Raw genomic sequence first — 72,089 nt, forward strand, 5'->3', positions numbered from 1 at the left:
ACACAGGCCTGGTCGTACTGTCTGGAGAGGAGAAGGCCTCACAGGGGCCTGGTCGTACTGTCTGGAGAGGAGAAGGCCTCACATGGGCCTGGTCGTACTGTCTGGAGAGGAGAAGGCCTCACAGGGGCCTGGTCGTACACATCCGTCTGCTAGACTTGGGAGATAATCTGGTGGTCTCCTCTCTGCAGGTCTTCCACTGGCATCCTTCTCTGTACTCTCTGGTTTGCCTCTTTACTTGGATCATATCAAGTCTAGAGGCAGGTTCTTTCCAACTCCCAAGGACTAGGAATGGATGGATCATTTTCTGTAGAATACAAGAAGAAACTCATGTAAATGAATACTAGGTTCTTGTCTGCATACGATAATTTAACCCATTAAAACCGGGACAGCATTTGTCATTTTAGATTTGAGCTATTTTTTTTTTTTTTTTTTAGAATCAGCCTCATGTCTTAATGGGTTAATTATAATAATAATCAAACAGAGCATACCAGACCGGTAACTTAACTTACATTATTAATGCATCCATTACATTAAGGTAAAGAAGGAATCCTCACAGCAGACCTCAGGATCAGGTAGGTATAAATGCTTCAACATCACAGTTCTGGTTCAAACATTTGTATGGTCTGTACATCAAACGGGGACAAACAATGCATCATCATAATCTGGAACTGCTCATAAACATGCCACCTGCATAACAATGAGTCAAATATATAATTGACTGAATCATTACAAACAAACTCACTGGTGTAGCAGCATGCTATATCAAACAAAGCACCTGAGCATGATGAGCCACACCCAGCAGGCCAGCACATATAGATGGAGGGTTCCCTTGGCCCAACACCTCAGCAGTGATTAGCTACACCTGGCCTACTATCTCTTACTTAAACTCCTCCCCTGTGCAATGGTGGAAGAAGTACTTTATTTTAGTTGAAGTAGCAATATCACAATGTAGAAATACTGTTAAAAGAGCATTTCCCCTTCTATCACACAAAGATCACCCCCCCCCCCCCCCCCCCCCCCCCCCCCTACAGTAGAGTAGATCTGAAGACAACTGCTGTAGGGTTTAAATCAGTGGTTCCCAAAATGTGGTCTGGGGACCCCCAGGGATCCGTGATGAGGTTCCAGGGGGTCAGGTAACCCATTAAAACCGGGAAAGCGTCTGTCTCATTTTAGATTTGAGCTAAAAAATAATTATTTTATACTTTTTATACTTTGAACTTTTGAATACAAAATGTTTTAAAGCAAATATTAAAAACATTTTGAGATGGTGGTCGGCCGGTCGGTCGGTATAGTTAGTTATACACATACACCCATTACCTACATCGAACCAAAAAATAAAATACAAATATGGACACATTCAGTTTGGTGCTTGAAAGTCTAGGGTTAACAACTCCCTTTTTTCTTTTACCACTTTATAATTAAAAAATATATATTCAAGCAACTTTACAGAAAGAGCGGGCATCACATGGCAACACAGCACACAACTCGGGGCAAAAAAGCACCCTAAGTGGCGATAAGGTATACATACGGCAAAAAAGCACCCTATGCTATGCTAGGGAAGTTCGTCGTCACACAGTGTCCGCCCGCCGTTACGTTGGATTGTGTGTGTCTCGGCGTGAAGGAAGAATTCTGCTACTGCGGTTCCAACAAGTCGTGTTGTTTGGGTTCAAATCCAGGTCCGAACGAACGGAGATCCGCGTCCACAGGAGCAAAGAAGTCTCGGATGTTTTCTTTTTAGATCATCTTGTAGGAGTGTCCGGAGAGAACAGAACATCAAACATCTCTGTTTTGCTTGAAGCTAGAAGTGTGTGTGTGTATGCGTGTTTTTTTTTTTTTTAATTAGTATTCTTATTATTATATTTTAAAAGATGAGTGTGGAGGCGTACGGGCCGAGCTCCCAGACGCTCACCTTCCTGGACGTGGAGGAAACGGAGCTGCTCGGGGCGGACACCCAGGGCTCGGAGTATGAGTTCACCGACTTCACGCTGCCGAGCCAGACCCAGACCCAGCCGGGCCAGGGCCAGAGCCACAGCCAGCTGGACGGACAGGTACCCCCCGACGTGGTGGGCTTGTTTTGAAGAAGAAAAAAAAAAGAACCGCGGTGCTAGCTTTAGCGTTAGCGAGTGGCTAAAGGAGCTAACCTAGCGAGTACACAGCCAGGCTCCTAGCAGGGATGGATAAGATAACCGCCAAAGGATGCGTGGGCGACGTCACGTCAAAGCGTCCGTCTTGCGGAAGTTTTTTTTTTTTTTTAGAGCACTGGAAATGTGATGTCTGTCCCAAGTTAGCGAAAAATAGCAGATATACAAGTTTGTAGATCGGTAGCCATGGTTCACATGACGCTCGTACTTATGACATGCCAGGGCTAGTAGATCGGCTATTTTCATGCTCTGTTTTATAATTTATGGCATTTCTTAGATTTTATTTATGTATTCGTGAAATTGTTTTGAAAAACAATAAATCTTTTCCTAATTCATGGGAAGAAAATGGGATGTAATTTATTTATTAAATGTTTGGGAAATGGCATGCTCACAGGTCTACAGCTCTAAATGTGCCTTTGACTCAAGGAAAGGAGCATGGGTGAACTTGACTGGACTTTTCAAATATTGTATTTATTTTGTATTGTATAAAAATAGTTTATTTATTGATTGCAGTTTCCGTGTAGCTCAATATTAACGCAGTACATGATAAAAATCACCCCAGGAAGCTACACACGCCTCCGATTGTTCGTGACTTTACTGTCCCATCCATGGTATCTTTATTTATTCTCCCAGCTTGCTAACAGTCAACATTAGCAACCCACGGCTTGTTAGCTACATGCTGCTAACGCCAGCGGTCTAAACGTTATTTGCGTGTGTTTTTCACTGTTTATCGCGCCATATTATGCACACGAACAACATTGTACACATGGATAAGGCATATATAATAGCTGAGTGTGACGAGACACAAGGGTTGACAACAGTCCGTTACTGTTAATTATGTTGTGTACTTTCAGTATAACGCGCCCACCTGTATGTTAGTGTGATGGTACAGCTAACTTAGCGCTTCAGTGCAGTAGTTAGTCCCAACCCTGGTACTTAAATATGACTATTGTACTCTTTAGTACTTCTGGTTTTATATATCCTACCAGGACTTCTAGTACTGCTGGTTTTATATATCCTACCAGGACCTCTAGTACTGCTGGTTTTATATCCTACCAGGACCTCTAGTACTGCTGGTTTTATATATCCTACCAGGATCTAGTACTACTGGTTTTATATCCTACCAGGATCTCTAGTACTCCTGGTTTTATACATCCTACCAGGACCTCTAGTACTGCTGGTTTTATATATCCTACCAGGATCTAGTACTACTGGTTTTATATCCTACCAGGATCTCTAGTACTGCTGGTTTTATACATCCTACCAGGATCTAGTACTACTGGTTTTATATCCTACCAGGACCTCTAGTACTGCTGGTTTTATATCCTACCAGGACCTCTAGTACTGCTGGTTTTATACAGTATATCTAGGACCTCTAGTACTGCTGGTTTTATATCCTACCAGGACCTCTAGTACTGCTGGTTTTATATATCCTACCAGGACCTCTAGTACTGTTGGTTTTATATCCTACCAGGACCTCTAGTACTGCTGGTTTTATACAGTATATCTAGGACCTCTAGTACTACTGGTTTTATATCCTACCAGGACCTCTAGTACTTCTGGTTTTATATCCTACCAGGACCTCTAGTACTTCTGGTTTTATATCCTACCAGGACCTCTAGTATTGATGGTTTTATATCCTACCAGGACCTCTAGTACTGCTGGTTTTATACAGTATATCTAGGACCTCTAGTACTGCTGGTTTTATATCCTACCAGGACCTCTAGTACTGCTGGTTTTATACAGTATATCTAGGACCTCTAGTACTGCTGGTTTTATATCCTACCAGGACCTCTAGTACTGCTGGTTTTATATATCCTACCAGGACCTCTAGTACTGTTGGTTTTATATCCTACCAGGACCTCTAGTACTGCTGGTTTTATACAGTATATCTAGGACCTCTAGTACTACTGGTTTTATATCCTACCAGGACCTCTAGTACTTCTGGTTTTATATCCTACCAGGACCTCTAGTACTTCTGGTTTTATATCCTACCAGGACCTCTAGTATTGATGGTTTTATATCCTACCAGGACCTCTAGTACTGCTGGTTTTATACAGTATATCTAGGACCTCTAGTACTGCTGGTTTTATACAGTATATCTAGGACCTCTAGTACTACTGGTTTTATATCCTACCAGGACCTCTAGTACTTCTGGTTTTATATCCTACCAGGACCTCTAGTACTTCTGGTTTTATATCCTACCAGGACCTCTAGTACTGCTGGTTTTATACAGTATATCTAGGACCTCTAGTACTGCTGGTTTTATACAGTATATCCAGGACCTCTAGTACTTCTGGTTTTATATCCTACCAGGACCTCTAGTACTGCTGGTTTTATACAGTATATCTAGGACCTCTAGTACTGCTGGTTTTATACAGTATATCTAGGACCTCTAGTACTGATGGTTTCATACAGTATATCTAGGACCTCTAGTACTTCTGGTTTTATATCCTACCAGGACCTCTAGTACTGATGGTTTTATACAGTATATCTAGGACCTCTAGTACTGATGGTTTCATACAGTATATATAGGACCTCTAGTACTGATGGTTTTATACAGTGTATCCAGGACTAGTAGTACTGCTGGTTTTATATACTTATCCTACCAGGTGCTGGTTTAAATTATGATGCAACTATTAGTACTGCTGACAGGATGTTGACATAAAAGCACAGACTCCCAGAGGATCAAGTAGGCCTCAGGTCTTAATGGTCTAAAACAGAGGTTTTCAACTGGTGGTCTGTGAAGGTATTGCATGTGGTCCCTGACCATGCATTTAGTATCTATTAGTTATTAGTTTTTATCGATCACTAGTTGGGAAACGAACAAGTTCACTAATTTACCTGGTGATGTATGATGACATCAATGTTGTCAGTCTCATGTTAAGAACTTCCACAGACAGGGAGTTGTAATTTCATTCCATTGTTGTGTTGCACAGGTGAACGGCCCTGATGAAGGCCTCCATAATGGCGGAGTGGACGACTCCATGGCCAAGGCCAGCCAACTGCTGGCTGAGCTCAACTTTGAGGAAGATGAAGAAGACACCTATTACACCAAAGACCTCCCTCTGCACGCATGCAGGTACATATACGCACACACACAAACACGGCGTTGTCGGACTAATGCCTGTCAGAATGTCTAACCAACGTATGCACCCTGTGAATTCTGTACGACGCGCCTAATGTTATCATTTCAGCTACTGTGGTATTCATGACCCGGCGTGTGTCGTGTACTGCAACACCAGCAAGAAATGGTTCTGCAACGGACGTGGAAACACTTCCGGCAGGTATGTTATCCTGCCATAGTGTTCATTTGTCGTTGTGTTATAGTCTTCATATCATTGTCAGGCCAGAAAACTAATGTCTTTGCTTGAATTGTCGTTTCTAAAATGTATTCCACACTGACATGACTACCCAGGGCAGTCTTCGTGGACCCCCAGGGGTCGTCAGCAAGTCAACGTAATTCGATACACTTGAGATTATTACGATACAAGCATGTATGAGTGACAATGTTTTAATACAATTATGATACATGGAAAATTTGAAAGCAAAATGTGCATATATATTTCATATCGGGGTCCCTGGGAAATTATTTGAAACGGGGGTCCATGTTCTCATAAAAGAACATTTGGGAGTCCCGTGACATGAAAATGAAAACCCCTGACTTGGAGTATAGAAAATGGTTTATTTTTTATGGATGATGCGATTGGTTGCAAAAAAGAGTTGGTAGAGGCGTGTCCACTGACAGAAATAATTACCTATTTCCGCTACCGTAGCACTAAGAACAACATTTGGTTTGGAACGTAGAGACTTGTGTATAATCTACTGATCATGTACGTCATGCACTGTATGTGAGGTCCTGTTGCGTTTCTTTTGAACCGCCTTTTGGATTTATGTTAAACATCCTGGCCTGGCTGTCCGGGCGGTGTTTGGTTTGATGTGGTGGTCCTCCCTTTGCCCTACAGCCATATTGTCAACCACCTGGTGAGGGCCAAATGCAAAGAGGTGACGCTGCACAAGGACGGTCCCTTGGGCGAGACGGTGCTGGAGTGCTACAACTGTGGCTGTCGCAACGTCTTCCTGCTGGGCTTCATCCCCGCCAAGGCCGACTCTGTGGTGGTGCTGCTCTGCAGGTATGCAAACCTTTTATCTTGAGACCCAAAAGAGAGATTAGAGGTTTGGCCGGGATCCAAACTAGTGAAAATAGCCGATCTACATTCTAAAAGCGTTTGTATTCTTCACAAATGGTTTCGACTGTGTTGTCATGGAATATACTGCGAATGAGAGGTTAATATCTTAAAGGGCCACTTTCACCCCTTTTGCAACCAGATCTTATTTTTATGATGTTTAAGAGACAAGAAACACTTTCCTGGGGTTTTTATGTGGGTATATAATGTGGTTTTTAGATATTTCAGTATTTCAAAGTCTCCATGGGCTCCATGATGTCATGGACACTGGGCTCACTTATTTACTGGACTACATGTTGTCTCAGTAAGACAGCCCTCACCCTATCCACGAGGAGGAGCAGTGACCCAAAGCATTATGGGAATTGTAGTTAATTGATTAGTCTCGGCAAGTGCCAATACACGTAAGTTACGTTAATTCAGTTTTATACACGTTTTGTTCCGATCTAGTCGAAAAGCTACTCACATTAGCTTCGGATGGCTATCTCTTAGCCATAACACTGGACTGCGCCATCTTGATTTGCGCGCGCACCCATGCACGCTTTCAGTCGCTGTTTGATGACAATGACGAGATGTGTGTGTGTGTGTTATCGTTGACGAGACGAGGCTAGAGGAAAATGTTAGTGGATTGACGAACAAAGTTTTAAATGCATGAAAATGACTAAAACTGACTAAAACCCGTAGGAGTAACAGTTGTAGACTAAAACTAGACTAAAACTATCAAGGATAGAAATGACTAAAACTGACTAAGACTAATTAAGCATTTTGTCCAAATGACTAAGAGTGACTAAAACGTATAAGCATTTCGTCCAAAAGACTAAGACTGACTAAATCTAAAAAATGCCTGCCAAAAACAACACTGAATGCGTCCCCACAGACAGCCGTGTGCCAGCCAGAGCAGCCTGAAGGACATCAACTGGGACAGCTCCCAGTGGCAGCCTCTGATCCAGGACCGCTGCTTCCTGTCCTGGCTGGTCAAGATCCCGTCTGAGCAGGAGCAGCTCCGAGCGCGCCAGATCACCGCCCAGCAGATCAACAAGCTGGAGGAGCTATGGAAGGTAGGCGGCGGCTTCCTTCAAATTAAAACGCTACTCTGTGTGTAATTGTATAGACCGATTCCGTACCGGTTTCATGGTCGCAGCCTACGTATTTCCTGTAGGCGGACTCGACATAGCTGCGGGAGTAAAACCCTCACCAGGCGCACCTCTTCCACTACAGTGAACGGCAGAGTGACTGATGTTAGTTTGCCTCAAACTTTACTCCTTTACCTGCTTTTTTACTAACACTAACATTACAAAGATGCCCAGAACATCGAGATGAACCTGTGTAGTTTATGGCTGCTCCAACAGTAGTGGCAACATAAAAAAAAAAAAAAAACGGAATGTCTAATATCCACCGCTGTGGCGGAGACCAGAGCCATTGAGTAATGGTTGAGACAAAGCAGTGAAAGATACATAACGCAAGTCTTACCCAATACCAAATCTTTCTGTTTATTAACACAAGGCTGCTGTACTTTATACCTCATACTTTAAATGCTTAGTATGAGGTATAAAATACAGCAGCCTTGTGTTCATAAAACAGAAAGATTGGGTATTGGGAAATTACGTATCTTTCAGGACCCTTCACTGCTTTGTCTCAACCATTACTCAATGGCTCTGGTCTCCGCCACCGAGGTGGATATTAGACATTCCGTTTTTTTTTTTTTTTTTTTATGTTGCCACTACTGTTGGAGCAGCCATAAACTACACAGGTTCATCTCGATGTTCTGGGCATTTTTGTAATGTTAGTGTTAGTAAAAAAGCAGGTAAAGGAGTAAAGTTTGAGGCAAACTAACATCAGTCACTCTGCCGTTCACTGTAGTGGAAGAGGTGCGCCTGGTGAGGGTTTTACTCCCGCAGCTATGTCGAGTCCGCCTACAGGAAATACGTAGGCTGCAACCATGAAACCGGTACGGAATCGGTCTATATCTTCCCCCCCCCTCCCCATGGTTGTGATGTCATGGCTGCTATAGCTCTCTGATTGGATATGAATTGCTCTCAGCGGTGGGGACTTGGACTCGAGACTCGAGACTCGACTTGGACTCGAGTCCCGATTTTGATGACTTTAGACTTGCTTGATCAAATCAAAAATAGACTTGGACTTGCTTGGGACTTGAATGCCAAAGACTTGAGACTTGACTTGACTTGAACGCCAAGGACTTGAGACTTGACTTGAGCCCTCTTGACTTGAACATGTTCAAGTCACTTAATACCTTACAGCAGTGGTCCTCAACAGGCGGACCGCGGCACACCTCTCTGCGCACCCTGGAGAAAAGGCCTGGGCAGTGGCTCAGTGGTCCAGGCACCTTGGCTGGTAATCCAGTCTGGCAGTGTGCCGCGGGTTCGACTCCCGATCCCGACAGGAAATGGGGAGAGAGATGGGGGAGTGACCCCCCATCTCTCTCCCCATTTCCTGTCAGCCTATACTGTATCCCTCCATAAAGAATATAAAATAAAGGCGAAAGCCACAACAAAACATTACAAAAAACAGAATAAAGAGAAGAAAAAAAGCCACCGCAACCGCAAGTTGAATTCTCTGTTGTATTCGATCAATGCAGAGAAACGCAATTAACACTCTTAATGTGTGTATTATGGGCCGGCATGTCATGATGACAATGTTGCGCTGACTGGCTCACATTCACACATTCAGTTGAATTAAACAAAATTGGATTTTTGGAGGTGTGAATAAGTTTTCCTTATGTTTTTGAGACCACCGCTACCGTAGTTAAGTTTGAAGAAAAAAAGGACGAAGAAAGGCGCAACAGTTTTCTCAGTGCTGGAGGTGTGAATAATGAATATTTTGTCAAGTGAAAGAGCTATACAAACCAGGTTTGTATACCTTGGTAATTGGTTGTTTCTAGGTGAGGGGCGCAGCAATTCTATTTTCGTGCGCATGAGACTGGACCATGGTCTTGTTAAAAAAATATTTGTATATCATAAAATATCATGTAGTATCGTGTACTATAGCGTCGCCTGTGTTCCACGTGTTGCACATAAACAAACACATACCGGCTTCACTCCTGCCGCCGCTGCTGTTTTGGAACAGTGAATTAGAGTTTAATGTTTGATTGTATTAGAGTCTTCCTTATTTTTGTGCACAATTTAAGTTTCTTATTATTTAAGTTTATCTGATTATCTTTTGTATGACATGTAAAATGGTTTGGTATTGGTATATAATGTAACATTCCTCTCCTACCCTGTATTTGAACACGGTTTCAGTGCAAGCAATGACGTTTTACCATTGTAATAATAATAGCCTGCTTGCTCAGGGGAAACATTTAATTTGTGATGTCTCGGTGAGACATGGCCTTTGACATGATCTAAATGGCTCAATAGAAGAGCAGAGAGACAAACTACAACCACCCCATTGTACAGAGTGGTGCTTTAAACCCTGTCCTCACGGAGGAAATTGAAAAGTACAGTATCTGCATTTTGTTGGTGGACTCCAGAACCCTTGTTTAATAATAAATGCAAATTGTGGAAAATGCTCATGATTTATGTACATCTTTACATATCATTAATTAGTATTATGTCTTGGTGGGACTTGTTTGGGACTCGAAACAAAATGTAAGGACTTGGTTGGGACTTGAAACAAAATGCTTAGGACTTGGTTGGGACTCGAAACAAAAAGTTCAGGACTTGGACTTGACTTGGGACTTGCCTGTGTTGACTTGGACTTGACTCGGGACTTGAGAGCAAAGACTTGAGACTCGACTTGGACTTGCAACATAGGGACTTTGTCCCACCTCTGCTCTCAGCTGTACACACCCCACCAAGTGCGAAGTCGGAATAACATACAGATTCCTGGGATTTATACATGGATGTTTTTTTTTGTCAAATTAATCAAATCAAAGGCATTTCAATTCTGCTGCCAAGCCAATCAAACGAATCTAAGGGGAAATTAACCTGAACAGGAAGTGGGTATGCCTCCCTCCCATTTATTAATCTTAATATTAGCTGCAGCTGTGTTACTTACATTCTTATGCAGACTGTCATGTTTCTTCTTTCCTAGCTATAGTTTTTAACCTGAACTGGAAAGAGAGCTACAAAATAAGTTTCATACCCTCCCACCCGATGCACGTTTTGAAAGGCAGGGTTCCTAATAATAAAGCCTGTGTCCCCTGACTCGCTCCCCTTCCCAGGACAACCCCGGGGCCACCCTGGAGGACCTGGAGAAGCCGGGCGTGGACGAGGAGCCGCAGCATGTCCTGCTGCGCTACGAGGACGCCTACCAGTACCAGAACATCTTTGGCCCGCTGGTCAAACTGGAGGCCGACTACGACAAGAAGCTCAAAGAGTCCCAGGTAACGTCGCGTCACCGTGACGTCACTCGTGATGTTCGTCGAGATTCTGGCCAGGTTAAAACCCATTTAAGACCTGAGGCCGATTCTACAAATGCCTTCTAAATCAGTAGTTCTCAAACATTCACATTTTCGAAAAACAATGTTAAAAAATAGCAGGTGTACACTGTGAGCTTGTATTTTCAAAAAGCCACCACAAAAATGTAAAATGACACCGATGCTTTCCTGGTTTTAATGGATTAAAATAATCTCTTAGGCCCAGGCGGTGGCGTAACCGTCTGGGCACCCGACTGGTAATCCAGTCGCAGTGTGCCGCGGGTTCGACTCGCGAGCCCGACACGGCCTTTACTGCATGTCTTCCCCCATCTCTCTCCCGTTTCCTGTCAGCCTACTGTCTGTCCCTTCAAAAAACGTAAGCCGCAAAAAAATAAATAAATCATCTAACCACTTCTTTGGGACATTTATCAAAACTCCATGAAAAGTTGTGTGTGTGTGTGTGTTCTCGCTAGATGTGGAATGTATAGTTTGTGGTGACTATTTTGGGAATGTCAACAGAAGAAATCTTTCAAAAATGTTTCACACTTTTCCAAAAAAATGTCAATTCTCTCCTCTCCTCTCCTCCATCTCTATCCACAGACCCAAGACAATATAACGGTCAGGTGGGACCTGGGGCTGAATAAAAAGAGGATTGCTTATTTCTCTCTGCCGAAGACGGACTCAGGTGGTAATTCAGTCAGCTTTTATCTCCTCGACTTATTGCACCACCACGCCCACCGCCCCTCTCCTCTCCTCTCCTCCAGTGTTGTGTTGTATATATAACCCACATTCCTCTCAGCATTTCACGCAGCATCAGCATCTCCACCCCATATACCTGCATCCCGGCGTGGCGTGCTGTGCTGTGCTGTGCTGTGCTCGTCTTATTTTATTTTGCCCAATTTGTCATTTGTTTAGCGCTTTTCTTTTTGTGTGTATGTGTCACGGTATTGTATAACAACAAAATATGAATGAATCATGAATCATTTTCAGCTGTGAGTATGGGTTTCTTTCTGACTGGCTTCTCGTTTGGTTTGGCTCACAGATATGCGTCTGATGCAAGGCGATGAGATCTGTCTGCGCTACAAAGGGGATCTGGCTCCCATGTGGAAGGGCATCGGCCATGTCATCAAAGTCCCCGACAGTATCCTTTCTATATGTATCCGTTACTCTTCAGGATTCAATTCCAGAAATAGCAAAAAGCTGTTGTGTGACGCTGGTGAATGATCAAGTAGGGCATTCATGTACTAAAATAACACAGTTTATACAGTATCTAGACGCCGGTACGGTAGTAGTCAGTGGTATGTGCAATACTTATAATACCATTGGGGGCGGCGGTGGCTCAGGGGTAGAGTGCATGGATGGCAACCGTAAGGTTGCCAGTTCGAACCCGGGCTCCCCCAAAGTTACTGTCGAAGTGTCCTTGAGCAAGACACTGAACGCCTAATTGCTCCCGATGTGCTAGTTGGTGCCTTGCATGGTTTCCGCTGCCATCGGTGTATGAATGTGTGTGTGAATGGGTGAATGTAATGCACAATCTCTGTAATGCGCCTTGGATAAAGGCGCTATATAAATGCACCATTTACCATTTTACCATTGTTTTGTAAGAGAGGATTGCATCACTCGGTTCACACGGGTGTGATTTTTTTTAATCGAAGAACGACTGACATAAACATAGCTTTTTCAGAAAACTGTCATTTTCAAACAGACATTTTTTTATCTGATCTCTGGTCAAAATGGGTTAAAAAAGATCAGTTGCCCTACGTATGTTGAAGGCTGTGCTTGTGCTGGTTGGTTCCTTAGCCTCATGCGTTTTCAGACTATGGAGATGAGATTGCCATTGAGCTGCGGAGCAGCGTTGGAGCGCCAGTGGAGATCCCACACAACTTCCAGGTGGACTTCGTATGGAAATCCACTTCCTTTGACAGGTACAGTACACACTGCAGGTTCCCCACAGTGATAGAAGACCAATATATACTCGAAAATCAGAACTTAACCTTTTTCACAGCATTAGTATTTCAAGGGGAAGAATATGGCTATGTATACTTTTAACGACTTAAACAAGAGTACTATAGACTAATAACAGTTTAAGTCCACACTAATTATCCATAATGTATAAATTATAGATAAGGGTTCAGGACAACGGGGCCTTTTCGTGGAGGGGTCAGAATAAAATTTGGACTTTAACTGTTATTCGTCTATAGTACTATTGGTAAACTGGACCCGAGTTGCTGTGATTATTACCACTATGCTAGGTCTGCTCCTTTCCCCCACTACACCTAATCTCTCAAGTCGAAAATAGCAGACCCACAAACTCATGAACGTGTCGCATTGTGACTGATAAATCCAGTTTTTTTTTTGCAAGGTTTGCTCCGGACAAAACGATCTCAAAACGAATCCTTGATTTGTGACCCCACTGCCTCCCCTGTAACGCGTTCCCTGTTTGGTGTCCCAGGATGCAAAGCGCTTTGAAGACGTTCGCAGTGGACGAGACATCAGTGTCTGGTTACATCTACCACAAGCTGCTGGGCCACGAGGTGGAAGATGTCATCATTAAATGTCAACTACCCAAACGCTTCACTGCCCAGGGCCTGCCTGACCTCAACCACTCTCAGGTAACACACACACACACACACACACTGTTACCTTCTAAATCACTTCACTGCCCAGGGCTTGCCTGACCTCAACCACTCTCAGGTAACACACACACACACTGTTACCTTCTAAATCACTTCACTGCCCAGGGCCTGCCTGACATCAACCACTCTCAGGTAACACTGCCCAGGGCCTGTCTGACCTCAACCACTCTCAGGTAACACACACACACACACACTGTGACCTTCTAAATCAACATTGCTGGTGTGGCCTGCTAAAGAACTTGAAGATCTGATCTTGTAATGTAAATCCCTTCTAAAAAAACCTTGTTGGCTAACAAGGCTTTTCAGATGGAGTGTGACACGACGCCCGTGTTCTCGCACTGTGTGCTCCTCGTGGAAATAGACACTAATGTGGAGAGTAAAATAATGGTCAACACATTTCAACTCTTAGAATATGAAAAACCAAGACACTCTTACAAATATGTGTGTTAATATAGGCTAGTTGGACTAAAGAAAAGAGGACGCACAGCTCGTAGTCACGATGCTAGAAACTTTAATAAACCAACGTTTCGGCAAGCAGGTTGCCTTCTTCAGGGTATGGAGGCTAGTTGCCTAGTTCATCATTGGACAGAAAAAAAAGGGCCATGATGAACTAGTTATGATTTAATCTTTTAAACTTTTTGCAAGAGTGCCTTGGTTTTCAGCTTATTTGACTCTTGAGGCTCGCCCAACCAAAGAGCAAGAGGTATGTCTCCGTACCTGCCCACTCGCCTCTCGTTTTTAACTAAAATCTTTTCTTCTGGGGTGGTCCCTGGAACAACATATTTTCAGATGGGGGGGTTACATATCATTTTTGGGGTCCTTGACATGAAATATTGAGAACCACTGATATAGAAACATTTCCATAAAAAATAAATACATTTAATTTCGACATCAACCCTAAATGGGTTAATGATGTGCGTTAATAACCAATGTACTTTTCATGTGTTCGCCAGGTTTACGCTGTGAAGACGGTGCTCCAGAGACCTCTCAGTCTGATCCAGGGTCCTCCTGGTACAGGGAAAACTGTCACCTCCGCCACCATCGTCTACCACCTGGCACGACAGGGCAACGGGTAACACGCCATTAAACCACATGTTTTCTACCACCAGCAGCACAAACAGTGTTTTGTTTGTGACAATTATTTGTGGGGTCCACAGACTGAGAGCCAGTGTTTTATACAATCTTATCACAACAGGGCAACACGTAACACGACATGCAAAATGGCTTATTTTCAGCGCAAAGGGCTGCACGGCACTTTTATTTTGTCTGCAATATATTCCTTCCTCAACATGCGCTCGTGTATCTGCCCTGCAGGCCAGTTCTGGTGTGTGCTCCCAGCAACATCGCTGTGGACCAGCTCACAGAGAAGATCCACCAGACCGGGCTGAAGGTGGTTCGGCTCTGCGCCAAGAGCCGAGAGGCCATCGATTCTCCCGTCTCCTTCCTGGCTCTGCACAACCAGATCAGCAACATGGACAGGTCAGTGTACGTTCAAAGGAAGTTAAACGTGTCGCAAGTTCACGTTATGACCATGCAGATCTGCTTTATTCCGGACATTTTTCAATGACATGCCCAAATAGGGATAGATTACTAATCAATCGCTAATCAAAGTCTGTGTGGACACAGTGTTTACTATCCTGTTCGCTATGCTAATGTTACAATATTATGTGTGTCTTCTCAGCATGCCAGAGCTTCAGAAGCTACAGCAGTTGAAGGATGAAACAGGAGAGCTGTCGTCTGCTGACGAGAAACGCTACCGAGCTCTGAAACGCACGGCCGAGAGAGAGCTGCTCATGGTGAGAAACAGAGCGGGGAGGTTACTTACTTACTGTTGACATCGGTATGGCCAATTAAGCAGCCAGTATGTCCCAATTTTGACCTGCTGTGTCCCCTAGTGTAGGTACCCTCACAAAAACATGCAGTAATCCTGGTCTCTAAACTACCTCCCTCCCCCTGGCCAGCCGGGGGCGCCTGATGGAGGGGAAAGGAACTGGTTGGAATAACGTGTTCCTTCCACGCGCTACGTCCAACCAGGGAAACTCCCCCCTGTCAGGTGAAAAGAAGCAGCTCGGACTCCTCATGCATAGAATGAAGCATGAGGTCAGTCCACTGCCCTCCACAGGTTGGCAGAGGAAGTGTACCGCCCAGGATTACATTAGATAATTGACACTGGGTGAAACAATGGGTTGCAAAATCATGGAATAAAAACGGTTGTTAGAGTGCATTCTATAATGTATTATTCATTTGCTTTTTCATCGAAGAATCATAATAAAATGTTCTTTTCAAATCTTGAAGTTTGATATATATACTTTATTACAAAAGTTAGTAAGACTCTTTTGGGCTAAAGTTGGGTTCTGACTCGGTCTCTCCTTCGTCTCCTCTCTCAGAACGCTGACGTGATCTGCTGCACGTGCGTGGGGGCCGGGGACCCCCGTCTGGCCAAGATGCAGTTCCGCTCCATCCTCATTGACGAGAGCACGCAGGCCACGGAGCCAGAGTGTATGGTCCCTGTGGTGCTGGGGGCCAAGCAGGTATACGCACGCACACACACACTCAACACCAGAGTGTATGGTCCCTGTGGTGCTGGGGGCCAAGCAGGTATACGCACGCACACACACACCATGTGGTGCTGGGGGCCAAGCAGGTATATGCACGCACACACACACACTCAACACCAGAGTGTATGGTCCCTGTGGTGCTGGGGGCCAAGCAGGTATACGCACGCACGCACACACACACACACCATGTGGTGCTGGGGGCCAAGCAGGTATACGCACGCACACAAACACCATGTGGTGCTGGGGGCCAAGCAGGTATATGCACGCACTAGGGCTGACCCAAAAAAATGGATTAATCGATGTTCAATCGATACGCACGGGAATCGATTTTTTAATTTTGAATCGAATAGTCATTAAAAAAAGTGGCCGCTTTTGGTCCGCGAGACGGCCCCATTTGGTCCGCGAGCCATGCTCGTGCCTCGCAGCACCGCAACGCCTCCTCCCCTCTCCCCCTCACTACTCGTGGTAACAACAAGGAAGTCAACACACACACACAGCAGCCTGCACTCATGCCGCCACAAAAGAAATCTAAAGTGTGGTTGCATTTTAGAATATGCAAGGAGAACAAAGAACAAGTGGTGTACAGTGTCAACTATGTGACAAGAAATTGGCGTATCACATACGGGATGGCCCAAATCGGAGCCGCGGTCATCCACACTTTTCTACCCCAAGAAAGAGCCTCGTCGGAAGGGTCTGAGAGCGGCGTAGACCGCGGCGCAAATTAGCGCGCCTGGAGCTCCAGGACTGGTGCTTTTTTTGGTGTTTTCACATCTGAGTTTCAATCGGAAGAGAAGCTTTGATTATAGGCTATTTCTTTTTTGAGAGGTAATGCCTGCGTCAGGCAGTTGACTTGTTACGGTCGAATGTTTTATTAAGCCTAATTATTTGTGCGTCACTGCTTTCATGAAGGCTGCAACAGTTGTTGCTTCAATGCTTATCGTTTTAAATAAATGAGACCAATCCAAGCATGCCTTTCTCTCCGCTATTGTTTAAGGTGCGCACCTCGTATCGCACCCCCCCCCTTCCCGTTGGGTTTCGAAGCGTCGACGATCGAAACAAATTTATATCGAAGCGTCGATCATCAAAAACGTAATCGAAGGTCAGCCCTAGCACGCACACAAACACCATGTGGTGCTGGGGGCCAAGCAGGTATACGCACGCACACACACACAACACTAGGGCTGAGGATCTTTGGGTGTCCCGCGATTCGATTCCAATTCTTGGGGTCACGATTCGATTCAAAATCGATTCTCAATCCAAAAACGATATTTTTAAAGATTCTAAAGCATAAAAAAAATAAAACGATCTGTTAGATCTGGTTCTTCCGATTACGCAGATTCTCAACCATAATTCATGCATTGTACAATAAAGAAAGCTGTAATTTGTGCTGTCATAAACTTCCCATTCGTGTCCCCCTATAGTTGATCCTGGTGGGAGACCACTGCCAGCTGGGACCGGTGGTCATGTGCAAGAAGGCAGCCAAGGCGGGCCTGTCCCAGTCCCTGTTTGAGCGCCTGGTGGTTCTGGGGATCCGGCCCATCCGCCTGCAGGTCCAGTACCGCATGCACCCGGCGCTCAGCGCCTTCCCCTCCAACATATTCTACGAGGGCTCCCTGCAGAACGGAGTCACCGCCGGTCAGTGCAATAATGTGTCCACTTTGGGGGGAATGGACCTGACACTTGAATTTATGTTGTACGGGTAACGGGGCAGACTGTGGCTCAGGAGGTAGAGCAGGTCGTCCAATGATCCATGGGTCGGCGGTTCGAATCCCGGCTCCTCCTGTCTACATGTCGAAGTGTCCTTGGGGCAAGACACTGAACCCCAAATTGCTCCCGATGTGCTGGTTGGTGCCTTGCATGGCTTCCGCCGCAATCGGTGTGTGAATACATTCACACAATCTATGTAAAGAGCCTTGGATAAAGGCGCTATATAAATGCACCATTTACCATTTACTGCAGCGTGCGCCGGAATCTCCTTTTGGCCTCCAAAATTTGAGGTCGCCGGGTGTTTTTTGAGATTGACAGCTGCTTTGAAAAATCGAAGAACGACTGACAGAAACATGGCTTTTTCAGAAAACTGTCAGGATGTATAGAAGACTTTTTAGAATCTGATCTCAGGTCAAAATGTGTTGATGAAGTGTCCGTAGGCCTACAGATAACAACATAATAGAAATGGCAACATTAACGTTAGGTTATAAAGACACTGTAGAGAAAAGCTTTCGCACACCTATAGTGGAGGCTTAGGAGCAGGTGTGTACTGCGTAGGCAAGTGCACTTCGATAATAAAATACCCTCTTCTCGTCCCTTCCAGGCGACCGCATCAAGAAGGGCTTTGACTTCCAGTGGCCTCAGCCAGACAAGCCCATGTTCTTCTACGTCACTCAGGGCCAGGAGGAGATCGCCAGCTCTGGAACCTCCTACCTCAACAGGTAAACTCGTACATAACTCCACACAGGAGTATGTACTGTACAGTATGTGTGAGTACACAGTATCGTGTTCAAGAATTGGCTCACTTTTGCATTATTGATGTTGTCAGGCAGATACGGGTTAAGTGTCTTGCTCAGGGACACTTGGACTTGGGCATACTGGGGGGGCAAAAGGGTGACCTTATGATTATCAGACAGCTCCTTTACTCAACAATCTACGACTGCTCCGGTCTTCTGTTCCTGATTTGCGGACCAGTAAATCATTCATTTTTGTGTGTGTGTGTGTGTGTGCTGCTGCGTTGCAGGACGGAAGCATCCAACGTGGAGAAGATCACCACCAGGCTGCTGAAGGCCGGAGCCAAACCGGACCAGATCGGCATCATCACCCCCTACGAGGGCCAGCGCTCCTACCTGGTGCAGTACATGCAGTTCAGTGGCTCCCTGCACACCAAGCTCTACCAGGTACACTGAGCACTGACGCATACACAACTAATGCCAAGCTCTACCAGGTACACTGAGCACTGACGCATGCACAACTAATGCCAAGCTCTACCAGGTACACTGAGCACTGACGCATACACAACTAATGCCAAGCTCTACCAGGTACACCAGGCACTGACGCATACACAACTAATGCCAAGCTCTACCAGGTACACCGGGCACTGACGCATGCACAACTAATGCCAAGCTCTACCAGGTACACTGAGCACTGACGCATACACAACTAATGCCAAGCTCTACCCGGTACACCAGGCACTGACGCATACACAACTAATGCCAAGCTCTACCAGGTACACCGGGCACTGACGCATACACAACTAATGCCAAGCTCTACCCGGTACACCAGGCACTGACGCATACACAACTAATGCCAAGCTCTACCAGGTACACCGGGCACTGACGCATACACAACTAATGCCAAGCTCTACCAGGTACACCGGGCACTGACTCATACACAACTAATGCCAAGCTCTACCAGGTACACCGGGCACTGACGCATACACAACTAATGCCAAGCTCTACCAGGTACACTGAGCACTGACGCATACACAACTAATGCCAAGCTCTACCAGGTACACCGGGCACTGACGCATACACAACTAATGCCAAGCTCTACCAGGTACACTGAGCACTGACACATACACAACTAATGCCAAGCTCTACCAGGTACACTGAGCACTGACGCATGCACAACTAATGCCAAGCTCTACCAGGTACACCGGGCACTGACGCATACACAACTAATGCCAAGCTCTACCAGGTACACCGGGCACTGACGCATGCACAGCTACACAACTGCCAGCTCTTCATCTCAGTATGTTTGAGTGAGCATCGTATAAATGTATGTATGACACGACGGACGAGTACAATAAAGTACTCCACGCACATCCACTCGCTTAAAGCCAGTTGGTCAGTAAAAAGGAACATCACAGGTGCAACACGGTGACTCGGCATATCATGTTTGTTTTTTAGTTTTTTCCAAAAATGATGTTTTTGCAAATTCAACATAAACAAGGTGGAACAAGGCACAAAGAGCCTGCTGGTTAGTCAGTCAGTCAGTCGGGGACCAATCGGAAGGCTGACAAAGGATGAAATGAGACCAATGTTTTGTCCCTGCTCTCTCTCCCCGTAGGAGGTGGAGATCGCCAGCGTGGACGCCTTCCAGGGCAGGGAGAAGGACTTCATCATCCTGTCGTGCGTCCGTGCCAACGAACACCAAGGCATCGGCTTCTTGAACGACCCTCGCCGCCTGAACGTAGCGCTCACCAGAGCCAAGTGAGTCTGAGCGCCTGAGAGCCCTGCTCTCTGACACTAGTGATGTGTGGAGTCCTTATGCCCTATCTGTAGTTCTGTACTTAGTTGCACATCATGTGCATTGTGCATTGAAGATCTGCCCACAACAGCAGCAACACACTGCAGTGTGACTCCAGACATCACTGAGAGAAGATGCTTTCTACACATTTTTCTAATCCTACACCAGGGACCTCCAGAGTCCTTGCTAACCATTCAGCCGCCCCCTCATCAACATGTTATCAACACGTTGTCGGCATCTAATGTAAACATGTGAGCAGCATGCGGCATGCTGTTAACCTGTGGTTCTCAGATGTTTTCATTTCTAGGACCCCCAGTTTAGTATGCATTCGGCAGGCCACATACCCCCATAACTCTTCAGAGTGGACTAATGGAGACAAAATGGTCAATCAATAACTTAGCTGGGGAACCCCATCAAGGACCGGGTTGGGGCGGCGCTGTCTCAGGGGTAGAGTGGCTGGATGGGAACCGCAAGGTTCCCAGTTCGAACCTGGGCTCCCCCAGAGTTGGTGTCGAAGTGTCCTTGAGCAAGACACTGAACCCCTAATTGCTCCCGATGAGCAGGTTGGTACCTTGCATGGTTTCCTCCGGCATCGGTGTGTGACTGGGTGAATCTATGTAAAGCGCCTTGGATAAAGGAGCTATATAAATGCACCATTCACCAGACCCCGGGTTGGGGACCACTGCTGTAACAGTGACCTGTTGCCACTGTCCTTGGCCCGACCTCCCTCTCTCGTCACTGCCCATACTTGTTGCTGAATGCGCTAATGTTTAGATTACGGGGTCGGGGGGTGATTTATCTTCCCTGTCTCAGCGCTCTTGTTTATGGTGTGTTAGATACGGGGTGATCATCGTGGGGAACCCCAAGGCCCTGTCCAAGCAGCCTCTGTGGAACCACCTGCTCAACTACTACAAGGAGCAGAAGGTTCTGGTGGAGGGACCGCTCAACAACCTGAGGGAGAGCCTCATGCAGTTCAGCAAGCCCCGCAAGCTGGTCAACACCGTCAACCCGGTGAGTTACAACTCAACATACCCACCGTTATACAGAATATTAAATATGCCTTTTTGGTTCACAATATTAAATATGCCTTTTGGTTCACAACTATCGATGATTTATCTGGGGGGACCCCTAGGGTGTCCCCAGGTCCCACGTTGAGCACCAGTGGTGTAGAACATGTCACCTGGTTGAATTTCTGGACATTTCTCATGGACAATTCTTTAAAAAAAATCACACCTGTGTGAACTGAGTGGTGCAACTCCCCTCTCTTCCCTCTCTCATTAGCAGGCAACAGTGCAGCACTAATACGATCTCTCTCTCTCTCTCTGTTTCTGGCACAACAGCGCCCCTACTGGTACTCATAGTCATATACTGGTGCTCTCATGGCCACATAGGTGAACACATAGGTGAACACATAGGTGAACACGGACATTGCTGTTCCTTGGGGTGGTTGCACCACTAAAAAAATAAATAAAATAAAAGGTTTTGGAATATTGCTATTGGAAAAGCATAATATCGTTGTGTATGTCCTCATTATGTCTAAAACTGTTACTTTTCAGAATTTGAATTCCAAAAATGTAAGTACCATATCGACGAGCTTAACCCATTTTGGGCGGGAACACCCCTTTTGGTGTTTTTAAACATGTTATAATTTAGGTATTGAAAAATGGCAGATCTACAAGCTCGTAGCGCGCCACCGAGTGGCGCGCTACGAGCTTGTAGGTCTGCTATTTTTTGGGCTCCTTGACATGAAAAAGGTTGAGAACCACTGACATAGAAACATGGGTTTTTCTTTAGAAGACATTTGTAGAATTGAACTTAGTGTAGGTACCCTCACAAAAACATGCAGTGATCCTGGTCTCTAAACTGCCTCCCCCTGGCCAGCCGGGGCGCCTGATGGAGGGGAAAGGAACTGGTTGGAATAACGTGTTCCTTCCACGCGCTACGTCCAACCAGGGAAACCCCCCCCTGTCAGGTGTAAAGGAGCAACTTGGACACTTGCTCTCCCCTTGTCCCCCATAATTATATGGGGACTAGGTTGGTGGAGGGTGTGTAGAGCCCAGGATCACATTAGATCATTGACACAGGGGTGAAAAATGGGTTACAAAATCGTGGGATAAAAATGTATTAAAAAAAAAAACTTGGGTCTAAATGGGTTAAAGGAAGGATATGATGATCCCTGTGTGTGCACGGTAACGGTAACAGCTGAGCTGTGTTGTTGATGTTTTGTTGTCAGGGGGGACGTTTCATGAGCACGGCCATGTATGACGCCCGTGAGGCACTCATTCCAGGCTCCGCCTACGACCGCAGCAACCCAGGTGAGTAACGAACGCTGGTGTTTTTGGCAGCAAATTTCCATTTTAGTTTTAGTCGTAGACAGTCTCTTGAATAGTTTTCACTTATAGTTTTAGTCACATTTTAGTCACCTGGAATGTTCTAGTGTTTTTGTCTAGTTTTAGTCAACTAAATGTCATACGATTTTAGTCGACTAAATCTACCGTTGATTTAGTCGACTAAAATGTGTTTTGACAGGCCTTGATGTCGTTGTAATGACATATTTTACACTTTGGTTGTAGATCTGCTATTTTCAGCATGCAACCCAGCATAAAACTGGATCTCTTGTCCACTAGTCCCTTTTATAACATTTTAATTTTTGTTGACGAAATGGTCAGTATATTTAGTCTTAGTTTTAGTCATCATAGATTTGTTTTTATTTTGTTTTTATTAAATTTTAGTCAGTGAAAAAAGGTAGTCGACGAACATTTTTCGTCTTGGTTTTTAGTCGACGAAAACAACACTGGTGAGTAATGATTAGTCCAGTGGCCGCGACCACCACCAGCCACACACACACACACACACACACACACAGTACAGTAGTACATCCTGACAAGAACTTCGGAATTGTAGGAGTTTGCGGCGCTACATTCGGATTGACTCCGAGTCAATTGGGGTTTTTTAAATCCCTCCTCAAAACTCATCTGTTCTCCCTCGCCTTTAACTGCACCTGATTTACATGTATATTGATTTCCTGCTCTGTGCTATTTATGCTCTGTTTAATATTTTTTTTGTCTCTTTTCATTGTTTTATATTGCTATGCTCTACTCTCTGTTCAGCACTTTGGTCAGCTTTGGCTGTTGTAAAGGTGCTATACAAATAAAGTTTGATTTGATCCAGAGATGAATATGGTGAAAGTAGCTGAACTATTGACTCACTTACATATTCTTTTTACACTTTGGCCTATTTGATACTTTAAAAGTTATTAAATTGTAACTTTAGGTAGAGCTTCCATGGTTCACATCATCCAGCAACGCAACTACTAGTCCAAAAACTGCAATAATGTGTGTGTGTGTGTGTGTGCGTGTGCGTGTGTCTGTCTCTCGGCAGGGCGTCCAAACAACATGTACTTCCAGACTCACGACCAGATCGGTATGATTGGGGCGGGGCCGGGTCACATGTCCCTGAACATCCCCATCCCCTTCAACCTGGTCATGCCCCCCATGCCCCCGCCATCTTACCTGGGCCACCACGGCCAGAGCAACGGACCCGTCGTAGGTAGGAAGCTCAGAACAGGGTGGTTCCGTCCACGCCATCTACTGTCTTCAATAGCCATTTAAACCCATTCTGTGCGGGAACCCATTTTGATGTTAGCATTATGTTATGCTTTGGCTATAGCAGATCTACAAGCTCGTAGCGCGCCACCGAGTGGCGCGCTACGAGCTTGTAGGTCTGCTATTTTTGAAAAATCGAAGAACGACTGACATAGAAACATGGCTTTTTTTAGAAAACTGTCAGGATGTAGAAGACATTTTTAGAATCTGATCGCAGGTCAAAATGGGTTAAGATTGAGTTGGTCAAACGAGCAATAGGAATACATGTTCAGAAGCATCTTCCATAAAACCCAAATGGCTTATTTCCTAAAAGCACAGATTAAAGCCCCAGTCTGTTTGGCTGTGTGTAGAACAACAGGATCATAGGGTTAGAACAATAATGGCAAAACATCAGTCCTAGTGTGTGTGGATCCAACTCAGCCTAGCAAAACATATCTCTCATGGGATTCTTTTGTTTGTTTTAATCACTGTGTATAATGTAGGACACAATGTCTATTTATTGTAGTCTAATTATTGTAAAATGTATTGCTTATGATGCTTATGAAGATGTATCAGTATATCTTGTAGTACAGCATTACTTTGCACATTGTGTGTATATGTCCGTGATGATTGACGTTGTGGTGCCTCCAGGCCGTGGAGGTAGTATGAAGGGGAAGCTGGGCCGCGGGGGCCGACAGAGGGGCCGCGGCGCGGGCAGCCTGGGGGCCGCGGGCCAGGGCCCCAACGGCCCCGTCAGCCAGGCCAGCCAGGACGGGGCCTCCCAGCCCTTCTCCCAGGGGCCCCTGACCCAGGGCTACAACTCCATGAGCCAGCCGTCCCAGATGAGCCAGCCTGGCCTCTCCCAGCCTGAACTGTCCCAGGTAAGAAGACGCCACAGTCCCATCAATTCTAGCCCTAGTCAAACCTGAATCCATCTGTAACAATAAAAAAGAAAAGAAGAAGCGCTACGTGGCGTCCTTTTATATGTAAAGAAAACTGTAGACGGGTGCTCTTTGGAGAGGGTTTAATATAGCAAAGCACAAGATTTCTTAAAACGTTCTATACCTTGAGTCAATGTCACTGTGGAAGGAGATATAAGGTGGCGAACTTAAAAGAGGAACCAAGGCAGCTCTGTCCAGTTGAAGTAGAAGAAATCCTTCATTTCATTTTTAAAGGGTTAAAAACACAACCAACGCGTTTCGGCCTTCATCAGGCTCAACTGATGAAGGCCGAAAGGCGTTGGTGAATCCATCTGTTCTGGAAGTATGAAGTGGAATGTGTATTTCAAAAGCTCCGTTATGTTGTCTTGTGTATTGCTGTGTAATGCTTGTACTTTGTTCTATGACAGCGATGGAGAATAATGCATATTAGGATTAACGTCGCCTGATAACAGTATATTGTCATTTTTTCATTTAAGCATATTTGATTATCTATCATATTATCTATCATATTTGTGATATACTATCATATTTGATATACTACTATCTATTGTACTATCTATCATATTTGATTAAAAATCATTACAAAAAAAATTGCCCCAATAATCGGTGCATGACGTCCTACCCCTAGTCCCACAATATGGCTTTAACCCATTCTGACCGGGCACCCATTTTGGTGTCAGCATCATGTCATGCTTTAGCTATTTAAAAATAGCAGATCTACAAGCTCATATCGCGCCACCGAGTGGCGCGATACGAGCTTGTAGGTCTGCTATTTAAAAAAAATCGAAGAGCGACTGAATTTTTTTTAGAATCTGATCTCAGGTCAGAATGGGTTCATCAGACCAGTGTGTGTCCGGCGGAAACCTCGTATGAATCTGATCTCGGGTCAGAATGGCTTTAACACTGTTTGTTTCCCTTTGGTGTCACAGGACAGTTACCTCGGTGATGAGTTCAAGTCGCAGATGGACGTGGCTCTGTCTCAAGACTCCACATACCAGGGCGAACGAGCATACCAGCATGGCGGCGTGACAGGCCTGTCACAGTACTAGAGAGTACGTACCTCACACACTACTGCCTAAGTCAGGGGTCCTCAACTAGAAATGATGAAGGTCCACAAATATTTTTTTGAATAAGACCGAGGTCCGGTCCCATGCGCGGCGTCCATCGGAGAGCGGGGCTCCATGCCCGTTTAGTATGGTCAAGCCAAGCTTATACAAATCAGATCGCCTTCCACCCAACCAATAATGGGGTGCAGAGTACAGGCCCGGAGTGGAACTCCAAATCAGGCCGGGAGTTATACGCGCCACACTGCGCGTGCGCGCCAGAATTTTGGGGGCCCTTGGGGGACATTTTGGGGGCCTTTGCAGCAATTTCACATGAGAAATGTACCATCTGATGTTATTTATATTATTAACTTAAAAAGTCCGCAAAGAGGTGGCCAGTTGAGTACCCCTGGCCTAAGTGGTTAAAACCCTAAAAGAAACCTTGCATGGAATACTGAATATGGTGCACTAGACGTCTTCTTTCTTTATCGAGAAACGTTAAAAGAAATGGGGGAACCATTGGTTCCATCTGTACCCTCACACAGTTCAATTTAATAATAAAACTTTATTTGTATAGCACCTTTCATGACATGAAATGCAGCTCAAAGTGCTTTACAAGCGCAATGGAGAAAAAAATAAAAGCAAGGCATAAACATTAAAAAACAAGAGCAGTAATGCAATACAGTGAGGACATGAATAACAAAAAAATATAAGATCAATTCAAAGCAAGGGTGTAGAAGTTGGTCTTGAGCTGTACTTTAAGCTGTGCTTTTAGATCTAAGAAAAACACCATGGTCTGGCAAAAGATAAAATCGAGAGCTTGATCAAGAAACTATGGTTGTTTTAGCGACATATTTTGGCTAAATGCTTCAGTTTACAAATGTGTACAGAACCACCTCCATAGCTTTTATTGATATCAGTGTTTTAACCCATTTTGGGTGGGAACCCCTTTTGGTGTTAGCATTATGTTATAGTTATTGAAAAATAGCAGATCTACAAGCTCATAGCGCGCCACCGAGTGGCGCGCTACGAGCTTGTAGGTCTGCTATTTTTGAAAAATCGAAGAACGACTGACATAGAAAAATAGCTTTTTCAGAAAACTGTCAGGATGTAGAAGACATTTTTTTAATCTGATCTCGGGTCAAAATGGGTTAAGGAGTGTTGGAAAAAAATCCCTCATAGGGCCATGATGGTATAGAAAGGTTTGAGAAACCCTGATCTAATGTGTTCCTCTCCGCTTGTCTCTCCTTCAGGTTACTGGAAGAACGGAGCTAGGCTTGTGTGGAGCTTAGTTCGTCCACATTTTAATCTGAGTAATGATAAAAACACAAAATGGATACAATCTGTTTTCCTCTGCTACAACCGAAGCAACCACCCTGTGAAAAGCGACGGGAGAGAGCGAAACCTAAACCAATCATGAAGAGAGGGCGAGAAAACGAGTGAAGCGACGGGCGGCAAGCGAGAGAGAGAGGGACGGAGAGAAAAGGGAGAGAGCGAGAGAAAGCGACAGAGTGGTAAGAGACGGACGGAGCGCTGCCCGGACTCGAGGGACGAAGTGACGAAAGAAGCAAAGAAGACTAAAACCGGCGTGCGGCGTTGGTCGCTCGCACTGCATCCGGGAAACCGCAAGTCAGGAGACGTCTCCTCCACGGTTTCTCTTGTAGGGTGGGTGGGTGGGTGGGGGGATGTCAAACCTGAGGCTGTGACCTCACCAACCCCCCTCCCCACATGTCTCCTCCTATATCACCTCCACCACAATACTTCCTCCCCCCCCCCCTGTTCGCTAACGAGGAAACGGTCGGGCAAAAACTGACATTTGTCAGAGCAGGGAAAGGAGTCGGAGTGCTCGAGCTGAATTTGTAAGAAAGGAACGCCATCACACTGGCGATGCCTCCCCCTCCCCCCCATATCCTCTGAAGTCTATTTGTTTTTGAAGCCGCTTGAGCCCCACCTCCCCCTCCCCTCCCTGGGGATCATTTGGATTAGGACGGCAGGGGAAAAGTAGAGGCCGTGAACTTCTGAACCACCCCCAATCCCCCCCCCCCCCCCCCCCCCCCTCAGCGAGCCTGAACATCAAGAGGGAGCAGCAGCAGCAAGTCGACACGCTTTCTCCTCGTCGTTCAACTCTTGAGTTGGTGGAAAACGTCAGGAATTTAGAAGATGGTTTCTGCGCTTAAAGTCTTAAAGACGTTAAAGAACTTAGCGTTGAGACGCCACTTGGCTCTTTCAACGGCTCTTTACATTGTAGCAAAACGGGTGGTTTTTGGACGACACGTCACTTGCAAAGTGGCATGAGGATCTCAGACGGAAAGATTCTCCAGGCGTGACTCGCGGACAAACCGGGACCCCCCCGGCTTACACCGCCACCATGAGATGATTCTTTTTTTAGGAATTACCTTTCTTATCGCAGAGCACAAAAAAATGAAATTATTAAACGCGACCAGCATTGAATATTCTACTCAAAAAAAAAGGAAACAAAATAAACCTTTTTCTTTTTTTTAATATTTTAGAAGGGGCTGATGCTTTGGCCCCCTGTTTTTTGGGGCAGAGGATTATGAGAATTATTTTTGTTTTGCTTATGTATGCTTAGATTTGGCGATGGCTTTAAAAGGACGGCTTTGCTTAAAGGGGAATTCTCTTGTGAATGTTGGGAACTTTAACCTCGACGTCGTACAAAATCCCTGTTTTTAAAGTGACTGAAGCAACGAAGAGGGAGGGGGATAGAAACCTGGTGTCTTTAGCGAGATGTTGGTGCATTAATTATCTACAAGCGTCCCCATTTTGGGTCGAACATTCGGCAAAAATAGCCAGCTTGCAAGGTCATAACATGTTGCGATGCGGCGCATTATTGGGTTGTGGACTGGTTATTTTCTGCAAAGATACTTTGTTCTATAGGGGGGGGGGGGGGAGGTAGGAGACTAGACTTAGTATAGAGCCCGGAGGAGTTAAAAAAAAAAAGTATATAGGGTTTAAGTGATTAAACCAGTAAGGAGAGGAAAAGGAAGGTGGCTTAGGTTGGAAGATTCAGAACGCAGCATAGCCCAAATGTCACAGGACAAAATGTTAGTTTTTCCCAAGATGTCTGGGGGGGGGGGGAAAAACAAGGGAGTGCTTGTGTTGCTTCACACGATAAAGCATTCTGTTCACCACATCTTGCCAACTCAGATGGCACTTGCTGCGAGCACTCGCCAGCCTCGGGGCCCGGCATCAGCGTGCCTGCCTTGTCAAGTGATGTATGGGACAAAAACAAATAAAGAAGCGCTCCTCTAACCCAAATCCTAGAGCCTAGTATAGAGATCCCTAGTATAGTATGTATGTTGGGTTTAATACAGACAAATCATGTACTTTTTTAAATAGTCCCTAACAAATCCTTTTTACTGCATTCTACAGTAGCTGTTAAACCCCTAGCATCCCTATTCTGAGGAGGCGCGTGAGAACTTATGACACGGATATTTCCAGGCAAAGAGATTTGGTGTGTAAAATATAGGTGTTAGTATAGAGCCTCCTGGGGACTCCACTCAACTAAGTACCTTTAATATCGTCTCTGTCGGGTGGAAACCTCATATCAGATCTGCTGCTTTTTATGCTTTTTGTGTGATGAACTAGGACATTAATTTACAAAAACTAAGAGATAAGAGGTTTCTGCCCGACAGCAACGATTTTTAAGGTGACAGGAGGAATCCCAGTGAAATGGAACAGGGGAAAAAAAACAGTGCCTCTAAAACAATCTTCAGACCAAACATGAATGTAGGTGAACCCAACGTAATACTGCACCAGCACACCACCACGGGGCTCCCGAATCATTACCAAAACATTGTTCATGTCATATTTTATTATGCTTTTTTTTTTAAATGTAAGATAGTTGTCAGAATTGGCCAGTACTATTGAGATGTGAGGCCCGATCAAAGCGAGGCGAAGCCACCTTCCTTCTCTTGGGACTAGCAAGAAAGATGTATTTGTCATTGTATGGACTTTTATTTGTTATTCAAGCTTTTTTTGGACTGATTCAGATTTCTGTAGGAACCCTATCCCAGAAGTTGTGACCCAGGTTATTTATACAAACTCCTGAATTGCTACGACCATACACATATATATATCATTTTGCTTTGATGCGCAAGGTTTTCCTTTGCTGTTTGTGTGCCATGTTGTTTTCAGGTCACATGATGTATTTTTACTTTGAGTCCTTTTGTGTAGAGGTTGGTTTGACAACATCAGGTATGTGGACCCCCAGGCAGTCCACATTAATGGACTCTGTTGGGTCTGTAACTCTTGAGTGTACAAATGGAACTGTAGTGTGTGAATTGGGGTTATAGTATCGTTTAGTTCACTTCACTGCTTCTCAACCTTTTTCATGTCAAGGACACCCAAATTGATCTGTACTTGGCCATGTACCTCCATCTGAAAAGGTCTTGCCGGGGATCCTATGAAGAGAAAAATAAATGTAAATGATTCAACATTTCCCAATATTCTCAAGACTGCTATTTTTGAATAGCCAATGGATAAGTGGTTAAAATTGTGATAAATGATATCTGAACACAATTTGCTGGGGACCCCATACTTTGAGAACGACTGCATTAGGTCACAGACCCCTATTCGATACCATTGTTTTTTTTAACGGGACCAAAATCTACACTGTAAAATCCTCAGTGTTCATTTAACTGAGTGTACAGGCGTACTCAAAAGTTGTAGACCCATGCGGGTCCATTTGGACCCCTGGTGGGTTCCCTGAAACGCCAACGTTGAGAGGCAGTGACGTACGAGATGGTCAAGTCGACCCTATAAAGAGAATGTATGTTTTTATTTCCATTTCCTTCTAGTTAAAAGAATTGTCCCTCTGTGTAGTTCGTTTCCTGCTTTATATTTTTTACCACAAAGAACAAGATGACAATCACGCTGTCCAGTAGACCTTGACACGTTTTGAGATCGACATGCTTAATAAATAGAAACATTTAGCCTGTTTGATCAGCATTGAGAGTTCTTTGTCATATTGTTTACTTCACCTGTGCAATCATGTTCCACTACATTCTCTTTCACCTGGCATCCATATTTTGAGCAGCTTTGTTCACGTTTTAATAATTATCCAAAATTGTTGAAGTAAACATTTTAAAGTTGCAATCTTCCAATTGTGTCAATCAACTTTTACATTTTCAGATTTCTATTTAAAAAAGAAAAGCATATCTACAAACTCGCACCTCGACTTGTTGAGTTTGTAAAAATGCAATTTCTGAAATATGGCGTTTAAATGTATATTGCCCTAAAAGCTGAAGTGCAGTAACTACACAGAATCAAACCGATAAATGGCTTTAATGTTTACAATATACAAGTGATATTCGCACTAATTATATTGTATATCGGGTGGAAACCTCATGTCCAAAACGTCGTGATTTAAATTAAAAATTGGGGTTAGTTCAAAGCTATACTCTTGATGCTGTGGTAGTTTAAGAGTCCTCAACGGGCCTGAAAATTGAGGCCTAACTGGCCCCGGCTAATTAGCATACATTTTAGGCCCGGACCCTAAAACCCGAGAACTCTAGTAGTATGATCGCGTTATGTATAGGCCTACTATGGAGATAAGGTTTCTGCCCGACAGTGACGATATATTTATGAGGCAATCCCTCCGGTTCATTCCCCCTGAATCATGAAGGCTGATTTGACCTTTTGAGTTACATAATTCAGAAAAAAAAAAATATCCAAAAAAATGTAGTCGCTGCACTTGTGGCTTTGTTGGGAAGTATAGCAGACATGTGTCATGTCCACTGAACAAACGCATACGTTTATACACGCATTTGCATCAAAGTGCATCTGTTTTATATCGGACAACTCGACGAACAAGACAATGGAGTGATTAAGTTCATATTTCGATTCCAATGATTAGTCTTATTTGCAGTGGAGATTAATCGCAGCGTTAACATTGTTCCGTTGTTGTGAAAATGTGTCAATAAAGATTGCTTGAGTCAAACAAAGCAAATTATGTGGAGAAATAACGCAATTTGTTGTTCTTTTTTTAATGCAAATTTCAATATTACACCATTTAATTTAATAAAGGCTATTACATTATATACAAGGGTTGATCTAATCCAGGCTAGTGTCATTTATGAAGGGTTAAACCAGAACCTGTTCTGTGATAAATAAAATGTAAGTATGTCGTTATGGTTTTCACCAATAAAGAAAACCAAATATTTTTGCACTATTTTACAAAGTTGATAGTATTGATAAATAGCTCAAGATAAGCATGTGGGCCTTTCTGTGTGGAGTTTGCATGTTCTCCCCGTGTCCCAAGGCCCTTTCTGAAACCAGTCCCTTGACTTGAAGTGCTCTCGGGAGGTTCCCTCAGAAAGTGCCCCTCCAGCTGAATCAAGTTCCCTTGATTAGGGTGCTGGGTATAAAAAACTGTTTGGAGATACACTCACCCTCCTTGTGAAGAAACAGGAAACAGACACCATTCGTTGCCATGGTTACCATCATGCAATTGTGTTACCTGTTATTTTGTTTGTACCGTTATATTGCATTGCATCGTGTATGTTTGTGTGACATGTGGATTTCATTAATATGGAAAAAGGAAATACAGCATGACTGTCAAAAATGACATATACATCCATGGTGTTTATAAATCATTGTGTTAAAAGTTGTTTTGTTTGTGTGGTTTCATTTATAGTTTTTCACAGTGGGGTAAATAAAGAGCCCTTGTTGAGCGTTGTCTATTCTGCATCAGATGAAGATTGTTTAGGAGGAGTTTATTTATCATTTATTTGTAGTGGTACTTCCATTTGTAGGTCGCGGTTTCCATGCGGACAGAAAGCAGGGCTGCACAAGGCAATCGAGTCTAGATCGGCACAGACTCGCTCTTGAGGGCTTTATAAGCCACTTCCACTCAAGGTTGCTTGGTTTGGTTCCCAAGTGGTAGCTTAGTTGCTGTTATCAGCCTTCAAATGGATTCTATGGATTCACAGAAAAAACAGTTTTTTGAATAGAACATGCCATATATGGAGCGTGTCTTGAGTGTGTAGGGTTTCATTAGGTCAGATCAACATAATGGAATGTCAGAACGGGTCAGCTCCATATATGGAGATCTAAGGGTGGCAGCGGGGGCAGTGTCTTTACAGGATTTGGTGAGGTCTGGCCATAATATGGAGCGTATCTTGAGTGTACAGGGTTTGATGAGGTCAGATCAACATATGGAATGTCAGAACAGGTCAGCTCCATATGTGGAGATCTAATGGTGGTAGTATATGCCTTGTTGTGGTAGGGCCATTATACTGTATGTGCCTATTTCCAGGCTCCATCAAGCCAGTTACAGTTATTAAAATCGAGTGACAGACATAATCATAACACCAGAATTGCAAGCCTCTGTCATTTATCACTCCCTGCTCCAAAAACGAACCTCCTTAAACAAACAGTTATGTATCGATCAATATCATTTTGGAACATGTTACCACCTCACATTAATATAACACAACATAAATTATCTTTCAAATATGCTTTAAAGGAACACTTGCTACAGCTGACCACATGACCATAATGTTATTCTCATTATGTTGCAATTAATTTTATAGAATAAATTGTTATTATGTATTTTCATGAATTTACCTTTGTTGAATGTATTTGTAATTACTGTATGTATTTTATATGGACCCCAGGAAGACTAGCTGTCGCCACGGCGTCAGCTAATGGGGATCCATTCAATAAACAATAAACTATCTTCTATCTATGGTGTTGGGTCCAAGCTTATCGGTATCCCAGTGATCATGCAGTAGGCCTACATCCGTTGTGTCTGCTTCAAGACTGTTATCAGTGTTTGCCATTCATAAGGTAGAGCTGCAATCAAATCACAGTAGGCCTACAAGTACAGTAGGCCTACAGTGAAAAGTATTTTTGGTGAGATGCGGAAATACTTTTCGCTGTGCTGTGCTGTACTGTACATTGACAATACATTGAATCTCATCTCATCTCAAATGCAAAGCACGAAGACCTCTCTCTGTCAAAGGCTTCTCAAATGCCAGGATTGAGTTATATGCTGACCAGATAGGGATATTCGGGTGTGGTACAGTGGTGGAGGTAGGACTGCTGTTTCCTCAGATCTTTCAGAGGGCAACTGGTCATTTCAATAAGTAGTGACTGCTAAGCCCTCACGGACATCTTTATAGGAACCCCAAGAGGGTGACTGACATCTGTCTGACATCGGTCATCTGTTGACATTTTTGTCTAATAAAATAGGCTATTAATTTAATCAAACTGCATTAACTATAACAGAGATACTACTAACCAAGCTTAGCTATCCATGTCAACATGCTCTATAGGAGTCTCAATAACAGGTATAAGTAACGTTTAATGTTTAGTAATGTTTAATGTAGCAGAAGAGGCCATTCATTGAACAGAGTTTTGCACAATGTTAACATCCCAGATCGATTGAAATATGAATCTATAACAGAGATACTACTAACCAAGCTATCCATGTCAACATGCTCTATAGGAGTCTCAATAACAGGTATAAGTAACGTTTAATGTTTAGTAATGTTTAATGTAGCAGAAGAGGCCATTCATTGAACAGAGTTTTGCACAATTTTAACATCCCAGATCGATTGAAATATGAATCTACTGTGCTGTGCTACACCATGATATATTAAGAGTACAATAACATTCCATTGTGAATAAAAACGTATTATCCACAGTGTAATGCTAAAGGTTTCATCACAGGGCTGTCTGCTTCATGTAATATCATTAAAAGTGTTGTTGGTGACAGTTATATGAGTTGGAAGCATTAAGACCCATTTTAACCCTCAATGGCTTCCTTTCTGACAAATAACGTTATTGTAAAAAAAAAAAAAAGATTCACGCGTTTTATGTAGCTATTTTGCATTAGAAGCGGATGGGACCAAGGGACCCGGATGTAAGTAGGATGACTACAATAGATTCGCTGTTAAATCTCGCGGGCGTGGCCTCACACCGGAAGGAAGTGCCGCCGTCCTCAAATACGGAAGAGACGCGTGGAGGTCGGCTTGGTCAGTGTTTGTTTGGAAGTGCCACGTCACCATCTTCCGGGTCCGTCTTCGGAGCAAGTAAGTGATTAAATGTTATTTAATACTTAACGCTGTTGTTGTTTTTGTGTTCAAACGTCTATCACTTGAAGTTACTTGTTATGATGTTTATATATGATGTTTGTACGAAACCGTAAAACAGTGTTTCAGTAGCCTAATGGTTACTGTTGAAGGTTTATAAACAACGGGCCCGTCGATGACCGAGTGTTTTTCCTTCTTACCAAAACAAACACAATTGTTTTTCCATCTAGTCGAGGTCCATTATTCATTAAGTATTTGAGCCACGGACCACCATGTTACATTTATAGACTCACATTAGAAATGAGCTAGTTATGATTAAAAGAACGTATAAGACGTATGATCTTGGCTCTTTGCTCTTTAACACAGGACACAGACGGCTAGCTAACTAGGCTAGCTAGCTTCTAGCCTGTTGTTTGTTGGTGAAAGACTCCAAGCTGGGAAGTGTATTTCAGCGAGTAGCTATACGTGGTTTTGTTTATTTTCTGTAAAGTATAACCCTCGCTGCTACTCGCTGAAATACACTTCCCAGCTTGGAGTAAATAAACAAAACCACGTATAGCTACTCGCTGAAATACACTTCCCAACTTGGAGTCTTTCACCAACAAACAACAGGCTAGAAGCTAGCTAGCCTAGTTAGCTAGCCGTCTGTGTCGCTCATTTCTTGCTCATTTAAAAAAGGTTATATACTATGTAAACTATGAAATGCAGGCTTTCATTTGGTATATAGAACGTTTGTGTAGGCCGTCTCTATGAAACGGTATCAATTGAAAAGGAAATGTCGGGAAATCGCTTTATTCTGTACTGCAGCTATTTACAACCAGGTAGTGTATAAGTTAAATTGAATTGTTGTACTTTCAAAAGGGTTTATTGGGGCACCTAAGGTGTTAGATCTCATTCTTCTGCCCTTTGTTTCATTGCACACATGTTAAAGCATTGGTCTAAAACTACATAGCCTATATCCATTGAAAACTCTGTTAGCCTACTAGTTACTTTTTAGATTGTATTATTACAAAATATACACTAAACAACTTCAGTCCTATATTTCTTTACTTTAACTTACTTTTACTTTAACCTAGTGGGGGAGTGGTTAGTGGGTGGGGGAGTGATTATGCAAGAAATTAGGGTTGTGGACAAGTATCTATTGTCACACCCATTCAAGTGGTGCTAAAATTTCAGGATTCTTTGCATGGCTTATTCTCTGCTTTGGGGTTTCTGTTTCAACAAGTTTTAGATGGTCATATCTCCTTCAATTATTGTCCAATTTCATTGAATGATACATCATATGAAAGCTTACATTCTGTACTTTAATAATTTACTGCAATCTGTAAAAATCGAGTTGAGGCATATTCTGCTGGCACTGGTCACAGATTCTAAACACAACAAGTAACTTAAAAAGTGATAACATGTTTGAGCCACGGACCACCATTTCACATTAATAGACTCTCACAATGGTGGTCAGTGGCTCAAATGGGTCTGAGAGACTAGATGGCGTCAAATGTTGGTCCGTGGTTCAAACGCTGAATAAATAATCGACTAGAGGTGAGAAGAGTATTGTTTGGTAGGTAAAGGACACACATTCTGTGAAAATTGGCGCGAAGCAACAAACATTCTTTGAAATTGGTGGGAAACGATCCCGGGCACTCATGTTAACAAAGCTCAGTCACTAACCACTATGCTACAATCAGCATTATATAATTAAAGGATCAAAAGTAGCAATCTTCTACATTCTCTAATTGTGTAGTTTTTTGGAAATTAAGCAGATGCTTAACAACAATTGAACTATTGAGAGTGTAAAGATCTACTATTGGGGTCAATTTGGTTACCTAAATTAAATTGCTCTGTATTGTGACAGTAATCATTGCTATAGAGTGTGTGTTCAGTAACAGTGTTAAATAGCTCTATAGTGTGACAGAAATCATTGCTATAGTGTGTGTTCAGTAACAGTGTTAAATAGATATTGTGACAGTAATCATTGCTATAGTGTGTGTTCAGTAACAGTGTTAAATAGCTCTATATTGTGACAGTAATCATTGCTATAGTGTTTGTTCAGTAACAGAGGTCTCCCGGTCTCTCCAGCTTTTTGTTAAACACAGTCCCATAGTCACAGTACCTCCCATTCACTCCCACTCAGTCCCATTCACTCCCATTCACTTTTATTCACTCCCATTCAGTCACATAGTAACAGTACATCCCATTCAGTCCCATTCACTCCCATAGTATCAGTCCCATAGTAACAATACCTCCCATCCACTCCCATAGTATCAGTCCCATAGTAACAGTACCTCCCTTTCACTCCCATTCAGTCCCATAGTATCAGTAACTCCCATTATCTTGCAACACAGCAGCCAAGTATATGCAGAACACGTATACACGCATTTGACATAACACAAACAACAAGACAATTTACATACATAAAGACATGAAGACAAGAGCAATATCCACCGCTTTGATTATCCTGTGGCTACTACAACTCCTGATTAAACCCTTTTCTATTTATTAAAGGGCTGGAGAGACAGGAATATTCCTGTTACTGAACACACACTATAGCAATTATTACTGTCACAATAACTTTGTACTTTTGCTACTGATGTTTGTGTGCAACATTTGAGCTGGTGTCAAGTCACCTTAATTCAAGTGATAGATTATATACAGGGGCATGCCATATGGTCTACCTGCACAGCCTTTGTGATTACTGGTAGATCACGATGTACCTTTTGGGCACCCCTGCAATACAGGATTCCTGTCCAGAATTGTTTTTTATTAAATATAGAGGGTTTAAGTGTAGGGTTTGTCATGTTGGTGTTCTCTATAACTTTTCGTCCTGGGCATGACGTTAAACTGTCCAGTGTAACTCCAAGTTACATGGGGTGGGTATGGTTTGAGAGTTTGTGATGCTCAGTTCTTTTTTTGCGTCTCGGTTCCTCAGGTGGAAGCTGCATAGTTGGGTTTTTGATGGGTTGGGTTTCAAGTGGCTGGTCGTTTGTTTAGATATTGAAAAGGAGGGGGGCGAGCGCGCTACCTTGTGGGAGGCCGTTCTTTTCGGCTTTCCATTTACTCCTCTGGTCATTTAACTGAACATAGAAGCGCCTGTTGTTGAGGAGGCTTTTCCTGACCATTGTGCGGTGTTGGACAGTGTCGTAGGCAGCAGAGAGATCTCTGATTGCTGCTCCAGTTATTTGTTTCCCCTCAAACCCATCCTCAATGTGTTGGGTGAGGTTGAGCTCTGTCCAGCACAGGAGCGGCTGGGACGGAAACCAGCTTGGTCTTTAGTCAGCTTGGTATCTATGAGTGGCAACAAGGCGTTGGAGTAGCAGCTTCTCATATAGCCTTGTAGGTGATGCAGAGGGAAATGGGTCGGTAGCTCTTTGTGGATAATGGGTCTATGCCAGGTTTAGGGATTGCAACCACGTTGGCCTTTTCCCAGACAGAAGGGATGGTTTTCTGTGCTATGCATGTGTTCAGCATCCCCACAAGCCAGGTCTTTGCGTTGGGTCCCAGGTGCTGTAACATTTCTGCCAGTAGGTCATCAATCCCTGCTGCTTTTCCGGGTTTCAACTTTCCCATTGCAGTTTCAAGTTCTTCTAGGTCGAAGGGTTTGGTTTGAGGGCTGGCTGATTGTGGTTGGTCTGATACCACTGTGCGATGGTATTCTCCTGTGGGTCGGTGGCGGTCTTGGTCACAACTGGTGGCCAACAGTTGTAACCAACACCGCCACCGACCCACATAGAATACCATCGCACAGTGGTATCAGACCAACCACAATCAGCCAGCCCTCAAACCAAACCCTTCGACTTAGAAGAATGTGAAACTGCAATGGGAAAGTTGAAACCCGGAAAAGCAGCAGGGATTGATGGCATACTGGCAGAAATGATACAGCACCTGGGACCTATCGCAAGGACCTGGCTTGTGGGGATGCTGAACACATGCATAGCACAGAAAACCATCCCTTCTGTTTGGAAAAAGGCTGGAGTAGTTGCAATCCCTAAACCTGGCAAAGACCCATTATCCCCGAAGAGCTACCGACCCATTTCCCTCCTCTGCATCACCTACAAGCTCTATGAGAGGCACTACAATTTCTGAACAGACTATATTTACATCAATATGTCTGGGTCCCCACCTACTCACTCAGGGTTGACGTGTCACACCTGCAGTGATGGGAGGGGCACCAAAATGTGGTATTTTGATTGTTTAATGGGGGCACTCCCTTAGTATAAAAGTGTATGTTTTGTGTACACATGACCTGATGAAGATCAAATGGATCGAAACGCTGTCAGTATTTCAACAAAGAACGTCTTTCTTATACCTGTGGTGTGCGGGCTCCATCCAATACCTACACCAGTTGTGATGCAACAGAGTTTGCTGTGACCGTTGTGAATTATGGGTGGTGTGGTTTTTGCCAAGACGGTGGATTGTGGCCCATGCCTTCCTGCTGTTATTTGACATGTTGGTGTTCTCTATATCTTTTCGTCCTGGGCATGACGTTAAACTGTTCCGTTCGAGAGGACCAGCGACCCTCGAATGTAAACGGCCACGAAAGGAAATTATGTGTGTGTGAGGTGTTCTCTATAGGTTGGGTTTCAGGTGGTTGTATTGTAGTAGCTTGACATTTCTTGGAGGGCACTTTCAAGGACAGACTCAATCTTCTGGAAGTCTGCTTGTTGGGTCGTAATGCAGAGGTTGTCGGTGTAGATGAAACGCTGGCATTAGGCATTGGGTAGTGGCTGGTCGTTTGTGTAGATATTGAAAAGGAGGGGGGCGAGCACGCTACCTTGTTGGAGGCCGTTCTTTTGGGCTTTCCATTTACTCCTCTGGTCATTTAACTGGACATAGAAGCGCCTGTTGTTGAGGAGGCTTTTCCTGACCATTGTGCGGTGTTGGACAGTGTCGTAGGCAGCAGAGAGATCTCTGAATGCTGCTCCAGTTATTTGTTTCCCCTCAAACCCATCCTCAATGTGTTGGGTGAGGTTGAGCTCTGTCCAGCACAGGAGCGGCTGGGACGGAAACCAGCTTGGTCTTTAGTCAGCTTGGTATCTATGAGTGGCAACAAGGCGTTGGAGTAGCAGCTTCTCATATAGCCTTGTAGGTGATGCAGAGGGAAATGGGTCGGTAGCTCTTTGTGGATAATGGGTCTTTGCCAGGTTTAGGGATTGCAACCACTTTGGCCTTTTCCCAGACAGAAGGGATGGTTTTCTGTGCTATGCATGTGTTCAGCATCCCCACAAGCCAGGTCTTTGCGTTGGGTCCCAGGTGCTGTAACATTTCTGCCAGTAGGTCATCAATCCCTGCTGCTTTTCCGGGTTTCAACTTTCCCATTGCAGTTTCAAGTTCTTCTAGGTCGAAGGGTTTGGTTTGAGGGCTGGCTGATTGTGGTTGGTCTGATACCACTGTGCGATGGTATTCTCCTGTGGGTCGGTGGCGGTCTTGGTCACAACTGGTGGCCAACAGTTGTAACCAACACCGCCACCGACCCACATAGAATACCATCGCACAGTGGTATCAGACCAACCACAATCAGCCAGCCCTCAAACCAAACCCTTCGACTTAGAAGAACGTGAAACTGCAATGGGAAAGTTGAAACCCGGAAAAGCAGCAGGGATTGATGGCATACTGGCAGAAATGATACAGCACCTGGGACCTATCGCAAGGACCTGGCTTGTGGGGATGCTGAACACATGCATAGCACAGAAAACCATCCCTTCTGTTTGGAAAAAGGCTGGAGTAGTTGCAATCCCTAAACCTGGCAAAGACCCATTATCCCCGAAGAGCTACCGACCCATTTCCCTCCTCTGCATCACGTCTTTCTTATACCTGTGGTGTGCGGGCTCCATCCAATACCTACACCAGTTGTGATGCAACAGAGTTTGCTGTGACCGTTGTGAATTATGGGTGGTGTGGTCTTTGCCAAGACGGTGGATTGTGGCCCATGCCTTCCTGCTGTTATTTGTCATTATGGTGTTCTCTATATCTTTTCGTCCTGGGCATGACGTTAAACTGTTCCGTTCGAGAGGACCGGCGACCCTCGAATGTAAACAGCCACGAAAGGAAACTATGTGTGTGTGAGGTGTTCTCTATCATTTAATTCCAGACTTTCCTTCGTTCATTCCAGACTTCACTGTCTATGTTTTCCATTCATCTTGAGCGTTACACAGTCGTCTGATGTGCGGGGGGAGGTGCCGGCTAGCGCATAAAGGCACGGACGGGACAGGTGTTGTCTTGACCCATCCCGTGATGATGCGACAGGTGTCATTTAGGGCTGTGTCGACCAATTTTGTGTGACGTGATCGGCTCCAGCTTGAGCAGGCATACTCTGCTGTAGAGAAAGACAGGGCCATGGCAGTTGCACGGATTGTTTGTGGGTCTGCGCCCCACTTGGGAGTTCACTAGTTTTCACAGGATGTTATTGTGGGTGTTGACCGTGGCTTTTGTGTTCTCCAGGTGTTTTTTTTAAGAAGAGTGTCCTGTCCAGTGTAACTCCAAGATACATGGGGTGGGTATGGTTGGAGAGTTTGTGACCATCCCAAGTGACGCTCAGTTCTTTTCTCGCGTCTTGGTTCCTCAGGTGGAAGCTGCATATTTGGGTTTGTGTGTCTTTCTTTTTCTGTCTTTCTTTCTTAGGACGGAGATCAAGGTAGACGCCATAGGAAGGCTCAACACTAGCCGATGCCCCTAGAGATCCATCCCAAAGCTTCCCTCAGGGAGCACAGCAAGCCAGCTAGCCAGCAAGCCTGCCCAGTCAGCCAACGCAGCCAGTCAGCTCCGCCAGTCAGCCAGTGTAGAAAGTCAGGCTGCCAAGCCAGAGCATATCAGCCCTTGCAGTCAGCCATTGCAGCCATACCAGCCTTGCTCAGTCAGCTCAGCCAGGCCTCTCTTGAGGCCTGGCTCTCTGTCTGCCTGGCCCGGTCTGCCCTGCCCTGCCTTGCAGCAACAGAACCAGCCTTTCTGGAAAGCCAGCCAGCTCAGAATGCGAGCTGAGCAAGCCAGTGCAGCAGCAAGCCCAGACTAGGTTACCGCAGCCTTACTGTGCAGCCACAGCCACTCAGTCTAGACCAGCAGGAGCTGGCCAGGCTCCAACCCTTGCAGCGCAGCCTTAGGCCGGACAGTCCCCCTGCCTGCACTTTGTTGCCTTCCTGGCCTGTCTGCCTGCCTAGGCGCCTCGGTCTTCCTGTCTGTCTGCCTTGGCCTGTCAGTCTGAAACTGGTTTAGACTAACTGCGTGCTTGCCAGCTGCGCTGGCTTGCTGAGCTCGTATTCTGAGCTGGCTGGCTTGCCAGCAAGGCTGGTTCTGTTGCTGCAAGGCAGGGCGGGGCAGACCGGGCCAGGCAGACAGAGAGCCAGGCCTCGAGAGAGGCCTGGCTGAGCTGACTGAGCAAGGCTGGTATGGCTACAATGGTTGACTGCAAGGGCTGATGTGCGCTGGCTTGGCAGCCTGACTTTCTACACTGGCTGACTGGCGGAGCTGGCTGGCTGCGTTGGCTGACTGGGCGGGCTTGCTGGCTAGCTGGCTTGCTGGACTCCCTGAGGGAAGCTTTGGGATGGATCTCTAGGGGCATCGGCTTGTGTTGAGCCTTCCAACGGCGTCTACCTTGATCTTCGTCCTAAGAAAGAAAGACAGAAAAAGAAACACACACACAAACTCAACTATGCAGCTTCCACATGAGGAAGGCAGGCAGGCACGCAGGCAGGCACAAGCTGCCTGCGTGCTTGCTTCGCCCTCCAGTTGCTGCTCCAGTTATTTGTTTTCCCTCAAACCCATCCTCAATGTGTTGGGTGAGGTTGAGCTCTGTCCAGCACAGGACAGGACGGAAACCAGCTTGGTCTTTAGTCAGCTTGGTGTCTATGAGTGGTATGAGGCGTTGGAGTAGCAGCCTATCTTGTAGGTGATGCAGAGGAGGGAAATGGGTCGGTAGCTCTTTGAGGATGATGGGTCTTTGCCAGGTTTGGGGATTGCAACCACTTTGGCCTTTCTCCAGACAGAAGGGATGGTTTTATGTGCCATGAATGTGTTCAGCATCCCCACGAGCCAGGTCTTTGCGTTAGGTTCCAGGTGCTGTATAATTTCTGCCAGTATGTCATCAATCCCTGCTGCTTTTCCGGGTTTCAACTTTCCCATTGCAGTTTTGAGTTCTTCTAGGTCGAAGGGTTTGGTTTGAGGGCTGGCTGATTGTGGTTGGTCTGATACCACTGTGCGATGGTATTCTCCTGTGGGTCGTGGCGGTGTTGGTTACGACTGTTGGCCACCAGTTGTGATGCAACAGAGTTCGCTGTGACCGTTGTGAATTATGGGTGGCTCCCTGAGGTCCTTGATCGCCATTGGGTCCAACAGTGGTCATTGAAGCGTGCACACACATGCACACATGCACCTACACACACAGGGGCACATGCGTATGCACACCTGGACCTTTAAATGAACAACAACACAAAAACTAAGGCACTGGTGTCGGACTTCTGGTTTACCGGAACGGGGTTCAACTCCCTGCAGTGCCCTGCTCAATGTGTTGTATTTCATTCATTGGTCCATGGTCTCAGGTCATTGAGCGGCGCGCTATAGTGTGCGATTCTTCATCATTGTTGAGGATTTTTTAAAGGTGAAAATCAAGGAAAAGCAAAAGGCTATAGTCCATGGTCACGGACCGCATACTGGTCAAGGTCATTTATACTGGTGAAGATCATTTACTAGTCTTCTAAAGGTCATTTATACTGGTGAAGATCATTTACTAGTCTTCTAAAGGTCATTTATACTGGTCAAGGTCAATTACTAGTCTCATGAAGGTAATTTATACTGGTCACAGTCATATACTGGTCACGGTCATTTATACTGGTGAAGGTCATTTATACTGGTCAAGGTCATTTGTACTTGTCAAGGTCATTTATACTGGTCAAGGTCATTTACTAGTCTTATTGAAGGTAATTTATACTGCTCAAGGTCATTGATATTGGTCAAGGTCATTAAGTGGCACGCTATAGTGCGCGATTCTTCATCATTGTTGAGGATTTGAAAAAAGGTTAAATTGCAGAAAAGCGAAAGGCTAAAGTCCATGGTCACGGAGGGCATACTATAGTATGTTGTTTTTCTTTTTTTTGGTGGTGTGCGGGCTCCATCCAATAACTACACCAGTTGTGATGCAATAGAGTTTGCTGTGACCGTTGTGAATTATGGGTGGTGTGGTCTTTGCCAAGACGGTGGATTGTGGCCCATGCCTTCCTGCTGTTATTTGTCATGTTGGTGTTCTCTATATCTTTTCGTCCTGGGCATGACGTTAAACTGTTCCGTTCGAGAGGACCGGCGACCCTCGAATGTAAACAGGTGTTGGGACAGGGTCAGGTGTTGTCTTGATGCATCCTATGATGATGCCACAGGTGTCATTTAGGGCTGTGTCGACCAATTTGGTGTGACGGGATAGGCTTGTAGGTGATGCAGAGGAGGGAAATGGGTCGGTAGCTCTTTGGGGATAATGGGTCTTTGCCAGGTTTAGGGATTGCAACCACTTTGGCCTTTTTCCAGACAGAAGGGATGGTTTTCTGTGCTATGCATGTGTTCAGCATCCCCACAAGCCAGGTCTTTCCGTTAGGTCCCAGGTGCTGTATCATTTCTGCTAGTAGGTCATCAATCCCTGCTGCTTTTCCGGGTTTCAACTTTCCCATTGCAGTTTCACGTTCTTCTAGGTCGAAGGGTTTGGTTTGAAGGCTGGCTGATTGTGGTTGGTCTGATACCACTGTGCGATGGTATTCTCCTGTGGGTTGGTGGCGGTCTTGGTCACAACTGGTGGCCAACAGTTGTAACCAACACCGCCACCGACCCACATAGAATACCATCGCACAGTGGTATCAGACCAACCACAATCAGCCAGCCCTCAAACCAAACCCTTCGACTTAGAAGAATGTGAAACTGCAATGGGAAAGTTGAAACCCGGAAAAGCAGCAGGGATTGATGGCATACTGGCAGAAATGATACAGCACCTGGGACCTATCGCAAGGACCTGGCTTGTGGGGATGCTGAACACATGCATAGCACAGAAAACCATCCCTTCTGTTTGGAAAAAGGCTGGATTAGTTGCAATCCCTAAACCTGGCAAAGACCCATTATCCCCGAAGAGCTACCGACCCATTTCCCTCCTCTGCATCACCTACAAGCTCTATGAGAGGCACTACAATTTCTGAACAGACTATATTTACATCAATATGTCTGGGTCCCCACCTACTCACTCAGGGTTGACGTGTCACACCTGCAGTGATGGGAGGGGCACCAAAATGTGGTATTTTGATTGTTTAATGGGGGCACTCCCTTAGTATAAAAGTGTATGTTTTGTGTACACATGACCTGATGAAGATCAAATGGATCGAAACGCTGTCAGTATTTCAACAAAGAACGTCTTTCTTATACCTGTGGTGTGCGGGCTCCATCCAATACCTACACCAGTTGTGATGCAACAGAGTTTGCTGTGACCGTTGTGAATTATGGGTGGTGTGGTTTTTGCCAAGACGGTGGATTGTGGCCCATGCCTTCCTGCTGTTATTTGACATGTTGGTGTTCTCTATATCTTTTCGTCCTGGGCATGACGTTAAACTGTTCCGTTCGAGAGGACCAGCGACCCTCGAATGTAAACGGCCACGAAAGGAAATTATGTGTGTGTGAGGTGTTCTCTATAGGTTGGGTTTCAGGTGGTTGTATTGTAGTAGCTTGACATTTCTTGGAGGGCACTTTCAAGGACAGACTCAATCTTCTGGAAGTCTGCTTGTTGGGTCGTAATGCAGAGGTTGTCGGCGTAGATGAAACGCTGGCATTAGGCATTGGGTAGTGGCTGGTCGTTTGTGTAGATATTGAAAAGGAGGTGGGCGAGCACGCTACCTTGTTGGAGGCCGTTCTTTTGGGCTTTCCATTTACTCCTCTGGTCATTTAACTGGACATAGAAGCGCCTGTTGTTGAGGAGGCTTTTCCTGACCATTGTGCGGTGTTGGACAGTGTCGTAGGCAGCAGAGAGATCTCTGAATGCTGCTCCAGTTATTTGTTTCCCCTCAAACCCATCCTCAATGTGTTGGGTGAGGTTGAGCTCTGTCCAGCACAGGAGCGGCTGGGACGGAAACCAGCTTGGTCTTTAGTCAGCTTGGTATCTATGAGTGGCAACAAGGCGTTGGAGTAGCAGCTTCTCATATAGCCTTGTAGGTGATGCAGAGGGAAATGGGTCGGTAGCTCTTTGTGGATAATGGGTCTTTGCCAGGTTTAGGGATTGCAACCACTTTGGCCTTTTCCCAGACAGAAGGGATGGTTTTCTGTGCTATGCATGTGTTCAGCATCCCCACAAGCCAGGTCTTTGCGTTGGGTCCCAGGTGCTGTAACATTTCTGCCAGTAGGTCATCAATCCCTGCTGCTTTTCCGGGTTTCAACTTTCCCATTGCAGTTTCAAGTTCTTCTAGGTCGAAGGGTTTGGTTTGAGGGCTGGCTGATTGTGGTTGGTCTGATACCACTGTGCGATGGTATTCTCCTGTGGGTCGGTGGCGGTCTTGGTCACAACTGGTGGCCAACAGTTGTAACCAACACCGCCACCGACCCACATAGAATACCATCGCACAGTGGTATCAGACCAACCACAATCAGCCAGCCCTCAAACCAAACCCTTCGACTTAGAAGAACGTGAAACTGCAATGGGAAAGTTGAAACCCGGAAAAGCAGCAGGGATTGATGGCATACTGGCAGAAATGATACAGCACCTGGGACCTATCGCAAGGACCTGGCTTGTGGGGATGCTGAACACATGCATAGCACAGAAAACCATCCCTTCTGTTTGGAAAAAGGCTGGAGTAGTTGCAATCCCTAAACCTGGCAAAGACCCATTATCCCCGAAGAGCTACCGACCCATTTCCCTCCTCTGCATCACGTCTTTCTTATACCTGTGGTGTGCGGTCTCCATCCAATACCTACACCAGTTGTGATGCAACAGAGTTTGCTGTGACCGTTGTGAATTATGGGTGGTGTGGTCTTTGCCAAGACGGTGGATTGTGGCCCATGCCTTCCTGCTGTTATTTGTCATTATGGTGTTCTCTATATCTTTTCGTCCTGGGCATGACGTTAAACTGTTCCGTTCGAGAGGACCGGCGACCCTCGAATGTAAACAGCCACGAAAGGAAACTATGTGTGTGTGAGGTGTTCTCTATCATTTAATTCCAGACTTTCCTTCGTTCATTCCAGACTTCACTGTCTATCTCCTGTGTTTTCCATTCATCTTGAGCGTTACACAGTCGTCTGATGTGCGGGGGGAGGTGCCGGCTAGCGCATAAAGGCACGGACGGGACAGGTGTTGTCTTGACCCATCCCGTGATGATGCGACAGGTGTCATTTAGGGCTGTGTCGACCAATTTGGTGTGACGTGATCGGCTCCAGCTTGAGCAGGCATACTCTGCTGTAGAGAAAGACAGGGCCATGGCAGTTGCACGGATTGTTTGTGGGTCTGCGCCCCACTTGGGAGTTCACTAGTTTTCACAGGATGTTATTGTGGGTGTTGACCGTGGCTTTTGTGTTCTCCAGGTGTTTTTTTTAAGAAGAGTGTCCTGTCCAGTGTAACTCCAAGATACATGGGGTGGGTATGGTTGGAGAGTTTGTGACCATCCCAAGTGACGCTCAGTTCTTTTCTCGCGTCTCGGTTCCTCAGGTGGAAGCTGCATAGTTGGGTTTGTGTGTCTTTCTTTTTCTGTCTTTCTTTCTTAGGACGGAGATCAAGGTAGACGCCATAGGAAGGCTCAACACTAGCCGATGCCCCTAGAGATCCATCCCAAAGCTTCCCTCAGGGAGCACAGCAAGCCAGCTAGCCAGCAAGCCTGCCCAGTCAGCCAACGCAGCCAGTCAGCTCCGCCAGTCAGCCAGTGTAGAAAGTCAGGCTGCCAAGCCAGAGCATATCAGCCCTTGCAGTCAGCCATTGCAGCCATACCAGCCTTGCTCAGTCAGCTCAGCCAGGCCTCTCTTGAGGCCTGGCTCTCTGTCTGCCTGGCCCGGTCTGCCCTGCCCTGCCTTGCAGCAACAGAACCAGCCTTTCTGGAAAGCCAGCCAGCTCAGAATGCGAGCTGAGCAAGCCAGTGCAGCAGCAAGCCCAGACTAGGTTACCGCAGCCTTACTGTGCAGCCACAGCCACTCAGTCTAGACCAGCAGGAGCTGGCCAGGCTCCAACCCTTGCAGCGCAGCCTTAGGCCGGACAGTCCCCCTGCCTGCACTTTGTTGCCTTCCTGGCCTGTCTGCCTGCCTAGGCGCCTCGGTCTTCCTGTCTGTCTGCCTTGGCCTGCCAGTCTGAAACTGGTTTAGACTAACTGCGTGCTTGCCAGCTGCGCTGGCTTGCTGAGCTCGTATTCTGAGCTGGCTGGCTTGCCAGCAAGGCTGGTTCTGTTGCTGCAAGGCAGGGCGGGGCAGACCGGGCCAGGCAGACAGAGAGCCAGGCCTCGAGAGAGGCCTGGCTGAGCTGACTGAGCAAGGCTGGTATGGCTACAATGGTTGACTGCAAGGGCTGATGTGCGCTGGCTTGGCAGCCTGACTTTCTACACTGGCTGACTGGCGGAGCTGGCTGGCTGCGTTGGCTGACTGGGCGGGCTTGCTGGCTAGCTGGCTTGCTGGACTCCCTGAGGGAAGCTTTGGGATGGATCTCTAGGGGCATCGGCTTGTGTTGAGCCTTCCAACGGCGTCTACCTTGATCTTCGTCCTAAGAAAGAAAGACAGAAAAAGAAACACACACACAAACTCAACTATGCAGCTTCCACATGAGGAAGGCAGGCAGGCACGCAGGCAGGCACAAGCTGCCTGCGTGCTTGCTTCGCCCTCCAGTTGCTGCTCCAGTTATTTGTTTTCCCTCAAACCCATCCTCAATGTGTTGGGTGAGGTTGAGCTCTGTCCAGCACAGGACGGGACGGAAACCAGCTTGGTCTTTAGTCAGCTTGGTGTCTATGAGTGGTATGAGGCGTTGGAGTAGCAGCCTCTCTTGTAGGTGATGCAGAGGAGGGAAATGGGTCGGTAGCTCTTTGAGGATGATGGGTCTTTGCCAGGTTTGGGGATTGCAACCACTTTGGCTTTTCTCCAGACAGAAGGGATGGTTTTCTGTGCCATGCATGTGTTCAGCATCCCCACGAGCCAGGTCTTTGCGTTAGGTTCCAGGTGCTGTATAATTTCTGCCAGTATGTCATCAATCCCTGCTGCTTTTCCGGGTTTCAACTTTCCCATTGCAGTTTTGAGTTCTTCTAGGTCGAAGGGTTTGGTTTGAGGGCTGGCTGATTCTGGTTGGTCTGATACCACTGTGCGATGGTATTCTCCTGTGGGTCGTGGCGGTGTTGGTTACGACTGTTGGCCACCAGTTGTGATGCAACAGAGTTCGCTGTGACCGTTGTGAATTATGGGTGGCTCCCTGAGGTCCTTGATCGCCATTGGGTCCAACAGTGGTCATTGAAGCGTGCACACACATGCACACATGCACCTACACACACAGGGGCACATGCGTATGCACACCTGGACCTTTAAATGAACAACAACACAAAAACTAAGGCACTGGTGTCGGACTTCTGGTTTACCGGAACGGGGTTCAACTCCCTGCAGTGACCTGCTCAATGTGTTGTATTTCATTCATTGGTCCATGGTCTCAGGTCATTGAGCGGCGCGCTATAGTGCGCGATTCTTCATCATTGTTGAGGATTTAAAAAAAAGGTGAAAATCAAGGAAAAGCGAAAGGCTATAGTCCATGGTCACGATGAAAAACGAGGATAAAAAAAAGAATCCAAAATTCAAAAAACATGGGCTATAACTCATCATTTTTTTATTTTATTTTTTTTTCAAATCCTCAAAAATGATGAAAAACGGCGTGCTATAGTATGCCGTACGATATGGGCTATAGCCCATGGTCCAAAATGATGAAAAACGAGGATAATTTTTTTTCTCCAAAAATTCCAAACACATGGGCTATAACCCATAGTTTTTTTCATTTTTTTCAAATCCTCAAAAATGATGAAAAACGGCGTGCTATACTATGCCATACGATATGGGCTATAGCCCATGGTGCAAAATGATGAAAAACGAGGATTTTTATTTTTTTCAAAATTCAAAAAACATGGGCTATAACTCATCGTTTTTTTAATTTTTTAATTTTTTTTAAAATCCTCAAAGATGATGAAAAACGGTGTGCTATAGTATGCCTTACGATATGGGCTATAGCCCATGGTCCAAAATGATGAAAAACGAGGATTTTTATTTTTTTCAAAATTTCAAAAAACATGGGCTATAACCCATCGTTTTTTTATTTTTTATTTTTTTTTCAAATCCTCAAAAATGATGAAAAACGGCGTGCTATAGTATGCCTTACGATATGGGCTATAGCCCATGGTCCAAAATGATGAAAAACGAGGATTTTTATTTTTTTCAAAATTTCAAAAAACATGGGCTATAACCAGGGGGGCAGTCAGCCAGATATTTCGTGAAGCCTCATTTGAAATCGGTAGTTCATAATAATGGCCTGTTGTGGCGCTGGACTGGACCCAAAAAGCCCCATAGCTCCATAGAGGCCCATGTATTTTGGCCCAACTTCACCTAGACTGTATTACCTTAATAAACATGGTCATGAATACTTTCTTCTTCCAGTCACTAGTTTAAAGTCTCATTTCTAATGTCATAATATTCTTTTTGGAAAATTATGGTCCCATTAATTAAAAAAATGACCATAAAGAAAAAAAAACATCGCGTATGTTCTGAGGGGCGTGGCTACCGTTACAGTCTATGATCGGGATTCCCCTCCCACTCGAGTCAAAATAAAAACCAACGGAGAAGAAGGGGGGAAGTCCCGCCTCGTTGTCTGGGCAGCCAATGGCCAGCTGGTCCAAAACGGAGCCAGCCAATGGACAGCTGGTACCAAACGGATCTAGAAAGATGGCGACTTACAGTGCAGGAATAACAGGCTTCATTTTACGTCCATGTTAGACCCGGCGAACGCTTTGTCCATATTTTTTACAGTCTATGCTTACGATATGGGCTATAGCCCATGGTCCAAAATGAAGAAAAACGAGGATTTTTATTTTTTTCAAAATTTCAAAAAACATGGGCTATAACCCATCGTTTTTTTTTTCATTTTTTCATTTTTTGTCAAATCCTCAAAAATGATGAAAAATGGCGTGCTATAGTATGCCGTACCATATGGGCCCATGGTCCAAAATTATGAAAAACGAGGATTTTTTTTTTCTTCAAAATTTCAAAAAACATGGGCTATGACCCATCGTTTTTTTAATTTTTTAATTTTTTTCAAATCCTCAAAAATGATGAAAAACGGCGTGCTATAGTATGCCTTACGATATGGGCTATAGCCCATGGTCCAAAATGATGAAAAACGAGGATTTTTATTTTTTTCAAAATTTCAAAAAACATGGGCTATAACCCATCGTTTTTTTTTCATTTTTTCATTTTTTTCAAATCCTCAAAAATGATGAACAATGGCGTGCTATAGTATGCCGTACCATATGGGCTATAGCCCATGGTCCAAAATGATGAAAAACGAGGATTTTTATTTTTTTCAAAATTTCAAAAAACATGGTCTATAACCCATCGTTTTTTTCATTTTTTCATTTTTTTTAAATCCTCAAAAATGATGAAAAACGGCGTGCTATAGTATGCCTTACGATATGGGCTATAGCCCATGGTCCAAAATGATGAAAAACGAGGATTTTTATTTTTTTCAAAATTTCTAAAAACATGGGCTATAACCCATCGTTTTTTTTATTTTTTCATTTTTTTCAAATCCTCAAAAATTATGAAAAACGGCGTGCTATAGTATGCCGTACGATATGGGCTATAGCCCATGGTCCAAAATAATGAAAAACGAGTTTAAAAAAAAAAATCTAAATTTCAAAAAACATGGGCTATAACCCATCGTTTTTTTCATTTTTTCATTTTTTGTCAAATCCTCAAAAATTATGAAAAACGGCGTGCTATAGTATGCCGTACCATATGGGCTATAGCCCATGGTCCAAAATTATGAAAAACGAGGATTTTTATTTTTTTCAAAATTTCAAAAAACATGGGCTATAACCCATCGTTTTTTTTATTTTTTCATTTTTTGTCAAATCCTCAAAAATGATGAAAAACGGCGTGCTATAGTATGCCGTACCATATGGGCTATAGCCCATGGTCCAAAATGATGAAAAACGAGGATATTCTTTTTTCAAAAATTCAAAAAACGATGGGCTATAACCCAACTTTTTGAAATTTTGAATATTTTTCAAATCCTCAAAAATGATGAAAAACGGCGTGCTATAGTATGCCTTACGATATGGGCTATAGCCCATGGTCCAAAATGATGAAAAACGAGGATTTTTATTTTTTTCAAAATTTCAAAAAACATGGGCTATAACCCATCGTTTTATTCATTTTTTCATTTTTTTTAAATCCTCAAAAATGATGAAAAACGGCGTGCTATAGTATGCCTTACGATATGGGCTATAGCCCATGGTCCAAAATGATGAAAAACGAGGATTTTTATTTTTTTCAAAATTTCAAAAAACATGGGCTATAACCCATCGTTTTTTTATTTTTTCATTTTTTTCAAATCCTCAAAAATTATGAAAAACGGCGTGCTATAGTATGCCGTACGATATGGGCTATAGCCCATGGTCCAAAATAATGAAAAACGAGTTTAAAAAAAAAAATCTAATTTTCAAAAAACATGGGCTATAACCCATCGTTTTTTTCATTTTTTCATTTTTTGTCAAATCCTCAAAAATGATGAAAAACGGCGTGCTATAGTATGCCGTACCATATGGGCTATAGCCCATGTTCAAAAATGATGAAAAACGAGGTTAATTTTTTTTTTCAAAATTTCAAAAAACCATGGGCTATAACCCATGTTTTGGGAAATTTTTCATTTTTTTCAAATCCTCAAAGATGATGAAAAACGGCGTGCTATAGTATGCCGTACGATATGGGCTATAGCCCATGGTCCAAAATAATGAAAAACGAGGATTAAAAAAAAAATCTAAATTTCAAAAAACATGGGCTATAACCCATCGTTTTTTTTCATTTTTTCATTTTTTGTCAAATCCTCAAAAATGATGAACAATGGCGTGCTATAGTATGCCGTACCATATGGGCTATAGCTCATGTTCCAAAATGATGAAAAACGAGGATTTTTATTTTTTTCAAAATTTAAAAAAACATGGTCTATAACCCATCGTTTTTTTCATTTTTTCATTTTTTTTAAATCCTCAAAAATGATGAAAAACGGCGTGCTATAGTATGCCTTACGATATGGGCTATAGCCCATGGTCCAAAATGATGAAAAACGAGGATTTTTATTTTTTTCAAAATTTCAAAAAACATGGGCTATAACCCATCGTTTTTTTTCATTTTTTCATTTTTTGTCAAATCCTCAAAAATGATGAACAATGGCGTGCTATAGTATGCCGTACCATATGGGCTATAGCCCATGGTCCAAAATGATGAAAAACGAGGATATTCTTTTTTCAAAAATTCAAAAAACGATGGGCTATAACCCAACTTTTTGAAATTTTGAATATTTTTCAAATCCTCAAAAATGATGAAAAACGGCGTGCTATAGTATGCCTTACGATATGGGCTATAGCCCATGGTCCAAAATGATGAAAAACGAGGATTTTTATTTTTTTCAAAATTTCAAAAAACATGGGCTATAACCCATCGTTTTTTTCATTTTTTCATTTTTTTTAAATCCTCAAAAATGATGAAAAACGGCGTGCTATAGTATGCCTTACGATATGGGCTATAGCCCATGGTCCAAAATGATGAAAAACGAGGATTTTTATTTTTTTCAAAATTTCAAAAAACATGGGCTATAACCCATCGTTTTTTTATTTTTTCATTTTTTTCAAATCCTCAAAAATTATGAAAAACGGCGTGCTATAGTATGCCGTACGATATGGGCTATAGCCCATGGTCCAAAATAATGAAAAACGAGTTTAAAAAAAAAAATCTAATTTTCAAAAAACATGGGCTATAACCCATCGTTTTTTTCATTTTTTCATTTTTTGTCAAATCCTCAAAAATGATGAAAAACGGCGTGCTATAGTATGCCGTACCATATGGGCTATAGCCCATGTTCAAAAATGATGAAAAACGAGGTTAATTTTTTTTTTCAAAATTTCAAAAAACCATGGGCTATAACCCATGTTTTGGGAAATTTTTTATTTTTTTCAAATCCTCAAAGATGATGAAAAACGGCGTGCTATAGTATGCCGTACGATATGGGCTATAGCCCATGGTCCAAAATAATGAAAAACGAGGATTAAAAAAATAATCTAAATTTCAAAAAACATGGGCTATAACCCATCGTTTTTTTTCATTTTTTCATTTTTTGTCAAATCCTCAAAAATGATGAACAATGGCGTGCTATAGTATGCCGTACCATATGGGCTATAGCTCATGTTCCAAAATGATGAAAAACGAGGATTTTTATTTTTTTCAAAATTTAAAAAAACATGGTCTATAACCCATCGTTTTTTTCATTTTTTCATTTTTTTTAAATCCTCAAAAATGATGAAAAACGGCGTGCTATAGTATGCCTTACGATATGGGCTATAGCCCATGGTCCAAAATGATGAAAAACGAGGATTTTTATTTTTTTCAAAATTTCAAAAAACATGGGCTATAACCCATCGTTTTTTTTATTTTTTCATTTTTTTCAAATCCTCAAAAATGATGAAAAACGGCGTGCTATAGTATGCCGTACGATATGGGCTATAGCCCATGGTCCAAAATAATGAAAAACGAGTTTAAAAAAAAAAATCTAAATTTCAAAAAACATGGGCTATAACCCATCGTTTTTTTCATTTTTTCATTTTTTGTCAAATCCTCAAAAATGATGAAAAACGGCGTGCTATAGTATGCCGTACCATATGGGCTATAGCCCATGGTCCAAAATTATGAAAAACGAGGATTTTTATTTTTTTCAAAATTTCAAAAAACATGGGCTATAACCCATCGTTTTTTTTCCTTTTTTCCTTTTTTGTCAAATCCTCAAAAATGATGAAAAATGGCGTGCTATAGTATGCCGTACCATATGGGCTATAGCCCATGGTCCAAAATGATGAAAAACGAGGTTTTTTTTTTTTTCAAAATTTCAAAAAACATGGGCTATAACCCATCGTTTTTTTTATTTTTTCATTTTTTTCAAATCCTCAAAAATGATGAAAAACGGCGTGCTATAGTATGCCGTACGATATGGGCTATAGCCCATGGTCCAAAATAATGAAAAACGAGTTAAAAAAAATATATCTAAATTTCAAAAAAACATGGGCTATAACCCATCGTTTTTTTTATTTTTTCATTTTTTTCAAATCCTCAAAAATGATGAAAAACGGCGTGCTATAGTATGCCGTACCATATGGGCTATAGCTCATGTTCCAAAATGATGAAAAACGAGGATTTTTATTTTTTTCAAAATTTAAAAAAACATGGTCTATAACCCATCGTTTTTTTCATTTTTTCATTTTTTTTAAATCCTCAAAAATGATGAAAAACGGCGTGCTATAGTATGCCTTACGATATGGGCTATAGCCCATGGTCCAAAATGATGAAAAACGAGGATTTTTATTTTTTTCAAAATTTCAAAAAACATGGGCTATAACCCATCGTTTTTTTTATTTTTTCATTTTTTTCAAATCCTCAAAAATGATGAAAAACGGCGTGCTATAGTATGCCGTACGATATGGGCTATAGCCCATGGTCCAAAATAATGAAAAACGAGTTTAAAAAAAAAAATCTAAATTTCAAAAAACATGGGCTATAACCCATCGTTTTTTTCATTTTTTCATTTTTTGTCAAATCCTCAAAAATGATGAAAAACGGCGTGCTATAGTATGCCGTACCATATGGGCTATAGCCCATGGTCCAAAATTATGAAAAACGAGGATTTTTATTTTTTTCAAAATTTCAAAAAACATGGGCTATAACCCATCGTTTTTTTTCCTTTTTTCCTTTTTTGTCAAATCCTCAAAAATGATGAAAAATGGCGTGCTATAGTATGCCGTACCATATGGGCTATAGCCCATGGTCCAAAATGATGAAAAACGAGGTTTTTTTTTTTTTCAAAATTTCAAAAAACATGGGCTATAACCCATCGTTTTTTTTATTTTTTCATTTTTTTCAAATCCTCAAAAATGATGAAAAACGGCGTGCTATAGTATGCCGTACGATATGGGCTATAGCCCATGGTCCAAAATAATGAAAAACGAGTTAAAAAAAATATATCTAAATTTCAAAAAAACATGGGCTATAACCCATCGTTTTTTTCATTTTTTAATTTTTTGTCAAATCCTCAAAAATGATGAAAAACGGCGTGCTATAGTATGCCGTACCATATGGGCTATAGCCCATGGTCCAAAATGATGAAAAACGAGGATTTTTATTTTTTTCAAAATTTCAAAAAACATGGGCTATAACCCATCGTTTTTTTTCCTTTTTTCCTTTTTTGTCAAATCCTCAAAAATGATGAAAAATGGCGTGCTATAGTATGCCGTATCATATGGGCTATAGCCCATGGTCCAAAATGATGAAAAACGAGGATTTTTTTTTTCTCCAAAATTTCAAAAAACATGGGCTATAACCCATCGTTTTTTTAATTTTTTCATTTTTTTCAAATCCTCAAAAATGATGAAAAACGGCGTGCTATAGTATGCCTTACGATATGGGCTATAGCCCATGGTCCAAAATGATGAAAAACGAGGATTTTTATTTTTTTCAAAATTTCAAAAAACATGGGCTATAACCCATCGTTTTTTTCATTTTTTTATTTTTTTCAAATCCTCAAAAATGATGAAAAACGGCATGCTATAGTATGCCGTACGATATGGGCTAAAGCCCATGGTCCAAAATAATGAAAAACGAGGATTAAAAAAATAATCTAAATTTCAAAAAACATGGGCTATAACCCATCGTTTTTTTCATTTTTTCATTTTTTGTCAAATCCTCAAAAATGATGAAAAACGGCGTGCTATAGTATGCCGTACCATATGGGCTATAGCCCATGGTCCAAAATTATGAAAAACGAGGATTTTTATTTTTTTCAAAATTTCAAAAAACATGGGCTATAACCCATCGTTTTTTTTTCCTTTTTTCATTTTTTGTCAAATCCTCGAAAATGATGAAAAATGGCGTGCTATAGTATGCCGTACCATATGGGCTATAGCCCATGGTCCAAAATGATGAAAAACGAGGATTTTTTTTTTTTCAAAATTTCAAAAAACATGGGCTATAACCCATCGTTTTTTTCATTTTTTTCAAATCCTCAAAAATGATGAAAAACGGCGTGCTATAGTATGCCTTACGATATGGGCTATAGCCCATAGTCCAAAATGATGAAAAACGAGGATTTTTATTTTTTTCAAAATTTCAAAAAACATGGGCTATAACCCATCGTTTTTTTCATTTTTTCATTTTTTTCAAATCCTCAAAAATGATGAAAAACGGCATGCTATAGTATGCCGTACGATATGGGCTATAGCCCATGGTCCAAAATAATGAAAAACGAGGATTAAAGAAATAATCTAAATTTCAAAAAACATGGGCTATAACCCATCGTTTTTTTCATTTTTTGTCAAATCCTCAAAAATGATGAAAAACGGCGTGCTATAGTATGCCGTACCATATGGGCTATAGCCCATGGTCCAAAATGATGAAAAACGAGGATTTTTATTTTTTTCAAAATTTCAAAAAACATGGGCTATAACCCATCGTTTTTTTTTCCTTTTTTCATTTTTTGTCAAATCCTCGAAAATGATGAAAAATGGCGTGCTATAGTATGCCGTACCATATGGGCTATAGCCCATGGTCCAAAATGATGAAAAACGAGGATTTTTTTTTTTTCAAAATTTCAAAAAACATGGGCTATAACCCATCGTTTTTTTCATTTTTTCATTTTTTGTCAAATCCTCAAAAATGATGAAAAACGGCGTGCTATAGTATGCCGTACCATATGGGCTATAGCCCATGGTCCAAAATGATGAAAAACAAGGATTTTTTTTTTCTTCAAAATTTCAAAAAACATGGGCTATAACCCATCGTTTTTTTTCATTTTTTCATTTTTTGTCAAATCCTCAAAAATGATGAAAAATGGCGTGCTATAGTATGCCGTACCATATGGGCTATAGCCCATGGTCCAAAATGATGAAAAACAAGGTTTTTTTTTTTTTTTCAAAATTTCAAAAAACATGAGCTATAACCCATCGTTTTTTTTTCATTTTTTCATTTTTTTCAAATCCTCAAAAATGATGAAAAACGGTGTGCTATAGTATGCCTTACGATATGGGCTATAGCCCATGGTCCAAAATGATGAAAAACGAGGATTTTTATTTTTTTCAAAATTTCAAAAAACATGGGCTATAACCCATCGTTTTTTTATTTTTTTCATTTTTTTCAAATCCTCAAAAATGATGAAAAACGGCGTGCTATAGTATGCCGTACGATATGGGCTATAGCCCATGGTCCAAAATAATGAAAAACGAGTTAAAAAAAAAAAAAACTAAATTTCAAAAAACATGGGCTATAACCCATCGTTTTTTTCATTTTTTCATTTTTTGTCAAATCCTCAAAAATGATGAAAAACGGCGTGCTATAGTATGCCGTACCATATGGGCTATAGCCCCATGGTCCAAAATGATGAAAAACGAGGATTTTTTTTTTCTTTCAAAATTTCAAAAAACATGGGCTATAACCCATCGTTTTTTTTATTTTTTCATTTTTTTCAAATCCTCAAAAATGATGAAAAACGGCGTGCTATAGTATGCCGTACGATATGGGCTATAGCCCATGGTCCAAAATAATGAAAAACGAGTTAAAAAAAATATATCTAAATTTCAAAAAACATGGGCTATAACCCATCGTTTTTTTAATTTTTTAATTTTTTGTCAAATCCTCAAAAATGATGAAAAACGGCGTGCTATAGTATGCCGTACCATATGGGCTATAGCCCATGGTCCAAAATGATGAAAAACGAGGATTTTTCTTTTTTCAAAATTTCAAAAAACATGGGCTATAACCCATCGTTTTTTTTTCATTTTTTAATTTTTTGTCAAATCCTCAAAAATGATGAAAAATGGCGTGCTATAGTATGCCGTACCATATGGGCTATAGCCCATGGTCCAAAATGATGAAAAACGAGTTTTTTTTTTTTTTTCACAATTTCAAAAAACATGGGCTATAACCCATCGTTTTTTTTCATTTTTTCATTTTTTGTCAAATCCTCAAAAATGATGAAAAATGGCGTGCTATAGTATGCCGTACCATATGGGCTATAGCCCATGGTCCAAAATGATGAAAAACGAGTTTTTTTTTTTTTTCAAAATTTCAAAAAACATGGGCTATAACCCATTGTTTTTTTTTTATTTTTTCATTTTTTTCAAATCCTCAAAAATGATGAAAAACGGTGTGCTATAGTATGCCTTACGATATGGGCTATAGCCCATGGTCCAAAATGATGAAAAACGAGGATTTTTATTTTTTTCAAAATTTCAAAAAACATGGGCTATAACCCATCGTTTTTTTCATTTTTTCATTTTTTGTCAAATCCTCAAAAATGATGAAAAACGGCGTGCTATAGTATGCCGTACCATATGGGCTATAGCCCATGGTCCAAAATAATGAAAAACGAGGATAAAAAAAAAATCTAAATTTCAAAAACATGGGCTATAACCCATCGTTTTTTTCATTTTTTAATTTTTTGTCAAATCCTCAAAAATGATGAAAAACGGCGTGCTATAGTATGCCGTACCATATGGGCTATAGCCCATGGTCCAAAATGATGAAAAACGAGGATTTTTCTTTTTTTTTTCAAAAATTCAAAAAACATGGGCTATAACCCATCGTTTTTTTCATTTTTTCATTTTTTGTCAAATCCTCAAAAATGATGAAAAACGGCGTGCTATAGTATGCCGTACCATATGGGCTATAGCCCATGGTCCAAAATGATGAAAAACGAGGTAATTTATTTTTTTCAAAATTTCAAAAAACATGGGCTATAACCCATGTTTTTGGAATTTTTTCATTTTTTTCAAATCCTCCAAAATGATGAAAAACAGCGTGCTATAGTATGCCGTACGGTATGGGCTATAGTCCATGTTCAAAAATAATGAAAAACGAGGTAATTTATTTTTTTCAAAATTTCAAAAAACATGGGCTATAACCCATCGTTTTTTTCATTTTTACATTTTTTTTCAAATCCTCAAAAATGATGAAAAACGGCGTGCTATAGTATGCCTTACGATATGGGCTATAGCCCATGGTCCAAAATGATGAAAAACGAGGATTTTTATTTTTTTCAAAATTTCAAAAAACATGGGCTATAACCCATCGTTTTTTTTCATTTTTTCATTTTTTTCAAATCCTCAAAAATGATGAACAATGGCGTGCTATAGTATGCCGTACCATATGGGCTATAGCCCATGGTCCAAAATAATGAAAAACGAGGATAAAAAAAAAATCTAAATTTCAAAAAACATGGTCTATAACCCATCGTTTTTTTCATTTTTTAATTTTTTGTCAAATCCTCAAAAATGATGAAAAACGGCGTGCTATAGTATGCCGTACCATATGGGCTATAGCCCATGGTCCAAAATGATGAAAAACGAGGATTTTTCTTTTTTTTTTCAAAAATTCAAAAAACATGGGCTATAACCCATCGTTTTTTTTATTTTTTCATTTTTTGTCAAATCCTCAAAAATGATGAAAAACGGCGTGCTATAGTATGCCGTACCATATGGGCTATAGCCCATGGTCCAAAATGATGAAAAACAAGGTAATTTATTTTTTTCAAAATTTCAAAAAACATGGGCTATAACCCATGTTTTTGGAATTTTTTCATTTTTTTCAAATCCTCCAAAATGATGAAAAACAGCGTGCTATAGTATGCCGTACGGTATGGGCTATAGTCCATGTTCAAAAATAATGAAAAACGAGGTAATTTATTTTTTTCAAAATTTCAAAAAACATGGGCTATAACCCATCGTTTTTTTCATTTTTTCATTTTTTTTCAAATCCTCAAAAATGATGAAAAACGGCGTGCTATAGTATGCCTTACGATATGGGCTATAGCCCATGGTCCAAAATGATGAAAAACGAGGATTTTTATTTTTTTCAAAATTTCAAAAAACATGGGCTATAACCCATCGTTTTTTTTCATTTTTTCATTTTTTTCAAATCCTCAAAAATGATGAACAATGGCGTGCTATAGTATGCCGTACCATATGGGCTATAGCCCATGGTCCAAAATGATGAAAAACGAGGATTTTTATTTTTTTCAAAATTTCAAAAAACATGGTCTATAACCCATCGTTTTTTTCATTTTTTAATTTTTTTTAAATCCTCAAAAATGATGAAAAACGGCGTGCTATAGTATGCCTTACGATATGGGCTATAGCCCATGGTCCAAAATGATGAAAAACGAGGATTTTTATTTTTTTCAAAATTTCAAAAAACATGGGCTATAACCCATCGTTTTTTTAATTTTTTAATTTTTTTCAAATCCTCAAAAATGATGATAAACGGCGTGCTATAGTATGCCGTACGATATGGGCTATAGCCCATGGTCCAAAATGATGAAAAACGAGGATTTTTATTTTTTTCAAAATTTCAAAAAACATGGGCTATAACCCATCGTTTTTTTCATTTTTTAATTTTTTGTCAAATCCTCAAAAATGATGAAAAATGGCGTGCTATAGTATGCCGTACCATATGGGCTATAGCCCATGGTCCAAAATGATGAAAAACGAGGATTTTTTTTTTTTTCAAAATTTCAAAAAACATGGGCTATAACCCATCGTTTTTTTAATTTTTTAATTTTTTGTCAAATCCTCAAAAATGATGAAAAATGGCGTGCTATAGTATGCCGTACCATATGGGCTATAGCCCATGGTCCAAAATAATGAAAAACGAGGATTAAAAAAAAAATCTAAATTTAAAAAAACATGGGCTATAACCCATCGTTTTTTTTATTTTTTGTCAAATCCTCAAAAATGATGAAAAATGGCGTGCTATAGTATGCCGTACCATATGGGCTATAGCCCATGGTCCAAAATAATGAAAAACGAGGATAAAAAAAAAATCTAAATTTCAAAAAACATGGTCTATAACCCATCGTTTTTTTCATTTTTTAATTTTTTGTCAAATCCTCAAAAATGATGAAAAACGGCGTGCTATAGTATGCCGTACCATATGGGCTATAGCCCATGGTCCAAAATGATGAAAAACGAGGATTTTTCTTTTTTTTTTCAAAAATTCAAAAAACATGGGCTATAACCCATCGTTTTTTTTATTTTTTCATTTTTTGTCAAATCCTCAAAAATGATGAAAAACGGCGTGCTATAGTATGCCGTACCATATGGGCTATAGCCCATGGTCCAAAATGATGAAAAACAAGGTAATTTATTTTTTTCAAAATTTCAAAAAACATGGGCTATAACCCATGTTTTTGGAATTTTTTCATTTTTTTCAAATCCTCCAAAATGATGAAAAACAGCGTGCTATAGTATGCCGTACGGTATGGGCTATAGTCCATGTTCAAAAATAATGAAAAACGAGGTAATTTATTTTTTTCAAAATTTCAAAAAACATGGGCTATAACCCATCGTTTTTTTCATTTTTTCATTTTTTTTCAAATCCTCAAAAATGATGAAAAACGGCGTGCTATAGTATGCCTTACGATATGGGCTATAGCCCATGGTCCAAAATGATGAAAAACGAGGATTTTTATTTTTTTCAAAATTTCAAAAAACATGGGCTATAACCCATCGTTTTTTTTCATTTTTTCATTTTTTTCAAATCCTCAAAAATGATGAACAATGGCGTGCTATAGTATGCCGTACCATATGGGCTATAGCCCATGGTCCAAAATGATGAAAAACGAGGATTTTTATTTTTTTCAAAATTTCAAAAAACATGGTCTATAACCCATCGTTTTTTTCATTTTTTAATTTTTTTTAAATCCTCAAAAATGATGAAAAACGGCGTGCTATAGTATGCCTTACGATATGGGCTATAGCCCATGGTCCAAAATGATGAAAAACGAGGATTTTTATTTTTTTCAAAATTTCAAAAAACATGGGCTATAACCCATCGTTTTTTTAATTTTTTAATTTTTTTCAAATCCTCAAAAATGATGATAAACGGCGTGCTATAGTATGCCGTACGATATGGGCTATAGCCCATGGTCCAAAATGATGAAAAACGAGGATTTTTATTTTTTTCAAAATTTCAAAAAACATGGGCTATAACCCATCGTTTTTTTCATTTTTTAATTTTTTGTCAAATCCTCAAAAATGATGAAAAATGGCGTGCTATAGTATGCCGTACCATATGGGCTATAGCCCATGGTCCAAAATGATGAAAAACGAGGATTTTTTTTTTTTTCAAAATTTCAAAAAACATGGGCTATAACCCATCGTTTTTTTAATTTTTTAATTTTTTGTCAAATCCTCAAAAATGATGAAAAATGGCGTGCTATAGTATGCCGTACCATATGGGCTATAGCCCATGGTCCAAAATAATGAAAAACGAGGATTAAAAAAAAAATCTAAATTTAAAAAAACATGGGCTATAACCCATCGTTTTTTTTATTTTTTGTCAAATCCTCAAAAATGATGAAAAACGGCGTGCTATAGTATGCCGTACCATATGGGCTATAGCCCATGGTCCAAAATAATGAAAAACGAGGATAAAAAAAAAAATCTAAATTTCAAAAACATGGGCTATAACCCATCGTTTTTTTCATTTTTTAATTTTTTGTCAAATCCTCAAAAATGATGAAAAACGGCGTGCTATAGTATGCCGTACCATATGGGCTATAGCCCATGGTCCAAAATGATGAAAAACGAGGATTTTTCTTTTTTTTTCCAAAAATTCAAAAAACATGGGCTATAACCCATCGTTTTTTTCATTTTTTCATTTTTTGTCAAATCCTCAAAAATGATGAAAAACGGCGTGCTATAGTATGCCGTACCATATGGGCTATAGCCCATGGTCCAAAATGATGAAAAACTAGGTAATTTATTTTTTTCAAAATTTCAAAAAACATGGGCTATAACCCATGTTTTTGGAAATTTTTCATTTTTTTCAAATCCTCCAAAATGATGAAAAACAGCGTGCTATAGTATGCCGTACGGTATGGGCTATAGCCCATGTTCAAAAATGATGAAAAACGAGTTTATTTTTTTTCCCCAAAATTTCAAAAAACGATGGGCTATAACCCATGTTTTTGGAAATTTTTCATTTTTTTCGAATCCTCAAAGATGATGAAAAACGGCGTGCTATAGTATGCCGTACGGTATGGGCTATAGCCCATGTTCAAAAATGATGAAAAACGAGGATTTTTATTTTTTTCAAAATTTCAAAAAACATGGTCTATAACCCATCGTTTTTTTCATTTTTTCATTTTTTTAAATCCTCAAAAATGATGAAAAACGGCGTGCTATAGTATGCCTTACGATATGGGCTATAGCCCATGGTCCAAAATGATGAAAAACGAGGATTTTTATTTTTTTCAAAATTTCAAAAAACATGGGCTATAACCCATCGTTTTTTTTTTTTTTCACTTTTTTTAAATCCTCAAAAATGATGAAAAACGGCGTGCTATAGTATGCCGTACGATATGGGCTATAGCCCATGGTCCAAAATAATGAAAAACGAGGATTAAAGAAATAATCTAAATTTCAAAAAACATGGGCTATAACCCATCGTTTTTTTCATTTTTTGTCAAATCCTCAAAAATGATGAAAAACGGCGTGCTATAGTATGCCGTACCATATGGGCTATAGCCCATGGTCCAAAATGATGAAAAACGAGGATTTTTATTTTTTTCAAAATTTCAAAAAACATGGGCTATAACCCATCGTTTTTTTTCATTTTTTCATTTTTTGTCAAATCCTCAAAAATGATGAAAAATGGCGTGCTATAGTATGCCGTACCATATGGGCTATAGCCCATGGTCCAAAATGATGAAAAACGAGGATTTTCTTTTTTTTCAAAATTTCAAAAAACATGGGCTATAACCCATCGTTTTTTTATTTTTTCATTTTTTCCAAATCCTCAAAAATGATGAAAAACGGCGTGCTATAGTATGCCTTACGATATGGGCTATAGCCCATGGTCCAAAATGATGAAAAACGAGTTTATTTTTTTTCCCCAAAATTTCAAAAAACGATGGGCTATAACCCATGTTTTTGGAAATTTTTCATTTTTTTCGAATCCTCAAAGATGATGAAAAACGGCGTGCTATAGTATGCCGTACGGTATGGGCTATAGCCCATGTTCAAAAATGATGAAAAACGAGGATTTTTATTTTTTTCAAAATTTCAAAAAACATGGTCTATAACCCATCGTTTTTTTCATTTTTTCATTTTTTTAAATCCTCAAAAATGATGAAAAACGGCGTGCTATAGTATGCCTTACGATATGGGCTATAGCCCATGGTCCAAAATGATGAAAAACGAGGATTTTTATTTTTTTCAAAATTTCAAAAAACATGGGCTATAACCCATCGTTTTTTTTTTTTTTCACTTTTTTCAAATCCTCAAAAATGATGAAAAACGGCGTGCTATAGTATGCCGTACGATATGGGCTATAGCCCATGGTCCAAAATAATGAAAAACGAGGATTAAAGAAATAATCTAAATTTCAAAAAACATGGGCTATAACCCATCGTTTTTTTCATTTTTTGTCAAATCCTCAAAAATGATGAAAAACGGCGTGCTATAGTATGCCGTACCATATGGGCTATAGCCCATGGTCCAAAATGATGAAAAACGAGGATTTTTATTTTTTTCAAAATTTCAAAAAACATGGGCTATAACCCATCGTTTTTTTTCATTTTTTCATTTTTTGTCAAATCCTCAAAAATGATGAAAAATGGCGTGCTATAGTATGCCGTACCATATGGGCTATAGCCCATGGTCCAAAATGATGAAAAACGAGGATTTTCTTTTTTTTCAAAATTTCAAAAAACATGGGCTATAACCCATCGTTTTTTTTATTTTTTCATTTTTTTTAAATCCTCAAAAATGATGAAAAACGGCGTGCTATAGTATGCCTTACGATATGGGCTATAGCCCATGGTCCAAAATGATGAAAAACGAGGATTTTTATTTTTTTCAAAATTTCAAAAAACATGGGCTATAACCCATCGTTTTTTTCATTTTTTAATTTTTTGTCAAATCCTCAAAAATTATGAAAAACGGCGTGCTATAGTATGCCGTACCATATGGGCTATAGCCCATGGTCCAAAATGATGAAAAACGAGGATTTTTATTTTTTTCAAAATTTCAAAAAACATGGGCTATAACCCATAATTTTTTTAATTTTTAAATTTTTTGTCAAATCCTCAAAAATGATGAAAAACGGCGTGCTATAGTATGCCTTACGATATGGGCTATAGCCCATGGTCCAAAATGATGAAAAACGAGGATTTTTATTTTTTTCAAAATTTCAAAAAACATGGGCTATAACCCATCGTTTTTTTCATTTTTTCATTTTTTGTCAAATCCTCAAAAATGATGAAAAACGGCGTGCTATAGTATGCCGTACCATATGGGCTATAGCCCATGGTCCAAAATGATGAAAAACGAGGATTTTTATTTTTTTCAAAATTTCAAAAAACATGGGCTATAACCCATAATTTTTTTAATTTTTTAATTTTTTGTCAAATCCTCAAAAATGATGAAAAATGGCGTGCTATAGTATGCCGTACCATATGGGCTATTGCCCATGGTCCAAAATGATGAAAAACGAGGATTTTTTTTTTTTCAAAATTTAAAAAAACATGGGCTATAACCCATCGTTTTTTTCATTTTTTCATTTTTTGTCAAATCCTCAAAAATGATGAAAAATGGCGTGCTATAGTATGCCGTACCATATGGGCTATAGCCCATGGTCCAAAATAATGAAAAACGAGGATAAAAAAAAAATCTAAATAAAAAAAAACATGGGCTATAACCCATCGTTTTTTTAATTTTTTAATTTTTTGTCAAATCCTCAAAAATGATGAAAAATGGCGTGCTATAGTATGCCGTACCATATGGGCTATAGCCCATGGTCCAAAATGATGAAAAACGAGGATTTTTATTTTTTTCAAAATTTCAAAAAACATGGTCTATAACCCATCGTTTTTTTCATTTTTTCATTTTTTTAAATCCTCAAAAATGATGAAAAACGGCGTGCTATAGTATGCCTTACGATATGGGCTATAGCCCATGGTCCAAAATGATGAAAAACGAGGATTTTTATTTTTTTCAAAATTTCAAAAAACATGGGCTATAACCCATCGTTTTTTTAATTTTTTAATTTTTTTCAAATCCTCAAAAATGATGATAAACGGCGTGCTATAGTATGCCGTACGATATGGGCTATAGCCCATGGTCCAAAATGATGAAAAACGAGGATTTTTATTTTTTTCAAAATTTCAAAAAACATGGGCTATAACCCATCGTTTTTTTCATTTTTTAATTTTTTGTCAAATCCTCAAAAATGATGAAAAATGGCGTGCTATAGTATGCCGTACCATATGGGCTATAGCCCATGGTCCAAAATGATGAAAAACGAGGATTTTCTTTTTTTCAAAATTTCAAAAAACATGGGCTATAACCCATCGTTTTTTTAATTTTTTAATTTTTTGTCAAATCCTCAAAAATGATGAAAAATGGCGTGCTATAGTATGCCGTACCATATGGGCTATAGCCCATGGTCCAAAATAATGAAAAACGAGGATTAAAAAAAAATCTAAATTTAAAAAAACATGGGCTATAACCCATCGTTTTTTTTATTTTTTGTCAAATCCTCAAAAATGATGAAAAACGGCGTGCTATAGTATGCCCTACCATATGGGCTATAGCCCATGGTCCAAAATAATGAAAAACGAGGATAAAAAAAAAAATCTAAATTTCAAAAACATGGGCTATAACCCATCGTTTTTTCCATTTTTTAATTTTTTGTCAAATCCTCAAAAATGATGAAAAACGGCGTGCTATAGTATGCCGTACCATATGGGCTATAGCCCATGGTCCAAAATGATGAAAAACGAGGATTTTTCTTTTTTTTTCCAAAAATTCAAAAAACATGGGCTATAACCCATCGTTTTTTTCATTTTTTCATTTTTTGTCAAATCCTCAAAAATGATGAAAAACGGCGTGCTATAGTATGCCGTACCATATGGGCTATAGCCCATGGTCCAAAATGATGAAAAACTAGGTAATTTATTTTTTTCAAAATTTCAAAAAACATGGGCTATAACCCATGTTTTTGGAAATTTTTCATTTTTTTCAAATCCTCCAAAATGATGAAAAACAGCGTGCTATAGTATGCCGTACGGTATGGGCTATAGTCCATGTTCAAAAATAATGAAAAACGAGGTAATTTATTTTTTTCAAAATTTCAAAAAACGATGGGCTATAACCCATGTTTTTTGAATTTTTGAATTTTTTTCAAATCCTCCAAAATGATGAAAAACAGTGTGCTATAGTATGCCGTACGGTATGGGCTATAGCCCATGTTCAAAAATGATGAAAAACGAGTTTATTTTTTTTCCCCAAAATTTCAAAAAACGATGGGCTATAACCCATGTTTTTGGAAATTTTTCATTTTTTTCGAATCCTCAAAGATGATGAAAAACGGCGTGCTATAGTATGCCGTACGATATGGGCTATAGCCCATGGTCCAAAATAATGAAAAACGAGGATTAAAGATATAATCTAAATTTCAAAAAACATGGGCTATAACCCATCGTTTTTTTCATTTTTTGTCAAATCCTCAAAAATGATGAAAAATGGCGTGCTATAGTATGCCGTACCATATGGGCTATAGCCCATGGTCCAAAATGATGAAAAACGAGGATTTTATTTTTTTTCAAAATTTCAAAAAACATGGGCTATAACCCATCGTTTTTTTTATTTTTTCATTTTTTTCAAATCCTCAAAAATGATGAAAAACGGCGTGCTATAGTATGCCTTACGATATGGGCTATAGCCCATGGTCCAAAATGATGAAAAACGAGGATTTTTATTTTTTTCAAAATTTCAAAAAACATGGGCTATAACCCATCGTTTTTTTCATTTTTTAATTTTTTGTCAAATCCTCAAAAATTATGAAAAACGGCGTGCTATAGTATGCCGTACCATATGGGCTATAGCCCATGGTCCAAAATGATGAAAAACGAGGATTTTTATTTTTTTCAAAATTTCAAAAAACATGGGCTATAACCCATAATTTTTTTAATTTTTTAATTTTTTGTCAAATCCTCAAAAATGATGAAAAACGGCGTGCTATAGTATGCCTTACGATATGGGCTATAGCCAATGGTCCAAAATGATGAAAAACGAGGATTTTTATTTTTTTCAAAATTTCAAAAAACATGGGCTATAACCCATCGTTTTTTTCATTTTTTCATTTTTTGTCAAATCCTCAAAAATGATGAAAAACGGCGTGCTATAGTATGCCTTACGATATGGGCTATAGCCCATGGTCCAAAATGATGAAAAACGAGGATTTTTATTTTTTTCAAAATTTCAAAAAACATGGGCTATAACCCATAATTTTTTTAATTTTTTAATTTTTTGTCAAATCCTCAAAAATGATGAAAAATCGCGTGCTATAGTATGCCGTACCATATGGGCTATTGCCCATGGTCCAAAATGATGAAAAACGAGGATTTTTTTTTTTTTCAAAATTTAAAAAAACATGGGCTATAACCCATCGTTTTTTTCATTTTTTCATTTTTTGTCAAATCCTCAAAAATGATGAAAAATGGCGTGCTATAGTATGCCGTACCATATGGGCTATAGCCCATGGTCCAAAATAATGAAAAACGAGGATAAAAAAAAAATCTAAATTAAAAAAAACATGGGCTATAACCCATCGTTTTTTTAATTTTTTAATTTTTTGTCAAATCCTCAAAAATGATGAAAAATGGCGTGCTATAGTATGCCGTACCATATGGGCTATAGCCCATGGTCCAAAATGATGAAAAACGAGGATTTGCTTTTTTTTCAAAATTTCAAAAAACATGGGCTATAACCCATCGTTTTTTTTATTTTTTCATTTTTTTCAAATCCTCAAAAATGATGAAAAACGGCGTGCTATAGTATGCCTTACGATATGGGCTATAGCCCATGGTCCAAAATGATGAAAAACGAGGATTTTTATTTTTTTCAAAATTTCAAAAAACATGGGCTATAACCCATCGTTTTTTTCATTTTTTAATTTTTTGTCAAATCCTCAAAAATTATGAAAAACGGCGTGCTATAGTATGCCGTACCATATGGGCTATAGCCCATGGTCCAAAATGATGAAAAACGAGGATTAAAAAAAAAATCTAAATTTAAAAAAACATGGGCTATAACCCATCGTTTTTTTTATTTTTTGTCAAATCCTCAAAAATGATGAAAAACGGCGTGCTATAGTATGCCGTACCATATGGGCTATAGCCCATGGTCCAAAATAATGAAAAACGAGGATAAAAAAAAAAATCTAAATTTCAAAAACATGGGCTATAACCCATCGTTTTTTCCATTTTTTAATTTTTTGTCAAATCCTCAAAAATGATGAAAAACGGCGTGCTATAGTATGCCGTACCATATGGGCTATAGCCCATGGTCCAAAATGATGAAAAACGAGGATTTTTCTTTTTTTTTCCAAAAATTCAAAAAACATGGGCTATAACCCATCGTTTTTTTCATTTTTTCATTTTTTGTCAAATCCTCAAAAATGATGAAAAACGGCGTGCTATAGTATGCCGTACCATATGGGCTATAGCCCATGGTCCAAAATGATGAAAAACTAGGTAATTTATTTTTTTCAAAATTTCAAAAAACATGGGCTATAACCCATGTTTTTGGAAATTTTTCATTTTTTTCAAATCCTCCAAAATGATGAAAAACAGCGTGCTATAGTATGCCGTACGGTATGGGCTATAGTCCATGTTCAAAAATAATGAAAAACGAGGTAATTTATTTTTTTCAAAATTTCAAAAAACGATGGGCTATAACCCATGTTTTTTGAATTTTTGAATTTTTTTCAAATCCTCCAAAATGATGAAAAACAGTGTGCTATAGTATGCCGTACGGTATGGGCTATAGCCCATGTTCAAAAATGATGAAAAACGAGTTTATTTTTTTTCCCCAAAATTTCAAAAAACGATGGGCTATAACCCATGTTTTTGGAAATTTTTCATTTTTTTCGAATCCTCAAAGATGATGAAAAACGGCGTGCTATAGTATGCCGTACGATATGGGCTATAGCCCATGGTCCAAAATAATGAAAAACGAGGATTAAAGATATAATCTAAATTTCAAAAAACATGGGCTATAACCCATCGTTTTTTTCATTTTTTGTCAAATCCTCAAAAATGATGAAAAATGGCGTGCTATAGTATGCCGTACCATATGGGCTATAGCCCATGGTCCAAAATGATGAAAAACGAGGATTTTCTTTTTTTTCAAAATTTCAAAAAACATGGGCTATAACCCATCGTTTTTTTTATTTTTTCATTTTTTTCAAATCCTCAAAAATGATGAAAAACGGCGTGCTATAGTATGCCTTACGATATGGGCTATAGCCCATGGTCCAAAATGATGAAAAACGAGGATTTTTATTTTTTTCAAAATTTCAAAAAACATGGGCTATAACCCATCGTTTTTTTCATTTTTTAATTTTTTGTCAAATCCTCAAAAATTATGAAAAACGGCGTGCTATAGTATGCCGTACCATATGGGCTATAGCCCATGGTCCAAAATGATGAAAAACGAGGATTTTTATTTTTTTCAAAATTTCAAAAAACATGGGCTATAACCCATAATTTTTTTAATTTTTTAATTTTTTGTCAAATCCTCAAAAATGATGAAAAACGGCGTGCTATAGTATGCCTTACGATATGGGCTATAGCCCATGGTCCAAAATGATGAAAAACGAGGATTTTTATTTTTTTCAAAATTTCAAAAAACATGGGCTATAACCCATCGTTTTTTTCATTTTTTCATTTTTTGTCAAATCCTCAAAAATGATGAAAAACGGCGTGCTATAGTATGCCGTACCATATGGGCTATAGCCCATGGTCCAAAATGATGAAAAACTAGGTAATTTATTTTTTTCAAAATTTCAAAAAACATGGGCTATAACCCATGTTTTTGGAAATTTTTCATTTTTTTCAAATCCTCCAAAATGATGAAAAACAGCGTGCTATAGTATGCCGTACGGTATGGGCTATAGTCCATGTTCAAAAATAATGAAAAACGAGGTAATTTATTTTTTTCAAAATTTCAAAAAACGATGGGCTATAACCCATGTTTTTTGAATTTTTGAATTTTTTTCAAATCCTCCAAAATGATG

At 41.1% G+C, this 72,089-nt stretch overlaps 1 protein-coding gene across 7 annotated transcripts; it reads left to right on the forward strand.

Moving 5' to 3' along the window:
• The first annotated feature begins 1,585 nt into the window (after positions 1-1,585).
• On the forward strand, positions 1,586-28,774 carry LOC310860532 (regulator of nonsense transcripts 1). Of its 7 annotated transcripts, none has more exons than XM_083767496.1 (25): positions 1,586-2,048; positions 5,081-5,223; positions 5,339-5,428; positions 6,107-6,274; positions 7,203-7,383; positions 10,506-10,667; positions 11,301-11,388; positions 11,743-11,856; positions 12,517-12,625; positions 13,153-13,312; positions 14,290-14,408; positions 14,651-14,821; positions 15,018-15,132; positions 15,724-15,867; positions 17,316-17,529; positions 18,206-18,323; positions 18,626-18,782; positions 19,954-20,096; positions 20,970-21,144; positions 21,690-21,707; positions 22,367-22,448; positions 23,515-23,682; positions 24,369-24,598; positions 25,588-25,710; positions 26,955-28,774. In XM_083767496.1, the coding sequence occupies exons 1-24, from the start codon at positions 1,869-1,871 to the stop codon at positions 25,705-25,707; spliced, it is 3,369 nt and encodes a 1,122-aa protein (XP_083623622.1). In that variant the 5' UTR covers positions 1,586-1,868; the 3' UTR covers positions 25,708-25,710; positions 26,955-28,774. The 7 variants fall into 7 exon arrangements, with proteins under 7 accessions (XP_083623622.1, XP_083623623.1, XP_083623624.1 ...); XM_083767497.1 differs by having other exon boundaries at positions 14,651-14,815; XM_083767498.1 differs by having other exon boundaries at positions 11,743-11,841.
• The last annotated feature ends 43,315 nt before the right edge of the window (positions 28,775-72,089 follow it).

This window comes from Protomyctophum parallelum, assembly GCF_964188405.1.
Source record: "Protomyctophum parallelum genome assembly, chromosome: 6".
NCBI classification, from domain to species: Eukaryota; Metazoa; Chordata; class Actinopteri; order Myctophiformes; family Myctophidae; genus Protomyctophum; species Protomyctophum parallelum.

Bases quoted from the DNA above. Each gene is read 5' to 3' on its own strand.
- LOC310860532 (XM_083767496.1), top strand. From the start codon at position 1,869: ATGAGTGTGGAGGCGTACGGGCCGAGCTCCCAGACGCTCACCTTCCTG. The intron at 5,429-6,106 runs GTATGTTATCCT...TTTGCCCTACAG, and splicing joins CGTGGAAACACTTCCGGCAG to CCATATTGTCAACCACCTGG. The intron at 10,668-11,300 runs GTAACGTCGCGT...CTCTATCCACAG, and splicing joins AGAAGCTCAAAGAGTCCCAG to ACCCAAGACAATATAACGGT.